This window comes from Epinephelus moara, chromosome 23 (assembly GCF_006386435.1).
Source record: "Epinephelus moara isolate mb chromosome 23, YSFRI_EMoa_1.0, whole genome shotgun sequence".
In the NCBI taxonomy this organism is placed as follows: Eukaryota; Metazoa; Chordata; class Actinopteri; order Perciformes; family Serranidae; genus Epinephelus; species Epinephelus moara.
In genome coordinates, this window is record NC_065528.1 from 24,458,548 (window position 1) to 24,530,636 (window position 72,089).

At 40.4% G+C, this 72,089-nt stretch overlaps 2 protein-coding genes across 2 annotated transcripts; both read right to left on the reverse strand.

The window, feature by feature from the left end:
* Positions 1-6,413: 6,413 nt before the first annotated feature.
* On the reverse strand, positions 6,414-14,572 carry tigarb (TP53 induced glycolysis regulatory phosphatase b). The gene is made up of 6 exons (XM_050035730.1): positions 14,481-14,572; positions 14,129-14,166; positions 11,943-12,064; positions 8,505-8,582; positions 8,289-8,399; positions 6,414-7,288 (listed from the first exon to the last, which is right to left on the reverse strand). Exons 1-6 carry the CDS (start codon positions 14,510-14,512, stop codon positions 6,854-6,856), a joined length of 816 nt encoding a protein of 271 aa, XP_049891687.1. The 5' UTR covers positions 14,513-14,572; the 3' UTR covers positions 6,414-6,853.
* A 1,372-nt stretch (positions 14,573-15,944) lies between these two features.
* Positions 15,945-35,336, reverse strand: LOC126384616 (G1/S-specific cyclin-D2-like). The gene is made up of 5 exons (XM_050035728.1): positions 34,941-35,336; positions 33,836-34,051; positions 29,578-29,737; positions 24,284-24,432; positions 15,945-19,355 (listed from the first exon to the last, which is right to left on the reverse strand). Exons 1-5 carry the CDS (start codon positions 35,133-35,135, stop codon positions 19,191-19,193), a joined length of 885 nt encoding a protein of 294 aa, XP_049891685.1. The 5' UTR covers positions 35,136-35,336; the 3' UTR covers positions 15,945-19,190.
* Positions 35,337-72,089: the final 36,753 nt, after the last annotated feature.

Below are 72,089 nucleotides of genomic sequence, written 5' to 3' on the forward strand. Positions count from 1 at the left end.
TGTCGGAAAAACTGAAAAAAACGTCATAGTATAGTATGTTGAAAAAAAATGATAAAAACATCATAGTATAGTATGGAGAAAAAAACTGATAAAAACGTCATAGTATAGTTTGTCGAAAAAATGATAAAAACGTCATGGTAGAGTATTTTGAAAAAAATGATGAAAACAACATAGTATAGTATGTTGAAAAAAGTCATAGTTTGGTATGTCGAAAAATGTCATAGCAAAGTTTGTTGAAAAAACTGATAAAAACGTCAGCATAGTATGAAAAAAAAAATTCTTAAGAAGTCATACTATCAAATGTACAAAAAAATTGATAAAAACATCATAGTATAGTTTATCGTAAAAACTGATAAAAATGTCATAATAGAGTATGTCGAAAAAAGTCATAGTATAGTATGTGGAAAAAACTGAAGAAACATCATAGTATAGTACGTCGAAGACAGTGGTAAAAACGTCATAGTATAGTATGACGAAAAAAGTCATAGTATAGTATGTTGAAAAAACTGAAAAAACATCATAGTATAGTATGTTGAAATCTGTCATAGTATAGTATGTTGAAAAAACTGAAAAAACATCATAGTATAGTATGTCGAAAAAAGTCATAGTATAGTATGTCGAAAAAAGTCTTAAAAAGTCATAGTATAGTTTGTCAAAGAAAAAACTGATAAAAAAATCATAGTAAAGTATTCTGAAAAAAATGATCAAAATATAGTATGTTGAAAAAACGGAAAAAACTTCATAGTACAGTATGTCGAAGAAAGTCATAAAAACGTCATAGTATAGTATGTTGAAAAAAGTCATAGTATAGTATGTTTGAAAAACTGGAAAAACATCATAGTATAGTATGTCGAAGAAAGTGATAAAAATTTTCAAAGTATTGTACGTCGAAAAAAGTCATAGTATAGTATGTCGAAAAAAGTTTTAAAAAGTCATAGTATAGTTTGTCGAAAAAACCCCCTAAAAAAACGTCATAGTATAGTATGTCGAAGAAAGTGGTAAAAACCCTAAAAAAACGTCATAGTATAGTATGTCGAAGAAAGTGGTAAAAACGTCATAGTATAGTATGTCAAAAAAAGTCATAGTATAGTATGTTGAAAAAACTGAAAAAACATCATAGTATAGTATGTCGAAAAAAGTGTTAAAAAGTCATAGTGTAGTTTGTCGAAGAAAAAACTGATAAAAACGTCATAATAAAGTATGTTGGAAAAACTGATAAAAACGTCATAGTAGAGTATTCTGAAAAAAACGTCATAGTATGGTATGTTGAAAAAAGTCATAGTATAGTATGTTTGAAAAACTGAAAAAACATCATAGCATAGCATGTCGAAAAAAGTCATAGTATGTTGAAAAAACTGAAAAAACTTCATAGCATAGTATGTCGAAGAATGATAAAAACGTCATAGTATTGTACGTCGAAAAAAGTCATAGTATAGTATGTTGAAAAAATTGAAAAAATCCACCATAGTATAGTATGTTGAAAAAAGTCTTAAAAAGTGATAGTATAGTTTGTCGAAGAAAAAAAGTCTTAAAAAGTGATAGTATAGTTTGTCGAAGAAAAAACTGATAAAAACGTCATAGTAAAGTATCTGGAAAAACTGATAAAAATTACATAGTATAGTATGTCGAAAAAAGTCATAGTATAGTATGTTGAAAAAACTGAAAAAAACATCATAGTATAGTATGTCGAAAAAAAGTCATAGTATAGTATGTTGAAAAAACTTCATAGTATAATATGTCGAAGAAAGTGACAAAAAAGTCATAGTATAGTATATTGAAAAAACTGCTAAAAACTTCATAGCATAATATGTCGAAAAAACTGAAAAAAAACCTTGATAGTACAGTATGTCAATAAACATCATAGTATAGCATGGTGAAAAAACTACAAAAAACGTCATAGTATAGTATGTCGAAAGAAGTCATAATATGGCATGTCGAAAAAACTGATAAAAACCTCATAGTATAGTATGTTGTAAAAAGTCATATTATGTGAAAAAAAATGATCAAAATGTCATAGTATAGCATGTCGAAAAAACTGATGAAAACCACATAGTGTAGTATGTAGAACAAAGTCATAGTATAGTATGCCGAAAAAACAGATAAAAACGTCACAGTAGAGTAAAAAAACGAATAAAAACGATATAGTATAGTATGTCGAAAAAAGGCATAGCAAAGTTTATTGAAAAAACTGACAAAAAAACCCAACACATACTATAGTGTGTCAAAAAAATCGAAAAAAAAGTAATAGTATAGTAAGTCGAAGAAACTGATACAAACGTCATAGTATAGTATGTCGAAAAATTGATAAAAACGTCATAGTATAGTATGTCGAAAAAAAATGATAAAAACATCATAGTATAGTATGGAGAAAAAAACTGATAAAAACGTCATAGTATAGTTTGTTGAAAAAAATGATAAAAACGTCATGGTAGAGTATTTTGAAAAAAATAATGAAAACAACATAGTATAGTATGTTGAAAAAAGTCATACTTTGGTATGTCGAAAAATGTCATAGCAAAGTTTGTTCAAAAAAACTGATAAAAAGGTCAGCATAGTAGGTAAAAAAAAGTCTTAAAAAGTCATATTATAGAATGTCAAAAAAACTGATGAAAACGTCATAGCATAGTTTATCGAAAAAACTGATAAAAACGTCATAGTATAGTATGTCAAAAAAACTGATAAAAACGTCAGCATAGTATGTAAAAAAAAATTCTTAAAAAGTCATAGTATCAAATGTACAAAAAAACTGATAAAAACGTCATAGTAGAGTATGTCGAAAAAAGTCATAGTATAGTATGTGGAAAAAACTGAAGAAACATCATAGTATAGTACGTCGAAGACAGTGGTAAAAACGTCATAGTATAGTATGTCGAAAAAAGTCATAGTATAGTATGTTGAAAAAACTGAAAAAACATCATAGTATAGTATGTTGAAATCTGTCATAGTATAGTATGTTGAAAAAACTGAAAAAACATCATAGTATAGTATGTCGAAAAAAGTCATAGTATAGTATGTCGAAAAAACTGATAAAAACACCATAGTATAGTATGTCGAAAAAAGTCTTAAAAAGTCATAGTATAGTTTGTCGAAGAAAAAACTGATAAAAAAATCATAGTAAAGTATTCTGAAAAAAATGATCAAAATACAGTATGTTGAAAAAACGGAAAAAACTTCATAGTACAGTATGTCGAAGAAAGTGATAAAAACGTCATAGTATAGTATGTTTAAAAAAGTCATAGTATAGTATGTTTGAAAAACTGAAAAACATCATAGCATAGTATGTCGAAGAATGATAAAAACGTCATAGTATAGTATGTCGAAAAAAGTCATAGTATAGTATGTTGAAAAAACTGGAAAAACGTTATAGTATAGTATGTCGAAGAAAGTGATAAAAACGACATAGTATGTCGAAAAAAGTCATAGTATAGTATGTTGAAAAAACTGGAAAAACGTTATAGTATAGTATGTCGAAGAAAGTGATAAAAACGACATAGTATGTCGAAAAAAGTCTTAAAAAGTCATAGTATTGTTTGTTGAAAAAAACCCTGAAAAAACGTTATAGTATAGTATGTTGAAGAAAGTGGTAAAACATCATAGTATAGTATGTCAAAAAAAGTAATAGTATAGTATGTCGAAAAAAGTCAAAGTATAGTATGTTGAAAAAACTGAAAAAACATCATAGTATAGTATGTCAAAAAAAGTCATAGTATAGTATGTTGAAAAAACTGAAAAAACATCATAGTATAGTTGTTGAAAAAAGTCTTAAAAAGTCATAGTATAGTTTGTCGAAGAAAAAACTGATAAAAACGTCATAATAAAGTATGTTGGAAAAACTGATAAAAATGTCATAGTAGAGTATTCTGAAAAAACTGATCAAAATATAGTATGTTGAAAAAATGGAAAAAACTTCATCATATAGTATGTCGAACAAAAGTGATAAAAACATCATAGTATAGTATGTCGAAAAAAGTGACAAAAACAACATAGTATAGTATGTCGAAAAAAGTCATAGTATAGTATGTTGAAAAAACTGAAAAAAAACATCATAGTATAGTATGTCGAAAAAAGTCATAGTATAGTATGTTGAAAAAACTGAAAAAAAACATCATAGTATAGTATGTCGAAAAAAGTCATAGTATAGTATGTTGAAAAAAGTAAAAGGACAGTTTGTTGAAAAAACGGATAAAAACGACGTAGTATAGTATGTTGAAAAAAACTGATAAAAACGACATACTACAGTATGTCGAAACAATTCAAAGGACAGTATGTTTGAAAAACTGATAAAAACGTCACAGTATAGTATGTCGAGAAAAAATCCCCCCGATAAAAACGACATAGTATAGTATTTTGAAACAATTCAAAGGACAGTATGTTGAAAAACTGATACAAACGACATAGTATAGTATCTCGAAAAAAACTGATAAAAACGACATAGCATAGTATGTCGAAAAAGTCAAAGGACAGTATGTTGAAAAACTGATAAAAACGATATAGTATAGTATGTCGGAAAAAAATGATAAAAACGACATAGTACAGTATGTCGAAAAAAGTCAAAGGACAGTATGTTAATAAAACTGATAAAAACGTCACAGTATAGTATGTCGGGAAAAAAAAAAAAAAAAACCCTGATAAAAACGACATAGTATAGTATGTCGAAAACCCCCCCGATAAAAACGACATAGTATAGTATGCTGAAAAAAGATAAAGGACAGTATGTTGAAAAAACTGATAAAAACGACATAGTATAGTATGTTGGGGAAAAAAAACTGATAAAAACGACATAGTGTATTATGTCGGAAAAACTAATAAAAACGACTTAGCATAGTATGTCGGAAAAAAACTGATAAAAACAACATAGTATAGTATGTCGGAAAAACGGATAAAAACGACACAGAATAGTATGTCAAATATAGTCATGTATAGTATGTTGAAAAGAGTGATAAAAGTAAAATCGTATATGTCGAAAATTGTCATACTGCAGTATGTCATAGTATAGTATATCGAAAAAAGTCATAGCATAGTATGTTGAAAAAACTGATAATAAGAACATAGTTTAGTATCTTAAAAAATGTCAGTATAATATATCGAAAAAACTGAAAAAACAAAACAAAAAAACAAACAAAAAAAAACCCAGTAATAGAGTAGTATCTTGAAATAACTGGGGAAAAAAACCCCAAAATAGTATAATATGATGAAATAACTGATGAGTACCTCATAGTATAGTATGTTGAAAAAACTAAAGACAAAAAACGAAATAGTAAAGTATGTCGAAAAATTTCAAAGGAGAGTATGTTGAAAAAACTGATAAAAACGACATAGTATAGTATGTCGAAAAAATCAAAGGACAGTATGTTGAAAAACTGATAAAAACGATATAGTATAGTATATCGGAAAAAATTGATAAAAACGACATAGTACAGTATGTCCAAAAAAGTCAAAGGACAGTATGTTAATAAAACTGATAAAAACGTAACAGTATAGTATGTCGAAAAAAAAGAAGAAAAAAAACCTGATAAAAACGACATAGTATAGTATTTCGAAAAAATTCAAAGGACAGTATGTTGGAAAAACTGATAAAAACGACATAGTATAGTATTTCGAAAAAATTCAAAGGACAGTATGTTGGAAAAACTGATAAAAACGACATAGTACAGTATGTCGAAAAAAGTAAAAGGACAGTTTGTTGAAAAAACGGATAAAAACGACGTAGTATAGTATGTTGAAAAAAACTGATAAAAACGACATACTACAGTATGTCGAAACAATTCAAAGGACAGTATGTTTGAAAAACTGATAAAAACGTTACAGTATAGTATGTCGAGAAAAAAAACCCCCTGATAAAAACGACATAGTATAGTATTTCGAAACAATTCAAAGGACAGTATGTTGAAAAACTGATACAAACGACAAACAATTCAAAGGACAGTATGTTGAAAAACTGATACAAACGACATAGTATAGTATGTCGAAAAAAATTGTCATAGTATAGTATGATCATGAACTGGTGCAGTCTGTATCTTAAGTACTTTCACACTGGGTACTTAAAGCATATACTCATGCTACTGAACACTTTTGTACTTTAATCGATTAAGATGGAGACTGCAGGACTCATATTTGTATCAGATTATTGTTGAACTGCAGAATTACATTTACTTGAGTAAAAGATGTGAATACTCCATCCACCACTGATCATTACCATGAAACACAGCGATCTGGAGACAGCTCTCCTTCCAGTATTTCAGAATCATAAAAAATGCATTTATGTTGAATGGAAAGTCGGTTTATAGATCACACCTTACAGGATTTAATAAATAGACTACACTGCATTTATATACTTCCACAGCATTTTGTCATATGTGAACTCTGTATTCATCTCTTTTATCTATAGGTATGTATAAAACATAACATAAATTCAGTGTTTTCATGATGTATTGCACAAGTAAAATGAGCAGCAACAAAGGAGACATCAACTTAAAAATGCCACACATATTAAGTGCCCAACAATACATTAAATAGTTCTGACTTTGGTATAACATGATCAAAGAGGCAATAATGTTAACAATGATAAAATATATGCAGTATGACACAAGTCCTAACTGCCATACAGTTGGAGGATGATAAAACACTGATAATACAGCACTGCACACTTATTTTGACTATGGATCCACAGTAAAACCATGTGATTATTTAAAAGACCATGTGCATTGCTTTATTCAGTTACCCTGTAGTAACTCTGAGGTCTTTGCCTCTTACTTTCCCTTTAGTGTTCATGATTGTTCCCGTCAGAGAATGTATACAGTACATGTGCACACAAACAGTACCATTACATAAAACTTCTGTCTTCCCTTTCACACTATTCAGCAGCTGTGAGGTTTTCCAGGTGATCCTTCCTGTTGGTAAAGAAGCAGCGAGCGGCAGAGAGGACCGGGCCGGACTCGGACTGGCTCAGGGTGAAAACGAAGCGACTGATGCCTGTGTTAGGACACGGTGAGAACAGCTGGGACATCTTCACCCCTGCAGGCAGAGCGCTTTTTAAGTCCTCTACGAGGTGCTTGACGGCTACACGGATGTAAGCGCCGTGGCTCACGACCAGAGCGTGGACCGACACTCCCTGGAGACCGTCATCAGCCGAGCCGACAGAAGCATTGACTGAGGCAGCACCTGCGGGTCCGTTCACAGCGTCTCCAGCTCCTGATGCTCCTGCGGAGGCGTGTGGTCCTGACTGCCCGTGTTCATCCAACATTTGCTTGAAAAGGACTTTGAGGAATTTTTTGAATCGCAGCTTCACCTGGAAAAAAAGGTGACAGGGAACCAGAGCAGGTTTGAGAGTGTGAATCATCTGACAACCATGGAAGAATCAAGTAGAGTAGCTTGGGATCTTCCACATTAACTACCAAACTGCACTGTCTTTTGCAGCTATTATCTGTCCATGCAATATTTAAAATGGGCACAACATGGCGCTGTTGCACAAACAATAATCTCCTGACCTTAAGTTTCACAGACCTCCCTTTACTCCTGGTATGAAAATGCGTCTTGTATCCAGATTGTATCTAGATTACAGGCTGACTGGCGATACACAATATATAGTCAAAGCCACATTTGACATGTCACAAGACGTTTTTAACAGTATGTGAGCACGAAGCACTGGAGCTACAGAGATTTAAAGCTTTGCATCACAGGACACAAAACTATAACATGAGTATGAACGTATCAAGTAGGTTTGAAACAATTACAACTCTTTGTAGGGGGAGTTAAAAAGTCATTGTCCATGGCCTTTAAATGTAGTGCCGGGAAATGATTTAAATCTTTTATTTATGTGGGATTTTAATCTTATTTATGCACATAGCATCAACAGAGAGGCCGAGGGAGGAAAGGAACAAGAGACACTGTGTCCACATTATATACGTCTTTTATATGAAACGTCCGTGTTCTCGCTGCATTCTTTAAACAGTTCTGTCAGACTACAACTACCAAGAAGTATGGCGATGCACTATGATCCACCTCATGATGATATGACCCTATATCAATACAAATGGTGTTGTCTAAATCTATATCTTGCTTGAAAATATATTGATATATTGTACATAGTCATTATATCACCCAGCCCAAAGTCCAACCTTTGAGGGGTGTTGGGTGCATTTTGATGTGGTCAGGCACTATCTGACTGCAATTAAATCCCCCAAAATGCAATTTAGTGCCAGCTGGTAAAAGTGGCTGTTTAACATTTTAACAGTACAGTACTGTACAATGAGTGTCCAAATGATGAATCCTGACTGTATCTGACTCACCTGGTCTAGAGTCTCGCCTCCTGGAGGAGTGTAGTCACGACATGACTGCCCAGCAGCGTTGGCCATGTTCTTCAGATCCTCTTTGGGACGTCCTTCAGCAACACCAAAACCCTGCATTAACACAACCGCACACCACAGCCTATAAATCAGAACAGTAGCTGATGTAGTGCTACATTTAAAGCTTTAATATTTGGAGGTAGTACAAAGACAACTTACCCTCTCTCTGAGTAATGGCTCCAGGACCATCTCCGTGCCAGAACAGTGAGTGTTGTTTCTCAGAATTATTTCAGCTGTCTGAAGGAGGAAATGTAATCTGGGAATTACTGACTCAAATAATTTGTGAGTGCCAAAAGTGTCTGTCATAGGCAAACTAAAAAGTCATTAATACACTGTCAGCATCAGTGAGTCAAAGACCACAGAGACATGAATGTGCACACAACTATTTTATATCTGGAAGTCTTTTACATGCATCCTGTTTTTCCCCTTTTTCACAACCTTGAGGAAAACAATAGTGACACTTTACTAGCTTAACAGAATCATTTGTTCCTGATGGGAAATAAACAAGCTGCAGATACTCTGCGGACAGAAAAAAGGTCTGGAGCTCCAGCTGTGAAACTGTTGGGACATTTTCTGCTCATGTTCAATCACAGAGCTTCTTTTGCATCTTGGTAATGAACACTGCCTATTAGTTTAATGCAGGTTAATGTAAACAATGGTTTTATTTGTCAGTTATCCCTTGCTCAGCGCGATTTACCACCGATATACCAAAAGCAGTAGCAATGTGTAAGATTAAGGGAGATTTAGTGCCATCTAGTGGTGAAGACTGCAGATTGCAACCAGCTGAAACTTCTCCCGGTTAGAATTGCTTCAGTGTTCATTGATCAGGAGGTTTTTATCGGGAGCCGTATTATCCACGGAGGTCTCCTCATCTCCAAAACAAATGGACCAGGTGATGAAAACCGGCACAAACACTAAATAGCTGTTTCACGTTACAAATCACTGTTTCTCCTTGAGTGTTTGGTATGTTGGAGACGGGCCGTTAGACTTGAACCGCCGATCTTCTGATTGGTGGACGACCCGCTCTACCTCTGAACTATTATTGTAAGGCAGCAAAACTTGTGCAGCTCCTGTGTCCATGTAGAATTTCCATTCAGGGACAATATGGTAAATCATTTCGTATCGTATCGTATCCTCTCAAAAACAAATGAACCTGCTGATTTAAACCGGTAAAAACGCAGTTTCAGTTTCCGACGCTGTCATTGCTGAGGGGCTGCTAACAGCTGCGGCCAACACATAAATGTCCCTATCTACAGCCAGTGTTTGGTTTGTCCGCTCTGGGCTTCTGTAGAAACCTAGTGGTGCAACATGGCGGACTCCTCAGATGAGGACCCACTCCCTATGTAGACATAAACGGCTCATTCTAAGTTAAAGAAAACACAACAATTCTTATTTTCAGGTGATTATACACTAAAGAAAACATTCTCATTATTTTATAATCCATTTCTGCCAATATGTCCTCTGAAATCCTACACACGGGACCTTTAAACTAAGATGACCCAAGTCCCATTTCCAGTGTCATGAGCTCAGACCGCTGTAGCCGTAAGATGCTTTTAGGGCCTGTTCTGTTTTATATGCATAATGACATGTGGAGGCACACAATCACGTAGGAGTTTGTTAAAATGTTGACACTTAACTAAAGGAAAAATGTGTGAGGTTTGGTCTGGAATCACTTATTTCAAAGGTCACTGATGTAAGGCTGTTGCACAATGTTTGTGTTAGTAAAATTATTCACAGGAAATTTCATCAAACTTGAGAAGTTCCATGGACAAAATGTTAAATATCACTACTACTACTGGGGTCAAACCCCACGTAGGATCTCTAGGGAGTCATATGCTGATAAATTATTCTATTAAAGGTTAGACCAAAAAAAAACTCAAAGGTTTTAAAGGACTCACTGCTGCCTATGAAAAGGCAAAACCAAAATCTGTCTCTCAATAGTTTCAGACTGTCCTACTCTTTCTGTGGCCTGATTCATTCATACTGACGATGTAACTCTTTAGAAATTATTCACATATTTTAAGGTTCAGTGTGAAAGATTGATAGGGATGTATTAGTCTCGCCATCAGGCAATCAGAGATCTCCGCCTTCTGATAGTCTGGGGACACTCCTTTCTAAAGTGTGTTTAACACACCGGAGAAAACGGCCGGCAACAAAGCAACGCCTCTTGCATTTTTGAAAAGGACACGCCCTCCCGGAAATGTGCGCTCCCCCTTTTCTCGTCCGCAAGGAAACAAACACACAGAGAGCTTGAAAATGGATGCCGAGAGATTTAACTCCGTTTTATCAAACGTGTGCTCAGTCCACAAGATTGTGGAAATGAAGGACTTACAGCGACTTTGTTTAAAACTTTTAACGCAGTCGGACTATGTTTACGAGCACAAGAGTTCAGCGAGCCACCGAAGGACCGCCCTGCGGATTTACTATTGGTTCTGCAACGTAGGGAGTTTTTTTAAACTCTGAAATTGTATCCGGCCATCTAAACACAAAATCAGGGAGAAAGACATCAGTCTTTAGTTAAGCAAAGCGTCTAAAGACTGACTTGTGAGTCTAGGGATGTATTGGAAGAATATTAATTATTCAAATTTGTTTATTAGGATAAAGCCCCTTGAGATGTGCTATCATGTTTTCGAGGGAGTTTTCTTTGGTGTATAATCACCTGAAAATAAGAACTGTGTTTTCGTTACCTCAGAATGAGCCCTTTATGTCTACAGAGGAAGTGGGTCCTCGTCCACGGAGTCCACCATGTTGCACCACCATGTTTCTACAGTACAGACAAACTAAACACTGACTCTAGATGGGGCTATTCACATTCTTGTGTCGACCACCTTCGTTGGCAACCCCGCCGTGACACGCTGTGTCAGAAGAACACTGATTTTTTTAGCATGAAAGTTCTTAATTCTGTGTTTTTACCGGTTTGAAATCACCAGGTCTGTTTGTTTTGGAGAGGAAGAGACCTCTGTGGATAATTCAGCTCCCAGCAAAAACATCCTGAACAATAAACACTGAAGGAATTCTAACCAGAAGTTTCAGCTGCAATCTGCATCCTTACCACTAGATACCACTAAATTCCCCTAAATCTTAAACACTGTTCCTTTAATATGAGTGTCACTTTTACAAAAGGATAAATAATAAAACAGTGTGTAAACACGTGTAAGCAGTGAATTTGTCGGGGACTTATAATTGCCAGAGGGTGTATGTACGTAGGACTGTCTCAAAATGAGTGACAGTGCCCGTGTTCATCACAATGAAGGGACATGTCACCCAGTGCAAAGGGGTTGCTGATTGATGTGTTTTTTAAAAATCAGTTTCTGGACAACAATAGTGTCGCAGAGGAATAAGTTATATCAGGCTTTGGCTTTAGAGACAATACTTGTTAGTATGATTGTTGTTGGGTCTTTTCATGGAATTGTTCACAATAACGAAAATATAGAATATCACCAAACTTATCCTTTCATGTGCGAACAGCACTACACAGATAAAACAACAAGTCTGCATGATCTGACACCTATTTAGTCACTATGCAGATGACAGGAAGACAGTGATTCTTCTGTCAGCTGATCTGTGTGTGACACCAGGTTGGTAGGTGTGTCTTACCTGTACGGCTCGTTGTAGGTTACTGACATACACATTGTTGAATTTGATGTCTTTGAGGTATTGTCCCACCGCCTCACCCTGCTGCAAACCTGTTTCTGACAAGGGCGTGTCCACACCTTGACCTAAAAAAACACAGAGTTCTCAGTACTTTTATCTGTTCACAACCTTCTCTATAACCTGTGCTATCATTCTTATCACGACATACGACAATAAAAATACAACAGGTAGCTCTTTTCTTTCGGTGGTAGGTCGTCTTCACTGGTGCTTTGTTGTAATTTGCTCCGTACGATAAAGTGATCCATCGTTCCACTCACGGCTTTCTCACCCCTCACACTGGCTGCCAATCAGGGCTTTTGATGTGTCACACACTTAAAATTTCCACGTGTGAACAGTGACAAATAGGTTCCTCGTGAAGGTTTTTTTAAATTCAATTAAATTAAATTACATGTTCTAGCTAGAGTTTCCTCTGTGTTGGGAAATGGGTGCACACAACATACTGATACAGTCAATTAAAAATTCATTCATAACTTTTTGCATAGGCTCAGTTGAACATTGCAATAATAATGTGTGGTTATCAAGAAATCCCGCAGCACACCTGGATGTTTTAAACTGTTTTTAAATGTCCTTTAATATTAAATTGCCTTGTCTGTTTTATATCCATTATGTCTACTTTCATGTGAAGCACTCGGTGCTTATAATGCTGTTATTGTAAAGGACTTTGCGCTGCATTTCTTCTATGAAAGGTGCTATATAGTTTATTATTTTTTCTAGCTCTTAAATTTTTTTTAAAAATCATCGTAATCTTATTGACGTCTTATTTTCATGTTGTTTTTCAAGCACTTTGTAACCTTGTTTAGATAAATGCTATACACGTTATTATTGTTACATTAAAATCATTAGTTAGGACAGCAAACTATGTAGAGATGAAAAGATACAGCTTTTTCAGTTTCGATACCAATCCCGATGCTGTGGCTTTGAGTATCAGCTGATACCCGATACCGATCCGATACCATGGTTGACCTAAAAAGCTATATACCTTTACATGTAGAACAGAAAAGACTAGAGGCATCAGGCATTGATGACTACACAGTTTGTTCCTAAGGTAAAATGAAACAAGATGAAACAGATTAATCTACATCTACATCTTGTAACTCTTGAGACAAGTGTTTGCTCGCCCTCGTACATTTCCGACAGTGCAGTCTTGGAAAAATATTAGTGTGACGGCAAATTGTTCCAAGGTGATCCAGGTGATCCAGTAAAAGTCGGAAGCCCATGTTTTCAATAACTGTCATTGGTTGTCCATCCAAAACAATGTACTCCAGCACTTTCTCTGAAATGTTCTTCCTTTTGCGCTATTGCTTGGGAATTTCTCTCTTTTTCTTTTTCGTTAACTGCTGTGTAGTATTACCTCCTGCTCGTTTTCGACCCGCTCAACTGCTGGAACTCTTGGTGCTCCATTTGGTGATGTTTTTGTAGATACTTTATTTAATTGGTAGCATTATACTTGGCGGTACTACCACCATCCCTAGCAACATTCACTTTGCAGACATTACAAACTGCCGTGGGGCTAGTTGGAGTGTTTAGTGTGAAATACCTCCACACAGCAGATTCTCTCCTTCGCTCCATGACGTATGACGTAGCTCGCGTCGCAATAGATTTAAAAGGAAAGGATTGCCTCAGGTATAGATTGCATTTTCCGATACCCGATCCATCTATTTTGATGATATCGGTGCCAAGATTCGATCCAGATTCGATCGGATCGGTGCGTCCCTAGAACTTTGGTAAAAATCTGCTCAGCCACTGTGGAGATATCAATGTCTAAAGTCAAGAAAACTGTCCTGCTCACAACTTTAAAGGGCGTAAGTCTCAAGGAGTTACTTATATGAACAGTAGGCTATAAACTGTAGGTGGATGATTACAACATGCTGACCCAGGGAAACATACACTGAACATACTGACCCAGGGAAACATACACTGAGCATCTGACCCATTGAAAAAACATTGCTGAGCACATAAAAACTAATTGACAGGTCTCCCGAATGAGTCATATTAAGATGATATTGATATTGAGGACCCTGGAAACATATTCATGTTCCCTCCTGTAACATGTAAGACATGTAAGTCTACAGCAAACACCCACGTTTGACTGTATCTGTATATGAGTGAGTCAGACTGTAACAACGTACCTTGCAGCAGCTTGTCCCTGTTGTACTGAGTTTCCCCACTGTGAGAAAATACAGCAATGTTATTCAATTATCTTAAACACGTCAGTGCGTTTCATCGGTGACATTAAAACGAATATACCTCCCTTCAAACACACAGCTAGTTATGAAGACTGTAACACAATAAACACACTCATAGTAGCTCAGTTACTTTGCTCCTGTTTCTGTGAACTCTAACCGCACACATTCAGCCGCCATGCTTCATCACCAAACTGACGCGACACACTGTCTCTGTAGAATATATTTACATTATCAATTCATGTTTAAGTCCTCTGAGGACAGGAGAGGAAAATTAAAGCTGGAAATAATCACTTACTGTCGTACGAGAGTTAAACTGAACGTAAACATTTTCACCGGCTGCTCTCATGCGGCTGCTTCCGGTTGGTTCAGCCGCAATCATGTGACGTAGCCTCATGCGTCATGACGTAAATCATATCGCATTGCAGGGCTGCGTAAAGACTATTTAATTGTAATATAATAATATTCATATTTTGAGGTTGTAAGTGTTAATATAATTTATTAATATAAAAAGAAACGTTTTAATATTTCTTTATTTTGTAAATTTTGTACAGAAAAAAAAATTCTTTTAATTCTATTTTATATATTTTCATTTTTAAAAAATGTATGTTTATGTATTTTCATTTTTACTGTTTCATCTTTTATTATTATTATCACAGCATATGAACCTTATGTTAATATATTACTTTTCATATATATATATATATATATATATATATATATATATTTAACTTTTAAGTTCTTTAACTTGGGATCTTTTGTTTATTTCTGTTTTGTATTTGTATTATTTGGACAAATAAAGTGAATAATTTATTGATTTTGTATTTGTGTGATGTGGAAAATAATATGATTGATTTATTAAGTGATTAATATTTAATTTATACGCTGTTGATTGCATTTATTGTCTGATATTTTGTCAAGAATGTCTAAATGAAAAGTTCTCTTTTAGCATTTTTTTTACTTTTCAAAAACAAATGACTTATCATTAAAATTAATAATATTTAAAATAATAACAATAATATTCTGTGATCTAAAGCACCTGTAGGCATTATATAAATGTATGTTTACATGGAGAAATAAAAAAATTGCAGACCCATATTGATTACTGTGCTAGTTTTAGATGAATTAGAGCAAACATTTAATTTTAACAATTAATTTTAAATAAGATTAACAACATTTAACTATTAACAGTGCCCTTTATATTTAACAATCTCTAAAGCTTGAACAAATTCAAGTAAAAAAAAAAAAAAGTAAAATCAACCACTGTACTTCCAGTCTTAAAAAGTTAAATATGATTATAGACAATATTTGTGTTCAAGTGAAAACAAAAAACTCTCATCTCTATTTCCGCCAAAATTGCAAGTATTTTTACATGTATCAAATTTTAATATTATTTATAACACTAATTTCTATATTATTCATTTATTAATCTACGCTATTACAGTGCTACCTGTTACTTAGAATGCATTTCTTTTTATACATCACATCCATCCTACTTAAATAATAATCATTTATATGTTAAACACTAATACTAAATAAAAAAAGTAGCTTGTTTTACAGATGCAGCCTTGTGCACTGATTTATATATAATTTTAAGGGCAGCACCACTTGCTCTTTCACCCTCTTGTCCACGTTTCAGTGGTTTAGTCGTCCTCTAGTGGCGACAGGAAGGTAAATTCTGACAAAAGGCACAATTCACTTCTCATTCCTGCAGATGGTCAGGTCTCAGTCTCTACAGAGGAAGACAAATAAACCAGTCACATGATTTTAGCCAATTTATTGAGGAGAAATTGTTGAGGTACACTGTGTGGTTGCACGTGGGGATAGTGGGAGAGGAGTCTGGAAAAACAACCACACTGAACAATGATAAAACATTCTCGTGGTTTAAACTTCAACTAAATGGGTACCTCAAAAATAAACAATATTCCACTTTGTTCCAATGAAATTCCAAGGAAAAAATGTTTTTTTTTTGTCTTTCCAAATACATGTATAACAAACAGTATAGGCAGTTTTTTATTTAGATATACGAATAACCTATTTTAAAGTATAGGCACTTATAACTGCTCAGTGGAATCTGGCGGCAGACATTTCTTGATTTAAAGAGGAGAAGCACCGTCTTTCCTCTCATCCAGACAGAAAAAAAAACAAAAAAACAAAAAAAACAAAACGTGAAACCCGTCCAACAAATTCAGAGTGAAAACGACGTGTGTGTGATGTGATGTTTGATGAGGTAATGCGAGATGGGCTCTCGCTCTATTCGTCCAAATTAACCTGAGGTACACAAACATTACACAGAAGCAGCAAGAATATGGTAGAATATAAAGATACAAATGGAACAATAAAAAGAATAAAACATGCTAATCAAAAAAAGATCGGCAAAAAACAAAGTACTTCCAGTCCCGCACCTAAACTGTGTTACGTTCCCTCCAGTACACATACAACAGAAAAAGCAAAGACTTGTTACATATACACAATTTCATAATATAGCAGCACACAAGTGAATCACAATAAGGCATCTTTGTGTAAGACTAGAAAAGAAAAAGCTTCATAGCAGCAAGAGAATGACATGTATAATCTAGTTTTCTCACCTTGGAATTATCTTTCAAATTATACACAAAACCTTTTAAAGCATACACATTTTATCTGTTTAAAGCACTTTTTTTCAGAGAACATTTGGCTTTTTGCACAACAGAACATGCATGAATACGATTACATTTCTCTTCTAAAAATGTAATGACTTTGCAGCATTTCTGCTCGTTGGGAAATTGGTTATATACAGTCAAAACTTTCACCCCTACCTACCCATGTCTATAATGGAGAAAATTTCAGTTCAGAGAGCAGTTTACATAAAAAGAGCAAAAACATGAAGCATATTTAGGACACAGTACGTGTGTCACTGTTTGAAAGAACTATTGGAAGGTTTTGGCTATGAATTAAAAATTCAAGTAAGGTTACATAAACGCACTGAAACAAAAAAAAAAAGTCTACAAGTGACTTGGCTTTCCTTAATATACTATAACACCGATTATCCTATGTCTACTCACCTGTCAGGGCGTAGCTTTCAAGACAATGTGCGTTACCCCATGGGAATCCAGCCCAGAAAAAAAAAAATCAAATAACTTAAAAAAAAAAAAAAAAAAAAGACCCTATAAACCCACCGAACTCTCCTCAACCACCATCCCCTTACCATTCTTAAGGAGTGTGTTTTTAAAAGTGCATCAATATTGTTCCGAGTCGCCCACTCTCTCTCTCAAAAAAAAAAATTAATGGTGAAATTGATAACAGGAGAAACTGCAGCACAACTTATCTGCAGAAACGTTACATAGCTTAAGTTAACTTCCTGTTTCGCTATCATTCAAACCCAGACTTCTAGCTTCCCCCCTACTTTACACATGCATTTGTTTTCCAAAAAAACCTCACGACAAACACCTCCAACCTAGAGCTGTTCCGATACCGGCATCAGATATACCTCCGATACTGTCCAAAATGATGCATCAGTTATCAGCGAGCATAAGTCTATGCATGAATCTGATACCAGGTAATTTGTTGAGAAACTCACGGCCTCTCGCCTGCTTACGGTCAGATCTGTGTGTTGTCATGGATACGCTGTACACGGCTCCAGTCCTTCCACTTTGCTATATTTTCGCATGATAATCGACAGGTTAGGGCACGATAACCGGAGTACACACAGCTGCATATAAATAGGAATATTCATTTTTTATTAGACATGTGAACAGACTAGTAGGAATACTGTCTTTTTTGAAGTAAGGGCAAGAACTGGAACATTTTGAGCATGTAAACATAGTCAATGACAGCAATAATTTCACATCCATATCCACCAGGATTAGTAGTATACAGCTGCTGAATTTTTATCTGGTATCGGATCTCTATTCAGTATTGGCTAATGCGTAAATTCAGGTATTGGACTTGGTATCCGGAGGGGAAAAAATGGTATCGGAACATCTCTACTTCAACTTGCGTCCATTTCCTCTCAAACCTGGTAAAAACAACTTGCCAAATCTCCTTTTCCTCTAGTAACATGACATCATACTACCTATCTGAGGCTATGATCGCCCGCAAACCATCTACTTAACACTCTCTAACACATAGGAGCTAGACCAAGAACAGAACAATTATTATGTAGCCTTGCTAAATTATAATACATGTACACATCGTCCTATTAACATACTGTACTGGTCTGTGGATTGAGCAGTGAAATCAAGACCTCTGCGTTAATCGTTAACAGTAGCCACTGCTCCAGACCTCAAAGCCCCTCATGTCCTTCCTCTGTGAGCAGGCCCAGCCCACTCCTGGCCAGCACTTTTCAGCATAAATAGTAAGCAGTGCTACAGGTGCACAGTATGATTGATAGAGACAGGGAGCAGCTAGCTACAGTAGCGCTCCTCTGACTGGATATCAGCTCGGTTTAAATGCCATGTACTGTATTATCAGCATTTCAATCACTACGATAGTTTTCCTGCACAGGTGAGGAAAACACAATAAAACTGTGAATCGATAACTGCTCACTAAAGATGATAAAAGAGTTACATAACTAAATGCTAGCTAAATATACATTATTTATCATATTTATTTTTACTAGGTTGTATCAAAAGAAATATATTTCATATAATTATGCCGTTTTTTCTTTTGTTCAAGTATGAAAATATATTCAGGTTTCCATTCTGGGGAAACCTAGGCACTATCAAGTTTTCAAGATAGCTTGTTTGATTACGTGTGGCCCGTACAAAAGGTGGAAGTACTAATAATAATATTAATAATACCTTTATTTTTTAAAGCGCTTTTCAAAACAGTACAAAAACACCCAACTGGGCATGAATGGGGCAAAAAAAAGGAGAAAAACTAGAAATTTCTTATTTGCTAAAAGTTCATAGATTGTCACACCATCGCTCATGTGGCGTTCATACTGGCAGCTCATGCCCCCTCGCTCCCGTTAGTTCATTGGTAAACAGGCATGAGTGGTGTGTGCAATTCGAATGGTGATGGGAGTTCATAAGTTGACATCACGTACATCTGTGGGGGTGCTGGACTGGTCTTGCTGATCTCTCGCCTTGTTTCCTGCCCTGACGCCGTTCTCCTGTCGGTACTGCTGGCCCTGCTGCAGGCTGGTGGCCAGCACACGCTCTATCTGCTCCTGGCACGCCCTCAAACAATCCTGGAACAAAAAGGGTCAGACGCTGTTACACATATATGCACTTCAGTCACACTTTTTGCTATTTGCTTCTGTTAAAGTGATTGTAAGGCACATCAGCTGTACAACCCCCGAGTCAAAGCTCATTTTGGTTTGTTTTGCTGACTCTCTCTGCATCCATTTTTGTCTTTTAAACTGTTCTTACCCCACATGCACAATCTTTTTTCCAGCACAAATTTAGCTATAAGTCTGACTTTTTTTGGTCAACTTAACAAAGTATTAGGCCCTGATCATCCATCTATTTTTATCCACTTATCTGGGGCTGGGTCAGGAGCAGGCCAAGCAAAGCTCCCCAGACGTCCCTCTCCCCAGCAATGCTTTCCAGCTCCTCCTTGAGGACCCCAAGGCGTTCCCAGGCCAGATAAGATATGAAATCCCTCCAGCGTGTTCTGGGTCCGCCCCGGCGCCTCCTACCGGTTGGACATGCCCAGGAGGCATCCTGATCAGATGCCTGAACCACCTCAACTGACCCCTTTTGACGCCAAGGAGCAGCAGCTCTACTCCAAGCTCCCTCTGGATGTCCGTACTCTATCTCTAAGGCTGAGCCCAATCACCCCACGGAGGAAACTCATTTCGGCCACTTGTATCTGCGATCTCATTCTTCCGGTCACTACCCAGAGCTCATAACCATAGGTGAGGGACAGGACATAGAGGGACCAGTAAATTGAAAGCTTTGCCTTCTGGCCCAGCTCCCTCTTCACCATGGCGGTCCAGCGCAGCGCCTGCATCACTGCAGAAGCCGCTGATCCATCTCACACTCCGTTCTACCCTCACTCATGAACAGGACCCAGACATACTTGAACTCCCTCCCTTGAGGCAGTAACTCTAACCCAAAGGGGGCAATCCACCATTTTCCATCAGAGAACCATGACCTCAGATTTGGAGGTGCTGACTCTCATCCCGACTGCTTCACACTCAGCTGCAAACCGCCCCAGTGCATGCTGGAGGTCACGGTGTGATGAAGCCAACAGAACCACATCATCTGCAAAAAGTAGTGATGCAATTCTGAGATCCCCAAACGGGACCCCTTCCTCCTCCTGGATACACCTCGGGATCCCGTCCATGAATATCACGAACAGAATTGGTGACAAGGGACAATCTTGGTGGAGGCCAGCACCCATGGAGAACATGTTTGACTTAACGCAGAGTATGCGGACGCAGCTCTCACTTTGGTCATACAGGGATTGGATAGCTCGTAGCAGCAACACTGGTACCCCATAATCGCACAATACACCCCACACGACCCCCCAAGGGACACATGTTGTATTTGTGGGGAAAACGTGTCCAGATAAATACAAGTGCTTTGTCTGTGAATGCTGTGAGTTATAGTGAAGCTGATTTATGTACTTGTGTTTTAAACTGTCTCTATTAAGCCATGTTTAATGTGTGTTTTGGGTGTGTTTTGAATTAACTAAACTTTACAGCACTTCACAAAAACCTCTGCCACAGACTAGTGTTTTGGAGGTGTTACTGCAGAGTGACACAGACACACCACCGTACAAGTATAAATGCTCACAATGGCGTAGGCTACGTGCGTAGGCTTGGCACAGAGCTGACGCACGAATATAAATCCTGGACCAACCCCACCAAAGTGGGAAAAATTACATAGGCGCCTATAAAAATGTGCAAATCCTTCGTCAAAATATAAACGACTCAAGGTTGTTAAAAACGTTGTTTCAGAATGTAGAAACTATAATAAAGTCTTCTTCCAAACATGTCTCAAAAAACTGTTATGCTACAGACATAACGATAATGTAGAAGCCCCAAATCAGCACTTACAGCTGGTTTTCTGACGCATGACAAACTTCATAAAGTTATGTAACTATAAATAAAAGATGCTCTGCGTATTTACAGATGATGAATAAATGGACATTAGAGGGTTTAATTTGTCCACCTGTCCGCAGACACTCGCGTGCAAAAACCTGGCATTTCATCACATTTGAGGTGCAAGTTGTTAAACAGCTTTGGTCACATGCATAGCATACCAGCAGAGTATTATGTGGGTTGAGGTAGGTGGTCCTGTCTGCATCATGACCAGAACAATGGGTACCAGCACGCTCCAATACCAACAACACACTGCAGTGAGCTCCACAGTGGGCACAGGACTCCTCTCTGACACGAGACCTGTGCATGTCTGAGGTATGAATACTGGGGGAATGCGTAGGGTCAAGACTCCTACAGGACCTCTGTGGTCTATCAGGGAACAGATAAGCAGATCTGGACTCCCTGCCTCCACCCCCCCTTTGGGTTTACAGCGGGGTCAGTCCCATGTGGAGGTCTAGAGGAAATGGCTTTGACCTACTGCACCCTGAACCTCTGAGTTTGGGTGTAAAAGAGAATATAGGACAGTGGGACCGGATGTTTTTGGACAACTTCTCTAGTGAAAGGGGATCCTCTGTCTCTCCGTCTGCGTCCCTCTGCAGGTCTGTGTGGAAGATGTGGGAGGTCTGGCTCACTGAGCCGGCTGCAGGACTCTTAAAAGAATGAACCGAGGCTCGCAAAGAGGCCAACATTCCTTTGAAATGTACGGATAATTGGAACCCGATGGGCTGCATTTGGAGCGCCTGTTGTGACGGCTGGGTTTGCGGGGCCCTCGTCGCCATGGCAACGTAACCACAAGCTAAGAGGCAAACCGTGTTGTTCCTGTGGCCCATTGGCTGTGGCCTTTTTGGGATTTCTAGGCTTCTGAAATGGTCCTCTGGTGTAACAGTGACTCACTGTGACAATGAAATCACACACTGGGATAAATATATGAAGTTACTGTGACTGCTCTGTAGCAGCAAAGGAAACCATTTATATGTTAAACAAAAAAAGTTATGCCAAGTATGACACATTACATAAGACAATTTATGTCTGCTGTGACCTTTGTTATTGATATTGATTATCAATATCTATATTATGAGTTGTTTAATTTTTAAATCCAACAAAAAATGGATTTCTATGGGAATTCAGTAGAAACTCTATACCTTGAAAAATGCTAACTATTGCACACTTGTCATCTGTACAAAAGCTCAGTATGATGGCATGTACTTTTTATGACTTAATAAAACATTTAAGTCAATGGAGGCCCATTCACTCCCACTGTATTTATAACACAGCACCTATATACAATAAAGACTGCACTGATATTTGAAAATACTCAGTGTTGCCCACTGATCAAGGGTGTATAATCACATTATGATGGGATTTATAGTGAGTGCAGTGAAGTAATATAAATTTAAGTCAATGGAGGCCCATTCACTCCCATTGTATTCATGATACAACACCTAAAAACAACACAAACTCCATTCAAATTTCACAATGCCTATTAGTACAAACAAATAAACTGTATGAAGGCTCATTGTAATGGCATGCATATTTTATGACTTTCACAATACATTAAAGTCAATGGAGGCCCATTCACTTCAACTGTATTTACGACACAGCACCTGTACATAGTACAAAATCCATTGATATTCGAAAATGCTTATTATCGCCAACAGATTGGTATGTGTAATCTAATTATGATGTATTTTTATTATAATGGTTTATAGTTTATGAATTGTTATGAGGTCATACAACGCATTAAAGTCAATGGAGGCACGTTATACCCATTGTATTTATAACAGAACACCTGCATACAGCACAAACTCCATTCATATTTAAAAATGCTTATTAGTACACACTACTAAACTAAATGAAAGCTCAATATGATGGCATGCAACTTTTATGACTTCGATGACACATTAAAGACAATGGAGGCCCATTTACTCCCACTGTATTTATAACACAGCACCTGTATATAGTACAGACCCCACTGATATTTGAAAATGCTTATTATTGCCAACAGAATGGTATGTATAATCCAATTATAATGTTATTTATCGCTTATGAATTGTTATGAGGTGACATAATGCATTTAAGTCAATGGAGGCCCATTTACTCCCATTGTATTTTTAATGCAGCACCTGTATACAGTGCAAACTCTGTTCAAAATGTAAAATGCTTTTTAGTGCATGCTAATAAATTGTATGAAAGCTGGTTATGATGGCATGCTCTTTTTATGACTTACAAAATGCATTAAAGTCAATAGAGGCCCATTCACTCCCATTGTATTTATAATACAGCACCTACATAAAGCACAAACTATTCAAGTTTAAAACGCTACTTAGAGCACACTAATAAATTGAATCAAAGCTCATTATGATGGCATGCACTTTTCATAACTTACATAATACATTAAAATCAATGGAGACCCATTCACTTCCGTTTATTTTTAATACAGCACCTGTACACAGTGCAAACTCCATTCATATTTTAAAATGCTTATTAACGCAAACTGATAAATTGTACAGGCGCTCATTACGATGGCATGTGTAGGTTATAGGTTGTATACAGTTAATGCATTACAGTCAATGGGTTTTCATACATTTATAAAGTAATCTAAGAATGTTCTTAAGTGTTGTTCTGCAGATATGCAGACAGCTTGGATAACTGTTTCTTCATCGGCCCGTTTGCTCTGGGAAAGACGCTCCTCAACTTGATTACGAACATATTCCTCCACCAGGAGGGGCACGCAGCTAAAGTGGGAGCCATGCAGAGAAATTGCATGTGTCCTACCACAAGAATGTGGGCTCTGAGTTTTAAGAAGACATTCCCTCTGCCGCTGCTCTTTATAGCAGCAGTCTGGCTCCACAGCCAAGAGCCAAAAGCTCGCTCTGCCTCTCTCTCCGTGAAAAGTAAATAGCTTCAATCTGCCACTACTGAAGTCATCACTGTTGTTTACTAAAGGGCCTTTTATGCTGCTGTCGTGAGATGTTGCAATGATTATTAACAATGCATTGTTGTGTAGCACTAAAACTATTGAGTAAGTACTTCTGGCAGGTATAAATCCCCCTCGCTGCTGTACTCACCACCTCTGTGTTGGTGATCTTGGCCAGCAGGTCTGTCAGGTTGTCTCGACTCAGCCTCTGGTCAGCGTGGTCCAGCTGCAGGCCACAGACAGCGGCTCCCATGCTGCCCGTGGCGATCATGGAAGGAGGGTTCATGGCAAGGCGGTCATCTGGCAAGGAAAGAGTGTTAATGTGCAATTAGTCATGCAGCAGCTTCAGACCACAGTGACGTGCGGAAATCACATTTTTAGCTGTGACATGAAGAGCTGCAACACTTAATCAGCCCAGAGGAAGTATGAGAGCTGCAAACATCTGAGTCATCCCCAGTGCGCATGCTCCGCAGCTGAACTCAACTTTCCCACAGTGTGAATTTCGACAGACATAGCTGCACAGTGTAACCTGTGTGGTTTCCTTCATAGAAACTTCAGCTATGATTAGAAAAGCAGAGTAGGAATCCTCCTACTCGCTGCGCAATAAGTTCCAGGAACGACTCCCTCCGGTGCGTATCCCAGTCTAAAGGCTTAAGTGACAACAGGCCTGGATGGAGGAGGCGGAAGAAGAGGCAGCCATTGAGACTACACCTCCGCAAGTACTGAGCTGCTTTAGAACAGTTCATGATGTGGCTGTGAACAAAACCTCCTTCTCTTGCCTTATTTTCACTTCATAGGAAAACCTGTAAGTATCTGACCACTAGGCGTCTTCTGAAAAGTTCCCATCTATTTCTCTTGAAACTTTTCACAAAGCTGCTGAGAGAAACTTTTTCAGGGGATCTAAGAACTCCTGAGCTAAGAGATGAGTCCGTTTCTATGGTTTACATCATGTCTTATGAATGAACTTACTATGTCCACAGTGATTGGTGTTTGGCAGGTGACTATGGTCTGTCAATCAGATAGACAGAGGTTGTGACTGTGATTTACTTCCGGTTGACCAAATCAGCTCAATTGATTTATTTATAACTATTTCATGGACACTTCATTAGCTGTCAAACAAAGTGGAGTCTGAGGGGCACATTTTTGGTTTGATGGATAATTCATCAGAGAAATTCCAAGTTCATACAGTAAGCGTTCGAATCATCTCCGGTGTTAAGCTGCTAGCGTGCTTCTGCAGAGCTGTTGAACAGTCGAATAACCGCGGTCACCTCCCTCCCCCCACACATTTCCAAGCATTTCTGCAACTTTCCGAAGCTGACAATCTGATTTTCACACCCACTTCATGCTGTGACTGTGAGAAAGGAGCCGGTTTTCTCTCTCCAGCTCTGTTTTTTCATTCTTAACACAACTATTGCTCTAATTTTTCTAGGGGTTGACATCTTCTAGTCTGTGAGTCAATATGCTCTTGTTCAACCAAATTCTCATTCGTGAGACAATCACTGGTGCTAGCGCTTTCGAGGTGCAGCATTTGTTTCAGCGAAAGGCCATTGCACACCGAGTCAGTTTTTTCGGATGTGTTTTTTAAAATCCGTCTCCTGAAAAAAACATCATTACGCACAGAAACCTTGTACACTGAGTCCGATGTGTGAAAATGCTCTATTCGGTGCGAAAATTCGCAATACGTGACAACAAAAAAAGACACATTCCCTCCTTTGCCTCACTCCACTGGAGTTACCTATCTGGCTGTCACCACTCCCTCCCTGTCTTTCATTTGGCACCGCAGCTGCCTGAAGGGGCGGGGGAGCTGTCCTCCCTGTCTGTCCCATACTTTCGTTAATATAGAGATAATGTGCATCAACCAATCAATTGGTTGGAGTGTTGGAACAATTAATATTTTTAGAGTTCCAATGAGGCCAAACAATTCGTCGTACAAAACCAGTTCTGTTCAAGCATTACCCAACTCCTATTGGCTTGTTTCCATTTGTGGGTAAGCTTACCAACTTATACACCATCAAAATATGCTTTTGAAGTTTGTTGATTTCCTGACTGGAGTCCCAAAGTTAGGGACTAACACGCCCTTTATTTTCAGGAGTTTGTTCCAACAAAGCCAGTCAGGAACTACTTCAGTTTTAGGATGTTTCTTGAATACAGCCCCTGGAGGGTTTTCCACTATTACAATACACAGGCTTGTTCCGGCCTCAGCACATGGACATGACCAATCTTAAAAAGGAAGAGACTTGGCACACAATTGTTAAGGGCTGTATAAGTCCAACCCAGCACATAGTCCTAGCCCAGTGGAAACCAGTGGTGGTGGCCTGATAGCTTTGATTAAACCCTGGAGAGCAGCCTGCTTCACTACGCCCATCTTCTCCTCCAGGGGCCAGCTGTCCATAGGAGGAGCTCCTCCATCATAAGAATAACATCTCAACTCCATATAAAACTCCAAACATTTACATTACTGCACAACCACAGCAGGCCTCTTTTTTTCCCCCACTGCGGCTGCTTTGTGCTTGGATATAACCAGCTGCTTATGAATAGCAGAGGCGACCACTGAAACACACCCAAATATAAAAAAAAGTGTGACACTAAAACTGTGCTAAACGGGGCATGAAACTCATTGAAGAGGCCTATGGTTCCAATAACTAGCTCTAGTAAACAAGTGCTTATTGGCCAGATCTGACCGCAGTGACTAAAGTGACCTCCTTTGTTTTATTTCCTTCATTGAATTAGCTGAAAGGAGGTAGCAGATGAAAGGCAGCCTTGTGACAGAGCAGCGCTGTATGTTACGTGATCCTGCTGTAGTATTTCTGTGCAGGATATGAAAATATTAGAAGGATTCCTCGTATAGGCGAAGGAATGCCATGGAAATTCACCTAGGGAGAGGACTAAGGGGACATCTGAGTTTGTGCTTCTCCAGAGCCTCCAGAGTATATTTTGGACATGAAGCCGGGACAAAAGGGAAACGGAGGATCACTGGCCTGACTTTTTTAAACCTGGAAGCTTCCTTGTCAACAAACAACAGAGGGAGAGTTCGGCTGCACCTGAGTCCTACATCACATGACAGTACGATACAATCACCATAGTTAAAGCCGTTTCACACCAAGCATGGATTTTTGTCTGAAAAGCTTGCACAGAAATTTCTAAAAACTAGTTTGTGGGTTCTCATGAATGCTTGAACACACCTGCAGAACATTCATGCAGGGGAAAAAACATTCGCTCGGACCTTTAATTCAGCGGATATCTGCCTGTGAAAATATATGTTAAACCAATGAAATCCTTTGGCATGCTTGGGGCTTAGGCTGTTGTTTGAGCGCCCTCTATTGGTTATATACTAGAGCTCGTTTTGGGCAGAATCTGAAGGGTCTGATTAGTGTTTCGCAGACCGATCGCACAACGGGGTTAGCCCAGACCCAAGTGGCCACTCATTGTTTTGATGTGAAAAAATACCCTGGGGCCTTAAGAGCATTTTCCCCATAGATCACCATTATATGAGAGACGTCTGTTGACCGGACACCTCAAACTGCAAACAAGGTCAGTTATTCACTATTATGACTTTTTGATCCATGGAGGTTTTATATTTGTAAAAATTTACTTGAGCCAAGAAAAACAACTCAAATATCTGTGTAAACATCACAATGTAAAGTCTATGAGCCGAGTGAACAAAAACTGCAGTTTATCGAATGACCACTTGAGGCAGGCTCCAGCACAGAGTCAGTCCCCATAAACCGCCATGTTGAAATGTCTGACTTTACAGCAGAAATACCCATGTTTACAGCCTGGTACAAAAACGGTTTTGGTCTCTATAGCTAATTTGCTGGCTAATTGGATGTTTTTTTTAATAACTTACCCATTCATTCATTCATTTTTTGTAACCATGTATCCTATTAGGGGGTTGCCAGACTATTACCACACCACACCTACAGCCAATTTAGAGTCACCAGTTAACCTGCACATCTTTGGACTGTGGGAGGAAGCTGGAGTACCCGGAGAAAACCCACGCTGACACAGGAAGAACATGCAAACTCCACACAGAGGGGTTTGAACCATCTTGCTGTGAAGCAACAATGCTAACCACTGCACCAGCATGCCACCACTTACCCAATCGCATTTTATTAAGGCATAAAATTATGCATATTTAAGGGTGTGGCAACTTGAGTGAGTGGCTGCGTGCGAGGCGCCGCTACAGCCTGTGAGTCAGATCAAACCCTTGCTCATCCACAGCTCCACCCTCTCGTCCAAATATGGTCACTTTTGGCTCCAAAAGAACCCAAAATAGTGACGGTCGAAATCCCAAACTCAAGGCTTCAGAACAGCTGTCCACAAACCAGTGGGTGCCATCACTGTTGCCACATCCATTATTTTATACCAGGCAGGTCCAAAGTCTGGACCAGGGGCCAATCGTGGCCCATGGACCCATTCTAAATGGCCCGCGGCTTGTCTTTCAAAATATGTGGCCTGTCACACAATAATGGTTTATCAAGTAAGATAAAGATGGCAGGACTGTCATACAGTTTATCATACATGTGCCAAGCAGGAACTACTGCAGGTGGAACTAATGTTTTCAATAACAGACGGTAAACACGCAAACAATCAGTTACCTAACATTTCCTGCTAAGTAGCAGACATGGTCACAACAAAACAGCGTAAAGTTGACACTGAGGACCACCGCTCTCTGGAGTGGCAGAAAGTTTTCATTCAGAGTTGAAACAGTTGCGTTTCATTCATTTGTATGTGATGTTTTTGCCTGTTTTTTTTTATAACCCATATGAAGAGAAAGCAGTTTCCTTGGACTGAATAAGCGCCATCTTGGGGTCTACTGTCTGGTTATTACAATATATCTACTGGCTAGCTACAAAAGCTAATGTTAGTGTTAGCAACAAATCTGGGGGTTTAATAAGGTTTGTGCATCGTGTAATTAACGTTAGCCCCACACATCTTCTGTGTGGATAGGTTTTTGTTGTTCAGAGTGGACATGGGCATTATTTAAGAGGAAAAATTGCACATGGCAACGTGGATTATTTGCAACAAAGCCGGTGTGGATAGTTGCCATGCCTAAAATTTGTATGCAGATTTCCGTAATCCTGCATTGCATTTTCATATCACACCGGTGAAAAACTTTTACCCGTGTACGTGGCTCATCTAAACAGAGCAGCAGTAATGGCATTCTTCCCAGACACTTGAGAGAAATGTGGAAATGGCCACTTCAAGCAGCTTTTAGCAGCTGGGAAGAAAAACCCCTACTACAGGCTGAGACTAGAAAGAGGATAAGGCGGCCAGAAGAGTATGCCGAGAGAAGAAAGAGGTCACCGATGACTCACGATGAGAGAATGTTTGTGTGTGTGGGAATATTCTGGTGGATGTGGGAATCACAAGGCAGCAAAGTGAGCGTGCGAGGGAGCAACAGAAACAGAAAAATGCTCATGAGACGATATGCAGCTGCGTTACCTGTGGCACAGAGGGCAATGAATGTCTGTGTGTGTTTGCGGACCATCGCCAGCTTGTCTTTGGGAAGGGGAAGCCTGCGAATGATGTGCTCTATAAAATCATTGGGGATGACTGAGGCCATGTTCCACTTCAACTTCCCCAGCACGACCAGCTCCCAGTCCTAAAACACAGAGGAGAGTGTCAGTCATTTCACATTTAGTCTGTTGGCAGAGTCTTCTCAGTCAGAGGGTTAAATGGCGTGCTGCCATGCCTCCATTGACCGTGAAAAAGATCACAGCCTGTCCCTATTCCCAGAGGAAATAGCTCTGTAAGAAGAGTAACATTTTTTCACTTTATCTCTCCTCGCTGTATCTTATTATCTGCGTGCCTTTCTCATTCCTCACATCCTTTGTGTTCATAACGCCGGCATGTGACAAGCTTTGCCCTGCCAATGAGACAGCTAGCCCCTTCCTTCCTGTCACAAGCCTCAAACAGCTACAGTGAATGTGCACTGCACAGGCAGCAGCAGCAGCAGCACAGAGCTGACTCTTCATACAGTCAGATTTTGCATCAGCAGGAAAGGTGTACATATCTCGTGATTTAATTTCCTGTTTGTTAAATCATCTGAACAATTCGCCCACTTGCTAATTTAATTTTAATGTTTTCCTGTTTGGCTTTCGGTATTTGAGAGAGTAATAGCAAGGACGAGGATGCAACTTAAGTATCAATTGAAAAAGTCAGGACATCAAGAAGTCAGTCTTTAAAAAAGTGCAACTGCACAAATGAAAACTAAAAATGTCAACTGATATGGTGACGTGCAAATGCATACAACCCTCTGACTTGTCAAAACCACAGAGGCTGCAGAAGTTTAAAGAACACTGCACCCACATAATGATCATTTGTATATCAATTACTCACTCCAAGCTATGTTTTTTATATTCATGAGGAACACCCTGTTTTTCTCATACGTCTCCACAGTGAACACCGTGAAAACCGGAGAAAATTCTTCATGAATTGAAGTAAAAAGTGCCCGTGTTTAACAACAGCAAGACATCTCACTACAAACTCTCACACAACTCGTGCAGTATAATCCAAGTCTCATTTATCCAGTCATACGCTCAGTACTTCCCAAACACATGCACCTTCACTAAAACCTTATTAAAAAATTCTTCCGCATTCAATTAGCACACCTGGGCATGCATGCGCATTTGAACTCTACTTGTGCACTCCATTAGTCAGAGTTCAAACGTACACTCTTGTCCAGGCGTGCTACTCGTTATGTGGAATATAGCACAAACAATGGACGCTGCAGCAGCTCCTGTGTTCAGTGAGGTAAAATTACTGCTTCAATTTATTAGAAATTGTCTGTTTTTGGATTCTTCGTATTCTTCACGAATTCAACTTTACATGGGGTGAGTTATTGATATACAAATGTCATCGTTTCACAGGTGAAATATTCCTTTGAGTACAAAAGCTGGACACAGAATGAGCAGTCATTGTCAATATCAAAATCATTACAACACCCAGTGACACCAGCCAATAAAATGGCTGCTGTGCAAATTTACCAATGAGGAAACACCAGAAATCTTGCAAAGCACCACACCAGCGCACTCACACAATGCATTTTTAAACATTTGCTCATGTCCTGTTAAACATTTTAGAAGCAGGGTGGCAGTTTCTGATGTGACCCCACCTACTTTCAGGATACATAGAGAAGGGAAATAAGTCTGATGAGGTTGAAACTCCAGCAAAACTTGTAGTACACATAACAACTTTACTGCAAGACCACTGCGTTTCAGCTTGTGGCCTTCATCAGGGTCATCATGAAACATTAATGATTTAAGCTAATGGGTTTCATGTTGATCCTGATGAAGGCCACAAGCTGAAACGCAGTGGTCTTGCTGGTGCTGCTGGAGTTTTGACCCGTAACACATTTAAACATTAAAAGTCTTGATTTTATTTCCCTGTTTTTCATCAAACCTACTCATTAGCCAAAATAAAAGTCCCACTGCAGGTCTGTAAAGGCTTTCTGACATTTCTCCTCGTGGTCTCCCGTGAAGACCATGACGTCAGCCATGTGCAGAGGACTGTTGAGTCATTTCATTATGTTTTCAGAGTAACTGTCCCTCTGGAAGATGACAGCACTGTTACATTACTGAGGAAAGTTTCTTGCTTGTACTTCCTTTAATTTCACAACTATATGTAGCAGCAAGTACGGGAAAGACAAGGCTGATTAAAAAAGTGCATTTAAAAAAATCAAAGTCTACATGGTGACGTCTGAGCAGTAAAAGCAGCTAAACTGGTTGACTGTACTATTGAGACATTTTTATACACTGACAAAATAAATGCTGATGACTTTAACTCCTCACTCACTTCACGGAGCAGTCTCGCCTAAAAAGCAAACGTAGTAAACCCCAAAACCCCAAACGGGACAGTCCCCCCCATCACTAAACGCTCATCAGTCATCTCAAATGTCAGCCATCATTCACATTTACGTGGGTTTCCTGTACATAACCTGCCTCACACATGCTTGCGTTCAACCTATTTTAGCCCTTGTGGAGATTTTCGATTGCGAGATGAGCGGGGCGGAGGTTTGCTGTCGGTGCGCTCACTTCCTGGACAGCTGCCCTCGACACAACCACCCCTCCGCCCCCTGAAAACATCTCTCTTCCAGCTGTAGCAGCAGCAGCTGAGTGTTCATTACAAGGAAGAGCTGCAGCATCTTTGACTGGCTCATGCTGCCTTCTCTGTGCATCCTGTCAGGATATCCAGGAATCTGGGGTCTTACAACAATATGGAGCATCAAATGGGACGAATGTCATTTCCCTCAACAGCTGCAGGCAACACAGGAGGATGTATAGAGAGCGTGTGGAGCTGTTGGTTGAACTAAGAGGCAAACTGTGACATGTTCTAGAACTGGAACAATTAGCTGGTTTATGGATTAGACTATTTTGATGTTCAATTCATTGTTAGTGTAAATTTTAAGCATAAACATGATTTTATTACTGCTTCAACTGGAGGATTTGCTTCTTTTCTTTATGGCTGCAACTGATTCCTCCCTTGATTTGTCTATAAAATATCACCTATTATAAGTTTTTTATTTGTAAATTCTTGTCTCTAAACAGTCCTAACCTCAAAGATGCAGATCTTACAGTCAGCTAAGACAAGAAGAGCTGCAGATTCTTTAATTGAAAAGCCGGAAACTTGACCACTTTGCTTGAAAAATGACTGAATTTTTCGGTCGATCTACTAATCATCTCAGCTCTGCTTCCCCTTCTCTTAGCACTGCGATGGTAAACTAAAGATCTCATGGACAAAGTCTGATCAACTGTACACGTCTATAGCGACTGAGCGAACTTAATCTGCTGAGGAGGACTGTGCGAGACTGTAGAAAGCTCCAGAACAAGCTTGTTTGCAGACCTTGAGTGCAATTTTTTTTTTGTCAACTTAACATCTGTAGTTTTTGGAGTGTTGGTCAGACAGAACAGTTTTGAAGACATCAACTTGGGCTTTTGGGGATGGTGATGGCTACTTTTTTTTTTAATTTTATGGCATTCTATAGAACAAATAATTAATTAAGAAAACATTTGATTACTAAAAAAATAACGGTTAGTTGCAGCTTTAATACGCTGAGTTGTGGTGGACACACTGCTCTTAAAAGTTTGTTCCATAAGCTTAATTTTCGCAAAGTTTTCTTGTTGATCCAATTAAGAGATATACTACTTGTTTCATACTAAAATGGCTGAAATAATGCCTCTCTAAATGTATACACACTGATATGTCCTACGGTCTTATAATGTTTTCTGTTTTGTTTGCTTGCCCTATACTGTTTTATTTTGTTATATGTGTATCATATTGTCACATGTGCATTATATACACGTAGGGACAACAGATGGAAATTAGGATTGTGTTGTGTGCACTGCCCCTGTTCGAAATAAACCAATAAAATGAAATGAAAACTCATGTAGATGTGTGCATATGAGCTGCTTTAGTAAGTATAAACCCTCCTATCTGTATCTAAAACACAAAGCGAGTCCCTATCTAAATCCTATGCTGCATAACTGGCACTAGATGGCATCACACACCTCTCCAGTCCACATGGATCCAAAGAAAGGATGTGGCTGTATTGTGCACAGCTCCACTTATAAAGGAAAATAGGATACTTCCTGTGAAACCAATATAGCCATTAGCATTATAAAATCATCCCAAAAATATGACATGGCATTTTTATGCTCTCATGAATGAATGAATGGGGGCTTTTGAAAAGTCCAGTGCTTACCAGCAGTTCCCGTGGTGTGATGGAGTTGTCTGTGTACATGCAAAGTTTTTCTGCAGAGAGCGGCCTGAAGTCCTTTAACTTGGAGGCCACGAATATGCACACAGCTCCCAGGAGCTGCAAATAACTCTTTCTTGTGGACATCACTGCTAAAAATCTGTCCAAATAATTAATGGCTAATGGGAAGACGTCTTCATTACTCTTCTCCTCTTCACATACCTGAAACGAGACAGAAATGGGACAGAGAAAATTAGATTATAAGTAAAAATGTGAGAAATATAAAAGACAAGTGGAGGATTTGTAAGTTTTAAAAGCAGAGCAGGAGTTGCAGATGGGGGTGGGCTATGCTGAGAAATGTGATTGCCCCATGTTGGAGTTAATTTGGGTTAAATCACTAATTTTCATGTCACTTCAGTCAGTCAGAGGCTGTGAAGTCTGTGAAGTCAGGGCAAGGCAGAAACAAATTAGTTCAATAGGAAGTCGTTCAGCAAAACGTCGCCATTCAACTCCTCTTCCTTGTTGGGGCTTGCCCACTTTAAAAAATATTTAAAAATTAAAACATATCACCTATGAGCTTTAAAACACGTGCACAATGTCCACAAGTTGTGTTGAAACAGTTCCCGACAGTTAAAAATCGGATTATTTTGCAAACGTGACGTGTTTTTATCTCCAAAAATGAAAGTGGGTTTGCATGCACGTTGCCCGAGCGAAGCCAGCGAGCTTGGGCCATTTTAAAAAATTAATAATAATTATTAAAAAGGGGAACTGTGGGTTTTTCGATTATGTAAATTAACATTGACTTCCCCTCTGTCGCCTGAGCTAGCTGGTTAGCAAAAAGCACCAACTTTGTAGCTGTTAACCAATGTAAATATCTAGCTAGGCTATTTCTTTGAAGCTGAAACTCTTCGTGGTGGAATTTCCGACTCTCCCACGCCTTTTGGTGAGTCACTCTCATTCAATTGTCAAATGGGTTAACATCCATGACAACTCTCTGCGAGCTAAAACTCTCACTTTATGGGCTTTAATTAGCTTAAAAGCTGAACGTCGACATGCAAAAGAAGGAGAATTAGCTAAAGCAGTTAGGTTAGCTCACACAATGTCCACAAACCTCGTGCATCCAACCTGCAACCATTCGTCTCATATAAGGCTGAATATCCTTCTGGACCCGCTGGAAATAAGAGCACTGAGGTAAAAACCTGTCCTCAATGGTTAATAAACTTTGCAACACTCTGTCATCATAGAGGATGTTTGGGTCAGGCTGGGCTCTCACGGCTGTGTCCGACTCCAGGCAATAAAGCTCCATGACTCGGCCCCCCCTTCTCCTCCCCTCCACTTTTTTTTGTGTGGCTAAATAATAAAAAATAAAAAATAAATATTGTCACAATGTTGTCTTCAGCGGGCCGGAGGAGGAGGAGAAGTGCCCAGGGTGAAGCATGAGGCTGAGACTGCTGGTTGTGCTCCAGTCCTGCTGCCTCTCTGCTGCTTCTTCTTCTGCGCTGCCTGCTCCGAGTCAAACCGGACACAACGACGGGGACAACATCCGGTGACGGCTTTCAAAATAAAAGTCCCCGTGGCACAAGCCGTTCTCTTCTGACTGCTGCTCTTCTAGGAACTGTGGGCCTGGCTTCCGGTCCTGCTCTACTTTCTCAGCAAATACTTTGAAAGAGAGGCAGACACGCCGACCATGACGTAGGCCTCATCAAAACTAGTTTTCAATACAACATACTTTTATGGTGCCTTCAGATGCCTCTGCATGAAATATAGCATAATAACTACAATGGACATACTAATTAAATCCTAAAAAATCCCAGCCAAAGGCCTACACTATATCCATCAGAAATTTGAAAAAGCAGCAATAATTTCTGTTTTTACAAATTCTAGCTGTGATAAATTGATTTTTGAAGAAAATTTAAATACTTCTTTAAAAATCAGTAGGAAAATTAACACAAAATATAACCATTTAAATTTGTATGCCCCTCCCCTAAGCCAAAATAATATTAATAATAATATTGATAATAATAATAAACAGCTCCCCAGCGCTTAAAACATTAGTTGACATGCTTCCTCCTTTTTATACCACCCCCTCCACCCTCATGAATAACAAACAGTTCCTAATTAACTCCTACATGCTGTATACGGTCTATAAACATGTATGCATGCACATAATGTGGCCAACATGACGTAAACTGCATGTATATCCATCAGAAGTTTGAAATTTCAATGATAATTTCTGTTTTTACAAATCCTGGCCACGATAAACATGCCTTCCAGGTCTCAACAGCATGTTTTCTCTAAATACTGGTGGTAATAAATAAATAAATAAATAAATAAATAAATAAATAAATAAATAAAACAGAACAAAATACAGCCATTTAAATTTGTATGCCCCTCTCCCGAGCCGGAAAAAAAAAACATTAGCTGACATGCTTCCTCCTTTTTGCAGCATCCCCTTGCCCCTCCTAAATAAAAACAGTCCCTAATTAAATCCTTTAAAAACTCTTACATGCTGTATATACAGTCTATAGACATGTACTGTATGCATGCACATAATGTGGCCTACATAATGATAAAGTGCATGTACATCAGTCAGAAATTTGAAAATGCAATAATAACTTCAGTTTTTACTTACTGTGTTAAATGGTGTAATTTTGGTGATTTTTTAAAAAAAACATGTTTCATCGGCAGTGAAATAAATACAAAATACAACCATTAAAATATGTATGCCCCTCCCCCAAGCAAAAAACCCACCACCCCAGTGCTAAAAACATTAGTTGACATGCCTCCCTCTTTTTGCTCCACACCCTCCCCCCTCATAAATAACAAACAGTCCCTAATTAAATCCTTTTTTTTAAAAAAACCTACATGCTGTATATACAGTCTATAGACATGTATGCATGCACATAATGTGGCTGACATAAACATAATCTGCATGTATATCCATTCAGTGGTTATTCCTCTCGTTTACAACTTACAGAGCTAAACTTGTATGTGGATGTTTTATTTTTATTGTTGGTCATTAGTGCTTTTTAATGTAGGCCTGTACTGTATGTAGATAATAAGTCATATATACACCAGTTTTTTCACATACACATTTTACTACAGCATGTTCTGTGTATTCATGCAACCACTGATTTATATCACTTACTTCGTATTGTATTACTGATTTATATAACTCATGGACTGTTCTTGATTTATCAGAGGAGGAGGTGGCTGGGATGTGAATGGGCGTCTAGTGGAAAATGCATGACCCTCCCTCCACCATTAATTAGTTAGTAGATTTTTTTTTTTTTAAAAACTTTCCCCTTGTTGTTTGAAAGTTAAAAGTTGAAGACAAAATCCTGGAGTTGTAAAACAAGGCTCGGTTTTTCCATCTTATTATGCGTGCTGGTTAGTTCATGCAAACAGTTTCTTTTTGGACATATTTTAAATGTCATGAAGAATAAAGTCGTTCTGATGAAAAATCACTATTGAATGCTCAGATTTAGTTTTGTTTTATTCTGATGGAAGTTTTCAACAATAATTCAACAATAACTTCAGTTTTTACAGTTTCTGCTGTTGGTAAATTATGTAATTTTGGAGGTTTTTAAAGAAAATATAATTATTTCTTTAAACATCTGCTGTAAAATAAATACAACCATTTAAATTTGTATGTCCCTCCACTAAGCCTAAATAAAAAACATAAATCCCTCCCGTGTGCCTGACACATTATTTAACATGCTTCCCACTTTTTGCACCACCCACTTCCCCCTCATAAATACGGAACAGTCCCTCACTTCATATTTTAAAACCGTGGATTTATACTACATATTTTATTATGCTATATTTCATTCTATTTTAATTTGCTCTACTTTACATCCCTACATCCTTATATTTAGTTTCTCTTATTGTTTCTAATTGTGTGATATTAGTATTACTATTATTATCATTATTATACATACCTAAATTACATTGTTGGAGGGATTCTGTGACCCAAGTTTGTTCATTTGACAATAAATAACCTTGAACCTAATAGTGTGATTTATTCTTTACTCTTATGTTCCAGCTTTGTTTCCCTGTCTCTAGCCATTATGTCAATGTATGTGTAAATGTATAAAAGCAATGCAAAAACCTGGAATCAAATTATTTGTGTGTGTACAAGGGTTGCACTGGTATAACGTCAAACCATATACTGTGGTATCAAAATTGATGGTTATCATATTGTTTAGGCCTATATTTGATTATTTACTGTTGTGAAAAAACTGCAACCGGACTGTCAGACTTTTATACACATGGGCTGCTTCCATTTTAAAAAATGGTTTCAGGTTTCTATCATAATAAAGAACCCTTCTGTTTTCATTTCTTTACGAGTCACTGTAACTGATAATAATAATAATAATAATAATAATAATAATAATGAGTGTTTAATATCGTATACCATGATACTGTGAAATCATGATTTTTTTTCTGATAAATATATATACTGTAATAAGCTCACATAATTTATTATGAGAGCTTTGTGTTTGTTGTTTGTTAGAGAAATCAAAGGACAAAGCTAGTTCATAAAGAATGAGTATGATGATCATAGGAATCAGCAGCAGCCTTATCATCATAATAGAAATGTAAAAAAATAAATTTACATTACAACAAATATATTTTAACAGTTAATCAATTGTATTTATTTATTCATCTAAGTATCTGTTTGTAGCATTTCTCCTTTTTTAAGTTACAGAAAAATAAACACATAAAACATAAATATCTCTTAATAAAAAGGTTTTTGCTGGTGAAATTAAAAAAACAGAGACATGAGGGAATCTCACCAAGAAAGGAAAAATAAAACACTGACAACAAAAATTTAGTTTGTCAGGGACCATGGACAATAATCTCACATTGTACCAGACTGAGCTACTAGCTCATTTCTGTCGCAGTACCTGTACAGGTAAAGTTGAACTAGACACTAATACAAGTAATGCAGTTAACAGAAATACAACTTCAAAATACAATAAGTCGATCACAAAATCAAATCAAAGTTAGATTCAAACAATGATGAACAAAAAGCAGAATTATGAAAAGTCTAAGTGATTGGAAGAAGAGTGAGCTAATGCGGCTGGACAACAACATAACTTAAGGGGGCAAAAAGTCAGAGCAGGGAGGGAAGGGTGGTGGAAGGGTCCAACAATCTCCGACTTTCGCCTAAGTGGCCGGTTTTCACTTCCTGTGTGAATGTAAACCTAACCATGTGCACTTGTTGCTATGTGCAAGCATTGGCTAAACGTTACCATGTGTATTTGTACTTGAAAGGAAAAAAAAACGTAAATTTGCAGTGCTGTACCAATGTAGTACATTTATTTTGAAAGAGACTGTATGCAAACTGTACATTTCCTGTGAAAACGGAAGTGTATTTTGAAAAGTCACAATGCATGTAACAGGCAGAAGTTTACACGGTGTCCCAGAACGTCAACGACAGACGCACCCAGGGTACCTTGCACGTCATATGTTGACATGGAAAGTGCATGACCAAGCAGCAATATGTGACGAGATCGGAGTGAGAATATGTTGGCGAAAAGACTATAAGATGGTGAACATCATACCTGCTTTAAATGTGCATGTTAGCATGCTGATGTTAGCATTTAGCTTAAAGGGAAATTTCGGTTTATTTCAACCTGTCTCCTATCGTCTGCGTTTTTTGTTTGTGACTAGTGACATAAAAATAATAGTTAGCATGTTAAACAAACATGGCAGCACACCGGTAAGGTAAGACAACACATTTACATGTCGTTTTCNCGAGATTTCAGGCACGCTATGAGATCGCTGCTTGTTCTCGCGATATTTCGGCCGCGCTTTGGAAAGCAAAGCTAAGTGGTAAACAAACATGGCACCACACCGGTAAGGTAAGACAACACGTTTACATGTCGTTTTCTATATGTTCTCTGACATTTATCCTATTGATATGAGGCGGTCTTTGTGGAAAAAAAGCTTGTTTAGTGGACTAACTTTGCACTTGAAGGTTGCCCGTTAACTTACGTTTTAACAGGTCTGACGCTACTATGCGCCCCGGTTGTATCTAGGCTAACGGCTAACATGCTAACTATTATTTTTATGTCACTAGTCACTTGAAACAAATTTAGGACGATAGGAGACAGGTTGAAATAAACTGAAATTTCCCTTTAACTTCCGTGGGACCTAATGGAGCGGTGGGCTGGAGAGGACGCTCGGTGTATGCGTGATGATGAGGAATTGTCTAAAAGGCTGAACCCCTTTGTGATTGACAGCGCTTCACATTTCGAACTCAGTCTCATGCGGATATTTGCGAGTGGAGTGTTCTGACAGAGTGCCATCTGGAGTTCCTTATTTCCATAAGCGATATAGCTCATTTTCACCGTTTGTACACAGTTCAGGTGTGTAAACCCATCTGAAAATCTTTGAGGTGTGTTTTGCTGTGGTTCTATGGCATGACTGTGGTTGAAAAACGGCNCTAACATGCTAACTATTATTTTTATGTCACTAGTCACTTGAAACAAATTTAGGACGATAGGAGACAGGTTGAAATAAACCGAAATTTCCCTTTAAAAAAACAAATGTGCCAAAGTACAGCCTTGGAACACAGCTGCAGCTTGTGTGTAGATTTTCCTTATTGTGAGTGTGACCACTGGTTCACTGTCTAATAACTTGTGATAGCCCTCACTTAAAGTCAGTTCACAGCCTCTCTGAAACCACTGGTGCTTTTAATCAGGTCACAGTCCTGCCACATGAGCGAGGATCCGTGGGACACAGTGTGATGTTGCACACATCCTTATGGCGATGGGTGTGGACGGCATGTTGATCCATTTCCAAGGAAAAGTTTCCATAAAGGAAATCATTTGGCATGGTGGCATGCCAAAGGATGAAAGTATGAGGATGGACATGTAAATCTGCAGAGAGCGCTTGTGGTGTCTCCAGGATCTCTTAAAGTTGTTATTTTGTCCTAAAACAGGATCTAATCTGGAAAAGGTAGGATTATAATAGAAGAGGAAGTCATGAGGTTGTTAACTCCCCATCATGTTTTATCTGTGAAGGCCATTTCACTTCTGTGTGTTTTCTCTGTGCAGCTGAGCTGTAAGCACTAAATTCCTTATCACGGGCATCGAAACATGCACAAATACACTTTTTACACGTCTACATTTTCTGCTCCCGATCATGTGTAGGCATATTTACAGCCCAGTCGAGCTGAATGACAGGAGCTGAACTGAACCACTTCTCTGCTGGAACGACTTCACAACCCCCCCCCCTCCTTTCACAGTCGCCACCAAAGAGCTGAATGAGATATGGAGTTTCATTGAGAGAAAAAAAAAAAGAGCACTGTGGAGCTATTATGAGAGCAGACTGTGAAGTGAGAGTGGGAACTGTCTCCGAGGGAATGTCAAGGTTAGCAAGATTAGTTCTACTTCAAAGGAGGGGGTGTATGTTTGAGAGGATTCGTCTTAAAATTGAGATTTCATGTCGCAGGGTTATCCCTTTGTCTGTCCATGGAGCGGCGGACAAATCCCCGTGTTTTAGTCCAAAGGGGGTCTCTGCGAATGAGGCCAAAGAAGCCTACCATACCAGACAGTCAAAGCCTGACACTTGAGGGAAACAGAGGTGTTAGACAGATAAAGCAGCCTTACCCTGTTGCTGCTGTTTGTGCATGTGTCCTATGATAACACATGTCAGCCGCTATCACACACTCCGGGCTGCACAGAGGTAACAGAGAGCGCCCAAAGCCCTGGGAAAACGTGGAGGAGCGTGAAATCACCTTGATCCAAAGATTCCTGCTGCATACCAGTCCACTGAACCCACCAGAGCACAGGGGCCCGGAGATGGGCAGGCTGCCACAGATCAAGAGAAAGAGACAAAGACAGAGAAACAGAAAGAGAGGTGGAGGGTGATAGTCAAGATCTTTAATCCCAGAGATTGGTTTGAAGCTTAACATCATCTTATGTGTTTCCTGCGCAAGTCGCTCCATGAGGGAGGCCTTTCTCGGATATAAACACAGGATTTACTTTTACATGCCACTTTCGAGGCCAAGCTTGATTACAGGTTGCCCATGTGCTCTGAGTCAAGCTGGCTGTTTGGGTTTACTGACAGTAGAGAAGAGGATGCTATGGCTGGAATGCTGTGGTGTGAACAGTGGTGAACACTCCTCCCAGTGCTGAGTGATAGCTCAGCCAGCAGAGTAGATAAAGTGGCTTCTGTCTGTCACATGGTTGCATACTATATGCTTTCACATCAACTGATTACACCCCACTGGAAGTGGACTAAACACCCGTTCCCAAACATGAAAAGTGGGCGACATAAATATTCATGTATGTTCTGGCTCTTTCACATTCTATTCTGGTCAGGCTATCAGCAGCGTGGAGCGGGCCTCTATCGCCAATGTCACACATCAAAGCCGTCCTGTCACTGCCACTCTCTGCAGAGTGGCTGAGGGGAAAAGTGGGAGAAGAAGGTGGTTTCCAGGAGGAGTTTAGGAAATCGTGTTCAGGATCTGAAAAAGAACTGTTTGGAGCAGTACTTACCATCTCATAATTATGTTTTTTCAATGTGTAAATCCCACTTCTTTAACACTTAAACAAAACCCACCATCAATCTTCAAGATGTGATTGGAGGCCCTGTGGTGTAACAAGCTAATTTGAGCTCAACTACAGATGTGTTGCTAAAAACACCCAGGTTTGGTGGCACAAATGCAAATAGAAACGATGAGATGTGTCACTAAAAAACACCCAGGTTTGGAAGCACAAACACCACAGGGAATGCAATGTTGTGTCGCTAAAAGAACCCATGTTTGGTGCCACAAATGCAAATAGAGACGATGTGATGTGGCACTGAAAAACACCCAGGTTTGGTGCACACAACGCCACTGAAACGATGCAATGTGTTGCTGAAAAGCACCCAGGTTTGGTAGCACAAACACCACAGAGAATGCCATGATGTGTCAGTAAAAAAACTCAGGTTTGGTGGCACTGAAGCTACTGGAAACGCCACAATGTGTCGCTTAAAAACATACAGGTTTGGTGGCACAAACACCACAGGAAATGCCACAATGTGTCACTGAAAAACACCCAGGTTTGGTGGCACAGGCAGTGCTAAAACAGGCCACAATATTTTGTTTAAAAACACCCAGGTTTGGTGGCACAAACGCCACTGAATACATTGCGACGTGTCACTGAAAAATACCCAGATTTGGTGACACAGACGCCACTGGAAAAGGCCACAATATTTGTTTGGCCAAAAACAACCAAGTCTGGTGGCACTAATGCCACTGAAAATGCCATGATGTGTTGCTTGAAAACACCCAGGTTTGGTGGCACAGAAGCTGCTGGAAATGCCACAGTGAGTCTCTGAAAAAGATCCAGGTTTGGTGGCACAGACACCTCTGGAAACACTGTGACGTGTGGCTAAAAACACCCAGGTTTGATGGCACAAATGCCACTGAGTACACCACGAAGTGTCGCTGAAAAACACCCAGGTCTGGTTGTACAGACACTGCTGGAAAAGGCTACAATGTTTCGCTAAAAAACACCCCGGTCTGATGGTACACATGCCGCTATGTCGTTAAAAAACACCAATGTTTGGTGTCACGCATCAAAGCCTACTGAGAGGCTGAGCTGAAAAGTGGGAAAAGAAGGTGCTTCCCAGGAGAAGTTGAGCAGAATGTGCGCAGGATCTGAGAAATAACTGTTTGCAGCACCGCTCCCAACAGTTGCTGTGGTTTTCTCCTTCCACCATCTCATAATTATATTTTTTTGGATGTGTAGATCCCACTTCCTTAATGCTTGAGTAACCCCCACCATCAATCCTTAAGATGTGATTGGAGGCCCTGTGGTACAACCAGCTAATTTGCACCCAACTACACAGCAAGATTGGAAAACAAATGGAGCGTCATCAAATCAGCACAGGAAAGAGAGGGTGTTTTCCACACTGTGTCTTAGGAATGTTTTGGCTAAACTGAAATGCCAACATTTGAGGAGACAATGACGGGACAGATAGCAACATCCGGGCCTGGTCTTTAGTCGTCTGGGTCGTGAACACAAGAGGGTTTCTTTTCTACAGTTTGGGCCTCGGTCACTGCTGAATCTCCCCCCTTCTCCATTAACTCTGTATACAAGTCTGACGTCCGGCAGCTTGCATCCCTCACTCCTACCAGAGCCTCTGAGAACATTGCCCTATTCTCCTGCATGCACTCAGGAGTAATCGCAGACAGAGGAGGGGAGAGGAAGAGGGTACACTTTAAACAAAAGGGGATCTATAAGGTGCAAGAACAAGACATTCAGGCATGTAATACATAATGCTCCACGCTGCTGTTCCAAAAATCCTTTCACAGGAGAATTGAGAAATACACTTACTCACTTCGTGTGGGAGACTTAGTTGAGAAGACTGACACCACTCCCATCTTTTCCCATTAAATATGAAAGTAGAACGAGCAGCTGGTTAGCTTAGCTTAGCACAAAACCAAAAAATCAGGGGAAAAAGCCAACCTGGCTCTGTCCAGTGCGAAAATCCATTTATCAGCATCACCAAAGCTCATTAATTAACACGTCATAACTCTTGTTTTTTTTTCTATACAAAATCCAACTGAAAAAGACTAACTTTTGTGACCTGGCAACTGCTCCATTGTGTATTGTTGTTTTTACTCTTTGGTTTTAGTATAGACTAAAGTCGAGAAATTTTCTGTAAACTACAGATATGCAACACTTGAACGTTATTATGTGACAATATTCAACGATGCTGTGATTAACGTGTGGTTTAGTTTAGGCAAAAAAACAACAACAAAAAAACACTTGGTTATAGTTAGGAAAAGATCATGTTTTAAAGATAATCCCCAGATTTGGTGGTACAAATGCCGCTCGAAATACTGCAATGTGTCATTAAAAAACACCCAGGTATTGTGGCACAAACGCTGCTGAAACAATGCAGTGTGTTGCTAAAAAATACCCAGGTTTGGTGGCACAAACGCAGCAGGAAACAGCATAATGTATTGCTAAAAAATACTCAGGCTTGGTGACAAATATGCAGTGGGAAACAGCATGATGTGTCACTAAAAAACACCCAGGTATTGTGGCACAAACGCAGCAGGAAACAGCATAATGTATTGCTAAAAAATACTCAGGCTTGGTGGCAAATATGCAGTGGGAAACAGCATGATGTGTCACTAAAAAACACCCAGGTATTGTGGCACAAACGCTGCTGAAGCGATGCAGTGTGTCACTAAAAAACACCCAGGTATTGTGGCACAAACACAGCAGGAAACAGCATAATGTATCGCTAAAAATACTCAGTCTTGGTGGCATATATGCAGTGGGAAACAGCATGATGTGTCAGTGAAAAACAAGCAGGTATTGTGGCACAAACGCTGCTGAAACGATGCAGTGTGTCACAAAAAAAAACGCCCCGGTTTGATGGCACAAATGCCACTGAAACGATGCAGAGCCTTGCTAAAACGTACCCAGGTTTGGTGGCACAATCACCACAGGAAACTGCACAGTGTGTAGCTGAAAAACACTCCAGCTCAGTGGCACAAATGTCATTAGAAACGCTGCAATGTGTTACTTAATACACCCAGGTTTGGTGGCACAATTGCCATTGGAAATGCTGTAATGTGTCACAAATGAACAACAGGTTTTGTTGTTAGTTGGTCTTAAACACTGACCTGCAGCTTGCCTGGGTGTCATGCCATCCACCGTCCCCCCCACCTTCTAATGACAAAGTCAGCAGATATACATGCAGTCAGCATAATGTCTCTTTAGAAACACTTACATGATATGCATTAAATGTAGAAATGCAATGGTTTGCAGAAACGTACAATGCCAACATATTCCTCTGGTGGCTGGGCTGTGTATACAGATCTATTCTACCCAAAGCCCTTGAAGAACACTCATTTTTCTACACGTGGGGGGGGTTGGTAGGGACACTTGGCACAAAGGGGAAGCCTGGATTAAGTCATAAGCAGCCAGCGACATAGGTTGGATGTTAATTGGGTGAGATCACATCCTCTCCATTTCACAGTGCACAAACCTCATTTCTAGAAGAAATCACTTAGATATCAGGATAAGATGTGTCTGTCTTATCCCTGCCTTCATGCCAGACTGTAAAAAACAACAAGCATGCTTGTAAAGTTATGTCCATGTTCACGGTATGAGAGTGCGGCATGCTTCTGCAAAAGAGAGTGATGTTCTTCATGTGAGCGTACAGTTAGATTTCTGACTGTTATATAACACTGCTGTGGGGGCCCCCTTGTTCTGCTCTGTTCCAGCAGTCGACTCTGAAGTTCCCCCAGCTTTCCTGCTCATTGGCCTCACATCACCCAGATGTCTCAGGGCGGTGCAGAAGACGGGGGGTGGGGGGCTGGGCCGAGGCCGAGGCCGGGGCCAAGAGGCATCGCCTGCTCGTCACAAGTGAACAAGTGTGTGTGGTCAGAGATTAGGGAAGGAAGGACACAAACAAAAATTCCGGTGGAGGAGCTCCTGTGGCAGCTGCGGTTTTCTAAGTGCGAAGGATGCTGGACAACTGGAGCGAGCCGATTGGCCAGGTCGAGGACAAGTGGGTGTGTCCTGGCAGTGTCCTGCTTCCTCTGTGTGATCTTAAATGAGAAGAGTGACAATTCATCAGGGACAGGATGTCCAATAGGAAGACAGATCCCAGGGGTAGATAGAGGGCCTTGCAGCTGGCCACTCAATGACCTTGGATCAAACAAAAGTTAGTCTTTCTCTTTATGTCCTTCTCTCAAACACTCTCTGTGCCCATAGAAAATCGAGGCATTAATCAGCAGCAGAGGACGGAGAAGTTTCCAGTAAGTCATTTTGTGTGAGTTTATTTTAAGCCAATGGGCCTCACTGTTCCACAAATAACGTTGCTTTCTTCGTCCATTCACTTCCCTTCGACTCTGCAACATTTCCACTCCTGCACACTTACATTTCCCTCCTGAGAGAGAGGAGGAAATGGGGGGCCTCGCAATGTGAACGAAAGCTCTTTGAAAGTGGCTCTAGTGAGGCGATATGCTCCTTATAAATGTCGAGCGGGGAGGAATTCAGGGGCGGACTGCTGGGGCCTGGACTGTCTGGGAGCTGCCTGGTGTTTTCCTGTGTGTGATGCATGCTAACCCTGGGCCCCCTCGACTTCGGCAGTGGCATAAAGAGGCCTCTGTAAGGCTGAGTCAGCTCCAGCCTTAATTTACTTCATTGGTCTCATTGCTTGATTAAATTCAGCAGGGGGACTCAGAAAGCCCCTGTTTACCCCAAAATGCCTCATGCATTCAAACAAATGGCTGGAAATGAACCTGTTATCAGTATGAGAGCTGGAGCCTGTCACAACAATGCTCCTCATGTAGTCCAGATAGAGAAACAGTCCAGACCAAACACATCAGTGAACACTGATAAGTATTGTCAGTTTAATAGATCTAAGTGAGAGTGGGAAATATTGTTTCTGTGAGGTAATGACTTTGTCTTAAAATTGAAACCATTCTAGCATTCTTGGCCGACTATGGCATTGCAAAACAGACTGCATTTATCCAATTAAGCACAGAAGACAAAGGAGGAGTGTGTGAAATGCAGGAAGCATTTAGCATATAGCATGACACGATCCTGAAACGACCATTTCATTTCAACCACAAAGCAATTGTTTGGTCCATTTCTGGTTGGCGGTGAGCTTACCACCACATTTAGCGACGCAAACAAACAAACACTTCGTGTGATGGCGAAATCCAACATTTCCCTTGCTTATTGTGTAATTTGGCATACCAGAGAGCGCTGGAATAAAAGAGAAGGCAAACAGGGGGCATACCAGGCCTATCTGCAGGAAATGCCATGATATGAGTTAGCATAGCGATGGCGTGGTCAGGGGCTGGATGACGATATCATTCTCCTCCGTCCCCTGACATCCAGCCTGGCTTTGATCCTGTTGTGGGTGGGGGGTCCAGTGGAGGTCCAGTGGAGCCAACTCAGCTGGTGGAGCCCAGACCATTAGCTTGAATCTGTATCCACCAGGGCGTTCCTGTCTCTGGTCATGCCAAGGGATTTCACATACCGGGCAACATTGCAGAAATCATCTCATCTCTCACTCAAGTGCAGGAATATACGAAACAACTCCGTAATTGCCTCGTCCTCTGATTAAAGATTAAATTCATGCCAAGCCTCTGTTAAAGGAATAGTTCGACATTTGGGGGAAAATGCTCATTTACTTTCTTGCTGAGAGCGAGGTGAGAAGATTGATACCACTCTCATGTTTGTCCGTTAAATATGAAACTACAGCCCAGGCGCCAAAAGAAAATGTTGGTATTGTACATTTCTGCAAACCATACAGATACATCTGTACGTCTCATATTTATCAATGTTTATACAGTAACAAATTTCTGATTACATGTGCAAGAGCTGACTGAGGTGGAGGGGATGGTGGATGGTGTGACACCTAGACGAGACAGCTGCCAAGCCGCAGACTGCTATTCGACACCAACATCAAAACTGGCTGTTCTTCAGTGAGACATCAGCAGCGTTTTCCAGCGGTGCCACCAAAACCAGGTATTTTAAGCCAAAACTGTAACAGGTGACCCAAAAGCAGCACCAGGGACAGGCAGAACAGTTTATACTGAGCTTTAATGCACCACTTTAGCAAGTACAGAGTGAGCAGCAGAGTGTCAGTGTTCAGGTTCAGAGCTTCCAAGGGAACTGAAGCAATCCACAGCGCTGAAGCAACACACATTCAGCAGACAGTTCAATCGTCTTTGATGGTGCCGTGAGGGAGCAGGCAGAGAAGGATGTCAGATGAGCAGGGATTCCAAAACCAGGAGTACTTGCAGGAGAAACAGTCTCGCCGATGTGAAGTTGGTTGTGGACAGGGAAAAGCTTGTCAGTGGCCATGAGGAGTGGGATCCGCGGCGCATGCACAAAGGCGGAATGTGCAGCCACACAGGGAAGCAATCCACAGTACAGAAGACCAGAGGTAACTGGACTGATAAGCTCACTTTGGAGAGCTAGGTGACGGTCTCTCCGTACAGTCACAGAAAACAGGTGAACAGGAACCAGGAAGTGGAACTCTTGGTCGAGGACAGAAAGCAGAGTGGTTTACTGGGGAGCAGACGAATCAGGAGAATCAGGGACATGCAGGGTGGTAGCGAGGAAGCTGTCCAGAGGTTATCGTCAACCATAGGTGTGAACCTTGACGACATCAGTGGGTGTGTCATATTCTACATACTGGAAAGAAATGACGCATCCTTGCATGTTCCTTGGATAAAAGCAAAAATCCATAATAACAGAGCAAAAGCTTGCAGGTAATCAGTGTGATCAACCATCTTGCTGCTACTGTTTACTTCAGTTGTGCATTGTACAACGCCCTCCATTTATGGCGCATCCTTGATTACCATGGTTCTGATCGATACCAGCTTAAGACCTGGTGTATCCAATGCCTTCCTCCTCGCCTCAGAAGGGAGCAAAAGCTTTTAATCAGGTGGTTGGGATCTTTAATGATTCTCCTGGCCTTATTTTTGCAGTGCCTGGTAGAAACACTCTCCTATACTATGCTCAGTTAAACACACCACTCTTTGCAGGGCCTTGTGGTCCTGTTCAGTCCTGTCCTTTTAAATGGCAAATTGCTGTTTTTACACTTTGGTCTTTGCATGGATCAAACTAATTAGACATAACATGGTAATTATTGAGCTTTAAAGATGCTGGTAAGGAGATTTTGCTGCCTTTAGACAGAGCCAGACAAGCTGCTCCCCCCGTTTCCAGTCTTTATGCTAAGCTAAGCTAACCAGCTGCTGGCTCCAGCATCATATTTACTTTAGAGTGGTATCAATCTTCTTATTTAGCTCCTGGAAAGAGAGGGGAGTGAGTGTTTTCCGCAAAATGTCAAACTATTTATTTAATAAATGTAATTTTTCTCCTGTAATTTGTCCTCCTAAAACCCTTTAGTCAGCATTTTCCCATGTCTTTTACACTTTACTGTGGGTGCAGCCCTTTTTTTTAGCTCAGAGAACTCAAAATCCAGTTGAACAGGCTGAGCTTTAGGTTAGACGCAGACAGAGAGCAAAAAGCACTTCCACCCTAGACAAAAACAGTTGAAATCAAAACCTGGAGATTAGTCTTAATCAAATAACAAGCTTGCAGAACCAGATACCAGGGCTTTGTTACCGAGGTAAGGGCCCCTGAGCTATGAGAGGTGGATCAGACTGATCATGATACAACATGCTACATGCACACAAAATCATTTCACACTCCTGGAAACATGACATTTGATCCAACTAAACATTCCCACAAGGACTGCCTTGTTTATTGGTCCTTTAATAATAGTCACCGCCCAGGAGAAATCTTTTTCCGCTTTGCCTAGAGTCATCGAAGTGAGACTCATCAATTCTTCCCACCGAAAGGCTGGGAGGGACGGGACTTATTGTAGTAGTTGTTCAAATGTCAGCCGGCCCACGCTGGGAAAGAAGGAGGTTCACAGTGCTGCTGCGGCCTGAAGCGGCGATGGTCCAGTTGATCCTTGGCCACTGCTTCCCAGGACCGAGGCCTCGTCCCCGGGGAGCTGCGCTGAAATTCCGGCTATGTCACTCTGCATCCTCAGCACTGTCCATAATGGAAACCCATCCCATTGTAATGACCTACATACTGTATGCACATGAGAATGCATGTAAGACATCAAATCACACAGCTGATGGAGAGGTCAAACGGAGGGGCATCCACCACCTGCAAACTATTTTAGCCATGTTAGCAGCATGGATGGATGGCCATGAAATCTGGTACAGTCATCCCTAGTCCCCAAAGGATGAATCCTATGTGGCCTGCCAACTGTTGGATGCATTGTCATGAGATTAGCCACATATATTTATGGTCCCAACAGGATAAATTGTAGTGACTTTGGTGATCCTCTGACTTCTTCTTGAAGCACCACCAAGAGGTCAAAGTTTTCACATATTCAGTGAAACATCTTAAAATCCACGTGATGGATTGGCTTCGGCTGGTTTGTCTGGAATTGTCCAATTATCTATAAATCACTAAAATGTTCTGGTTTTCACCAAGATTAAAATAATAGTAATAAAAATATACTTGTTTTCAGCACTAAACATTTCTCATGTTTTGTCCCACTCATTGTTACCCAACCAAATATGCTTATAAAAACATAAACAATGCACCACACGTCTGAATTCAATATTGATGTATCTGTATGTGTCAGATCAATGTGTCATCAAGGCTGCTGCTGGCCTATGACACCTGTGGCTCTTTCTGATAGAACCTGTTGGTACACCAGTGGTTTTTAAACTTTTTGTGCCCAAGGCACACCAAAGGACAAGCCAAAATCTCAAGGCACACCTGTATTTATATCTGTGCACAACAGCTTCTATAATGTGCGTTATCACTCTTGTCACGGTAGGTCGTCTTCGCTGGTGCTTTGTTGTAATTTGCTCCGTACAATAAAGCCATCTATTGTCCTACTCAAGGCTTTCTCCATTTAAATATTACCATCCCTCACACTGGCTGCTTCTTGTCACGATACCAGACTTATCAGTCAGTTCAGAGGTGTGGGCTATTCCAACGTCCCAGGCAAAAAGAAGGCCTATGTAATTTGTAATTCAGCAGGCCTTAAAGGAAATAACCACTTTAGAATGAAAATACAGACAGTACTTACTCACCCTCATGCCGACAAGAAGTCCAGTGTAGTTTTTTAATCCACAAAACGTCCAAAATCATTTTGAAAATGTAATAAAACTCCGCTAATGCATTTCAAAAACGTCAGAAGGGCTCGTGCGTCGTAATCCAAGTGCCCTGAAGCCCTGAAACTCGCGAGAAAACGTCTCTGAGCGTTCTCGAGTCTCCCGTGAGTTGCCATGTAAACACAACACGCCTGTAGGCTAACTGACCACGGTGAGACATTATGCTATAAAAGTGGAGTAAATTTTCAAGTCAATTTTGCATGCCGCGGCTTCAGGGCACTTGGATTACGACGGACGAGCCGTTCTTCTGTTTTTGAAATGCATTAGAAGAGTTTTATTACATTTTGGACGTGGGTTCCATGCACTTGAAGTGTATGGAAAAATCTGGCTAGCTGTTATCCTCCAATACCCCGAACGAGTTTTGTGGATTAAAAAACTACACTGGACTTCTTGTCGGCATGAGGGTGAGTAAGTACTGTCGGTATTTTCATTCTAAAGTGGTAATTTCCTTTAACATCAGTTAACGTTACCTTGGAGATACAACAAAACGCCATTCGCCAGGCTCGCAGAGAAAGAGGTCAACCAAGGGAACTCTACTGTTGTTACTTTGCAACAGAAGTACATTAAGCTTTCGAGTTATAACTGCATATACTGTAGATTCTAACATGCAGTATTATATTCAATTAAATTACATTTGTCATTGTTATTTCATAGTTATGTCCGATTGTTGTTATTGGTTATCTCTATGATCATGTCAGCTGTCATCTGTCTGCAGCTCAGTCGATGTGTCGTATCTTCTGCTGTGCAGAGGATTGTGGGTCAGAATAGCAAGTGTGCTGTCTTGCAAACTGCAAAATGTGACCAGATGCAGTAGGATATCCTGATACTTTTGGCATACTGCCTTTGACATACTATTTATTGGGACATACTAAATGTTGTTCTGGCATACTAAATAGTACGGTGGTGTGGGTATTGGAACGCTCTGTTTGTTTGATATTGTGCACAGCTCTCCTTTTCAGTGCCACCATAAAACTTTCAATTATTCCATTCTCATGGAAATCGAGGGGGAGCTGACTGCTTCCCTGACAACCTAGGATGTCTTTGTTTCCGAAACTTATGTAATCATTGATAACAGGAAGTAGTGAGACATATGTTATGGTTAGAGCCATGGCCAGAGCTCAAGCCCTTGGTCAGGATTCCCACTGTCAGTGAGGAAATGAAAGCACAGGGAGGCTCTCTTTATGGTTAGCCCATGAAGACATAAATACTCACTGGGAAGAAGACTTTCAATCAGACTGCAGAAAAACTGATGACTGGGCAAAGAAAGAATTGCACAAGATGAAATATTCTTTATAGAATGATCTGCGAGAGCTGCACAAAGCCGGTGAGACACACAATGCAGCGTTGGATTCATTCTCTTGACCTGGTAAAAAAAGCAAACATTCTTGAGGAATGTGTGAAATGTGCAGCGTGGGAGGAGAAGTTTGACACATGTGGCTGGTTGCGAGACATGAAAAGTTGCCAGGGCTTTCAAGGTGCGGCTCCTCTCTCCACCCTTTGCAGTCCCGGCTGTCAGATTGATATGTGTTCTCAGATGTGAAGGGGACTGTAGCCTATATGTTTGCATTCTGCAGGGTTCCCTGAGTTCAGTCTGTGGCTAATACAAATACAGTGATCACAATATATGAGATCACGCCCGGCTGCAACATCAACGACACTGCACAACAAAGCCAAACTGCACTAACACATTACATCAACATGTAGCTGAGGCCAGAATCTTTTTGACATCTTACCTTATCATATAAAAATCCTTATACCATGGAAATGTTGGTGTTGTACATTTCTGCAAACCATCAGTCTGTCACATTTGCACATTTGACACCTTAACATGTCACCGTTTCTCAAGTGACGTAGATCTTATACCATGTATAAAAGCTAACTTTGTCATTGGGAGCTGAAGAGGATAGTAGATGACATGACACCTTGGGAAGTTGCCTGCCAAGCTGCCAAGCTGCAGACCACTGTTAGAGACCAACAAACAAAACCAGTGGTGTTTTAGTGAGTCATTGCTGTGTTTCCGGCAGCATTTTAGCCACCAAATGTGGATATTCTCTAGCGACCTATCGCCCCTCTCCCAGTGGGGATAGTGCCACCAAAAGCTGATGTTTTTTACTGAGACATCTCTGCGTTTCCTGCCAGGATTTTTTTTACTTACACCTAACCACACAGTAACCACAACGAAAAGTTTTAACATATCCACTACATCAGTGGTTCCCAACTGGTGGGCCGCAGTCCAAAAGTGGGTCGCGGGTCCATTCTGAATGGACCACAAGTGACTTGCAAACATGTCAAGTTTGAAAAAGTTTGTAAATAACAGAGCTGTTATTTAGAAGTGCCGTTTCCTGCTGTAGAGTGAGTGACTAACAGACGGCTACTTGACAGATGGTGCTTCTCAAACTCAAGGAAGGATCCTTGAATGACTCAATATCAAGGAGGCTACGCCATCACATGCCACCCACGGACTGTTGCAATGTCAGGGATTTTTTGAATTCTACCAAGGACACCCACAATTCTTTGTGCACGATTAGCTGGAATTAAAGGCGGGGCCTCTTATATTACCCACACCTGGGGGAAACCTCTCTGGCGTGTTCCAATGTGTGTTCACTGAATGCTAGTAGCGAGTCTTGCCTAGCCTCTGTAGGACCAGATTTGGAAGGACCTGTCCTACCAAGGAAGCATCCTTGACTTTGAGAAGCACTGTGAGACAGCAAACTAGCTCAACGACATGGCCAAACTCAAGTATGATGCTGAATATATTTAACCGTGTGGACTTAAACTAATGACTAAGGAGAAATCTGGACCCCATGGCTGGACCAGTTGGGAACCACTGACCTACATAATATACAAACGAACGCATCCATGGTTAGCCAAAACATACAATGCCAACATTTTTTCTGGTGATTGCGTTGGGGAAAATATAAGAATAACAGCATATAAAAATAGCCAAAAAAAAAGCCACAGTGATTGCACTAGCTAGTTGTAGCACTAGTAGCTAGCTAACTTACCGACCTTTTTCTTTTTCTGTTTTCTGTAATTGAAAAATGACATGATAATGTAATAATTTTGATCCTCTAACATCGTAGTAATTGAGTTTGTTACAACACATGAATAAAGTAGTGGCTAAATCTAATTATAAAGAAAGAAAGTAACATCAGATAGTCCCACTAAAAGTAACCTAGCCTAGCTTGACATTAACCAAGTCAACATATCCTCATAGAACAGCTCGTAACGTACGAATTAGTGCTAAAAAAATTAACGCCCCTATCAGTTAGAATAAATTTAGGAAAACAATCATGATTGGGCGTTGTCATGTTATGTACTTAATGGAAAGTTATGTACTTAACGTAACATAATGACGACATACCTTAAAATAAACAAAAGCTGACTTAGTTTCACATGGGACACAAACACCAGTCTCCTAGGGGGAAAGTCCTATGTTTGTGTGTTTGACCCATCCACAAACCCCAGTATGCTGCCTTTCGCAGACTTTGGCTCTTTATACTACTTCCTTCTTAACCCCTGTCACATGATCGCAGCCCTCACAGTTACGAGGTTATATAAGAATTACCAACCTGGTCTCACTCCTAAGTCGTTGAAATCTGGCACTTGGGCAGTGACTTGCGGTGTCAGACACTGCCGAAAAAAGCTGTCCTTTAACATCGGCTTGATAAGCGGCGTTGTCGGGGGAAATGCGGTGGGGCAAGAACGAAAGTTAAGGCAGCGAAAGTCCGAGTAGGACGGGTGGGAGTGGTGGTGGATGTTGCCTAAACCCAACCACGTGTGTTAATTGTTGGAGGGAAAAAAATCAATTCTCGTCATCGTTCTGTCGTAGTGCATTTATTTTAAAAGAGACTGTACGTCAATGGTAAATTTTCTGTGAAAATGGAAGTGTATTTTGAATGAGAACAATGCATGTAACAGGCACAACTTGACATGGCGTCCCGGAACATCGACAACTAACACACCCAGGTCACGTCGTATCTGGACGTGGAAGGTCCATGACTGAGCGTCGATATGTGACGAAGTCAGGCTGAGAGTGTGTTGGAAGAACTGGCTCATGATGCATTACTTTTTGTAGGTATATCAGTGTATGAGAACAGCCTGATTAAGTAGCAGTCTCTGTGGCCTCTGACTTTTGTGACATTCATGTGATTTGATCTGGTTAAACTACCTTTAAATCAAATATCTAGATGTATTTATTAGAAACAATAAGACACAAGAACATATTTTCATTTTTAGATACTGTGTTTTTCCTGTGCTCTTTATTATTAGGTGTAGTATCTAAAGGTTTTATAGGTATTACGTAAAGTCTGTGACAATAATTAATGCCTGAAAGGCAAAGAATTACAACTTAAATGCATGTTTTACAGCTTGGCTAATAGTCGTCAAACTTCAAACCCTTTTGTTAACTTTACAGTTTCTGTAGTTAACACCTGTCATTAAGCAGACATTTCTGAGACGAGTACGCAACTTGAAGATCAGAAGTCAACCGGCCAGGTTCAAATTTAACATTGCCGTGGGAGAAAGAATGAGGCAGGAATTTTTAAGGCAGACAGACAGAAAACGAAGTGAACCAACAGGCTGGTGAGGAGCTACAGTAGCAGCTGAGGACTGCAGACTATTGCGGTTCAACAGAGAGGAACAACAAAGGTATCAAAGGCCAACAACAGCTGGGTCTGCTTCCTCCAGAGAGCTGCGTTTGATGGATGGGGAACATGATATAGACTTTTCCACTGTGCAGCCACACAACAGCCTACATGACATTTGATATTTCATTGCACATGTCCGGTCCGGACTAATCGTCTTGACATGACACACAGAAGCGTTCAAATCTCCAGAAAAATGCAGAGCACACGTGTCACTCTCGTCCCAGTTGTGAAATGTGCTTCTTTCTCATCTTACAGATAAGAAACTCAAATATATGACATCCAACTGGCTGAGAGAGTATGCACAAGAGGGAGAAAGTGATAACACATTCCCTTATGCTATAATCATTTCCTCCCTCCGGCGCAGTTTCTGCCTCGACAGCGAGCTCACCAGCTGAGAGGATGTACTGGGAAATGTGCACCAGCAGCAGCAAAAAATGAAAGATATGGCAACTTTTTCCACATAAATTCACATTTAAAGTCAAGTGTTGATCAGCTCATTCAAACTGAGCTGTCTGTCCTCAGGTGACTCGTGATGGGAAGTGAAAAGGCTCAGTCATTATTATCATTGTGAACAGTTTCACACCAACAAAACCAGAGTTATTGTGTGAATGTTTCAACACACACTACTCTCAAGAGCTAAAAGGCGAATCTACAACACATTTAGGGACTTTAAAGATGAAGATTTAACAAGTTCTGGGCTAATAGTTCAATTATCTCTTGTTATATGCCAAATACATGTTAAAAAATAAATAACATTTTGAGGGTTTTTATATAGAAATCCTTCTCTTTTCTCTTCCTGTTGGTCATGCTAGCTAATTATTGATTTTCTCCTGTCACATCAAAGCTGCGTGAATCAATATTTTATATCAACAATGTGTCAAGTGACTATGTCCATACTTGCCAACACTTGTGATTTTCCCAGGAGACTCCCATTTTTCATTGCCTTTGTCAATTTCAGCCTAGTTGCCACAAAAAAAATGTTGGCATGTTTCATATCGTTACTAAAGTGATATCATATGTGAGCTGACTTTTTCATCAGGAGGTGGAGGGGATGGTGGATGGCGGGTCAGACTGCAGACCACTGTTTGAGACCAACAAACAACAAAACCGATTGTTTTTTAGAAAGACATTGTTGCATTTCCAGCAGCTTTTTAGCCACCAAATGTGGATGTATTTTTAGGGACTCATCGCTGTTTTACCACAAAGGATAGTGCCACAGAAATGGTTGTTTTACACCAAGACATAGCTGTGTTTCTAGGTGGGATCGTGCCCCCAAAACGGGGTATTTTGGGGGGTCTTTGCTGCTGCTCTCCCTGCCTTAGGCTTTCCATGTAGGCGCATGGAAGGGCAGGGAGGTTTGCTCTCACTGCCTCAGACTTTCCTCATTTGCGTGTGGACGGACGGAGAGGTGTGCTCTCTCTGTCTTATGCTTTCCACGTAGGCGTGTAGAGGAGGCTTTCTGCGTAGGCCTGAGGCAAGGCAGAGAGGCCCCAGAACAGAGCCATACCAACAAATATCACACTGCAGATGGAAATAAAGTGTTCGACTAAAGTGTTCCTGACTGAAATGATCTTTTCCAAACCATTAATGAGTGTTTTTGTGCCTAAACCTAACCACACATTAACTACATTGTTGTTGGAACTTCACCTTACTGGCTATATGATGACGTGCAAATATAATGTATCCGTGTCTTGTAGAAACATACAATAACATGTTTTTTCTGGCGGCTGTGTTGACTGGTTTCCTCCCAGGTCACATTTCTCTCATATTTCTCCTGATTTATGACAAATTTTAATACCTTTTTTTTTTATCCTTTCCGTTACCACAACCTGTGTCTGGTACAACATGTATAAACCCAACGACTCTATTGTCTATGTCTATTGTTTCCACCCAGACAACAACACAACTACACTGAATGTCATTTCCTGGCACAAGAAGAGTACTATGAGAAAGAAATACTCAAGGAAACGTACTCGAAAGACAAATTCCTGTTTAAAGGAGAGGTGCATGCATTTTGTAAAAAATAAACTCCCGGGATGATTTTGCATCGAGCACTGGCTTCGCACTGTGAGATGAAATAAATGAATGGATAAATAAAAACTGGTGAATATTAGTCTATGGAAAAGATCCCCATAAGTTTGCACCACAAGTGTAAGTTTCTTTTTTCTTTCCTGAGAATTAAAAGTGTTTGACATAAAAATGATGCTTTCATTTTTAAAAAGTGACCATAACGCAGGAAGCAAAGTCTCTGAATCTCAAGGACCCCCTCATCCCCTGCTTTGGTTTCCAAATCATCCCTGTTTTTGAGATCTCAGGTTGGCACGTGTGGTGTAATGTGAAGAGGTTTGCTCATACTGACAAGCCCACATGAAATATAACACAGTTTTCTTTCAGCTCTACAGAGTGCCTCATCATCTTTCAGCTCAATGTTTTAGTTTTACGGTCTGAAACAATTTTGGTTCAGCCTCAACCTGGTTTCCAGCTAGTAGGCAGCTTTTCTGTTTTGTGTGGAAAAGCTCTGATAACCCAACTGTGCACCACCACTGACAGCAGACAGAAAAAGTAAGTGACTAGCCGGTGAACATAGTGGAACATTTAGGAGCTAAAGAGCCAGATATTTTTCTCAAGAGCTGGTGGAGACCAGACCGCAGCCAGCCTGGTCTCACTCCCAGGGTGTTAAAAACAGCCACTTGGGCAGTGGCCCTTGGCATCAGATACAGACGCACAATGCACCCTTAAGCATCTGTATGAGACGTACTGGGCTTTCAACCACCTCCAATGTAAACCAGAGCAACAGATGTAGTATGAAGAGAGCGAAAGTCCGCTGAGGGCAAGTGGATGGGTCAAACAAGCACAGGACTTTGACCCAGGTGACAGTGTTCATGTGCCATGTGAAACTTAAAGTCAGTGTAGAATTATTTTGTCATGTCACTGGTTAGTCACGTCATGATTAACATTAATAACGATCTTTTCCTAACCCTACCCTACTCCTTACAGCCGACCCACTTTGTCAAGATACAATGCAAAAGGCTGCCCTTGGCGTCATTGTAATGATATCGAGTGCTTCTGCCCAGGTGTCAACATATGACGAGAAGGGATCACGTTGCCAAAGCTAAAAGCAGAAACTGGCCAGAAACACGACTCAAAATGAATGACAGACGTCTAGATGTTTAAATATCATATAACCCCACAAAAAAGAGCTACTATCCACTAAAATCTGGCCTTTTCTGTCTTTATGGTAAAGGTTATAATCGGCATTTACTTGTAGGACAAATGACTCTGCAGTAGTAACAGGTATTTAGTATCTCCAGCTCCGATTAGCAGTGATGGAAATACACGTTCTCATCCCGACACGTCAAATACCGCCGTGTTGTCAGTGGACCTGAAAGTCAGAATATGACATGCCATTGTTGGACCACTAGAATCTAGTTACAAGCTAATAATGAGCAAAGCTAAAATGAATGTTAATAAGTCAGCGTGTTACAAACTATGGTTCGGAGCCGGTACACTGTCACTGAGAGAGGTAACAAGGAGTTGGGAATGAGAACAGGCTGGGGGGGGACATGCTAATTTTAGTGCCTTTCCTGGTGCAATGCAATGACTTGCCACCACGAAATACAGCCTGTCTCTGTCCAAGCAGCACTCGAACATCGTTCAAAATTTACTCTGCACCCAGTCTGAGCAAAATAAGTAAAAGATATAAAAAGAAGTAACATTTTCTCTGGCCTCAATGCTGCTTTCTACTGTTCACTAACATGTTTTCCGGCCTCTCCGCCACATTGAACGAGACACATCGGAAAAAAACAAGTTTTCCCGTGTTTAAAAACCTGCATGTATGTGCTAATTTCAGCTTTCTGCGCTGCCCCAGGTGGCCAAAAAACAAATAATGCTGCTTTAAGATAAGACGCTCTGCCTGATGTTTCACTGTGACTTTACACACAACTTGATTTTCTCAGTCTGCTTTAAGAAGGAGCTTAAAAGAGCCTCACAGTAAAGTTAGATTGACTTGTGACTCTTATTGCATGCATCAGCAGTCTGTATCTCAACCTTCAGGCCACAAGATACTAAAACTCTGCAGGAAATCCATTAAGCATGCAACAAATATTGTAGTGATTTCGTCATGGCAACAACACCTACACTGCTGTGCGACTGCAGTGCACAGCTTCACAGCTCAGTGCAGTACCTGACAGAGCACTGAGAGTGAAAGCATTCAAAGATTTCACTGAGAACAGTCTTTTTGCTCAGTCAGTCGTTTTTTTTGCCCACAGACGCTGAGTTGCATCTCAGCCGTGACAGGAACTCCGATGTTCTCACCACCTACAAGCCCAATGTGACCTTCTGTTCACAACTGACACTCATTTATCTGTCACTGATGTGGGGAAACAACAATGGGCAACAGACAGGCGGACGGGCACGTGCCAACACGCCGAGCACTGCACCCTCTTTTGACACAACAGGAACGCGTGTTTTCCCACACATGCTTTAAACACCAAACGTGTTCTCACAACTGTTCTTTTATATGATAACAGAGAGGTTTATGTAATCCTCCACCTATGTAATCAGAAGATCAGCACACCTCTGTTTTCTGTTTTTTGTGCAAGCACCACATTGCAGAAAACATGGTGGCATGACTGAGCAGCCTCTATAAAAGATAAAGACTGTGTTTTATTAGAATAGAGGTATCCAACATCTCTGCCCGGCCCATGTGCGGTGTGTGAGACTGGCCACAGGGTAGAACCAGGTCTCATTCACAGATCCACTGCAACCAATTAGGCTTTACTCACGTTGCCACATCAAATAGCTGCTTAAAAAACTAATGGGATTGCATGTTATTGTCCTGCTGATGGGATTTTTGTCTACAAGACACACATCTGAACCTGCAGAGGTTTAATCTTATTTCCAGATGTTTCATCCTCTGGCCATTTTTCACATGTGCTAGGAATTTCAGAATAATGCCTTGTGGAGCTTTACATCATCTATCATCAGTAATGCATCCGCATCGCGAGGCATGTGAATATCCTCAGAACTGAGAAATTGCACACTGATTTCAATATTACAAACAATCACTGGCTCCTCTGCAGCCCAGAGGTGCAGCGGCTCGGTCTCACTGTAATGGAACTTTGTGTGGGCTGAGAGCTCATTGACGTTGGCTCTCGCAAAACTTCCACACGAGAATGCTTTTGCAATGTCATATCTTGGAGAATAGGCGCAGTTATCCAGACGACTACAGCAGTGGATTGTACGGCAGATCAAACAAGGCTGGCCTGGGGCGCATTATATCAGATTTCATTTTGAGTTGAGGCCCTTCATTCATTTCTGACATTTACAGTTGGATCGGTGCACCCCTCTCCGAGGCCTCTTGGCTCTCAGTCTGCACTGAGGCCCCACCAGCCACTCTGGAAAAACCCGGTGCATCTGACTTGCATTGCCTGGCTCCACTTGTGTGTTCTGTTTGGCCCGTGCCGCTGGAGGAGGAGAGCGGGCCAATTACCAGCTGCCGCTCCGAGACCAATATGATGTCATCCTCCCGCTTCGCCATAACAGGCTGCAGATGAGAGGGGCTGGGCCTCTCAGCAGCCTTATTCACTTAACGAAAAGCAGGGAAAAGCATAAAAAAATTAAAACAGTATTGAATATCCCTCAACATTAACATTTTTCTCTATCTAAACTCACTTATTATCCATTAAAGTAGCCTCTAATGCATCACAGCCTGTTGTACTGGAGATAGCAGAGATAATAGCTCACTGTTTCTCTCATGAGCACCTTGTTTGAATAACACTGATAATAGCCCATGAGAAAACAGTGGTAATGCGTTTTAAGGTCTGTGCATTATGTGAAGCGGAAGTGAGGTTTCAGAGGCAGAGCCCTCCATGTGTTATCAACACGCCCCGCCCACGAGAGAAATCACCTGCGTGATATAGTCTGCTGTGCCCTTTCGTTTGCAGCGACACTCCCTCATTCTTTGCAAAGCCGCAGACTGTGTCCTCACATATCAAAGCAGAGAGTTTAACGACAACGCCGGCGGAAAAGACACTTAGATACACTAAGATACAGGCCCATGCACTCATTCACACTCAAAACACACGCTCGCAAAACTCTGGAGACTACTTAAGTGCTATCCCAGAAGGCCTTGCATTTCCGAGGAAGTCTTGAAAGCCACATCAGAGAATCTGAAGGGGCCTGTGGGCTGCAACAGATCTCCTCTCATTTCCCCACATACTCCATCTCCAACGCCCCACAACCACACACCAGGCCCACGTATGGACTCTGGCGATGATATATAGCCCGAGCTGATAGCAGGCCGCAGCTCAGAGTATAAACAAATGGCAGCTTTAACTGTTTAGGTGTGCTCGGCCGTGATTTTATCTCCATGAGAAAAAGAGTCCAAAAATATGTTTCAGGAAAAAGGTTTATCAACAACTGTCCACATTCATTCATGTGTAAAGATAGACAGTGTTTACAGGTAAAGAAAGCTGCAAATTATGTGTGAAATGTGGAAATTGCAGGATCATTTAGTGATGCTATCCATACTGACAGTGGCGGGAAGGCTTCCTGCTCGTTGTAGTGATCTGTGGTTACGTAGTTAGTGAAATGCAAACCACTGAGGTTAGCATTGTTTTTGCTGAGTATACATTCAGAAATACTGTAGGCCGGCTATGTTCTTTATATGATTATGAAAAGAAAGAAGATTTTATTTCCAATTCAATTTTAGTTGATTCAAAACACACATTAAACACACGTTAAACATGGCTTAATAGAGACAATTTCAAACACAAGTACACAAATCAGCTTTACTATAACTTGCAGCATTCACAGACAAACACTTGTCTTTATCTGGACACATTTTCCCCACAAATACAACATGCTAATGTTTTTAGCACAAGCCTATGGCATTTTACATTGTATAAATTAGCCTAGCAGCTAGCTGACATCTCCTCTACTCAACTGAAGCCAGGGACAACAGCAACATTTAATAAAGGTAAAGTTACAAAATTCGGCTCCATTACAGCTCACAAGGTTCACTGACAAAACAACTGTCTTATACTAAACATGTTTTCCAAACACATACAACATGCTAACGTTATTAGCACAAGCCTATGGCATTTTACATTGTATAAATTAGCCTAGTGACTAGTGGAGATTTCTTCTGCTCATATGAAGCCAGGATAAATCACACACAAGACTTAAAATGCTATTTTTGTGGAGGCTTTATTGTCGTCACAGGTTATTGTTTCTTATCTGTGAAATCAAAATAAATTAAAGCTTTGTTTCAACTGAGGGAAATGGTTTCAGCTTACAGAAACAGACAGGAGGTCTGCATGGCCACGTCAGGCTACGGTGTAGGGTATGGCTTAGGCTCTAAGTCGACGTAGAGCCATCAGTATGGCGTTGATGCGACGCAGAAGTATAAATCCAGCTTAAGATGGTAGATTGCACTGATTATCTGTGAGGTTTTGTTTCGTTATTACAAATATTTGTTTTTATCCTAAAGCAAGCATACACAACATGAAAGACTTATGTGCAAGACTCCATCCTCTCTTTTACTTGTAGAATATGACACATCCCTTGATGTCATCACCGTTTGCACTTCACTTCAAGGAAAACCTCATTTTTGGTTCCAGCTGAGAACCAACTTGAGCTGACTTTCCGAGTCAGAAATCCTACTAAAGAGGGCAATCCAGTTGAAATTTCCGCATGTGAACAGTGTGATGGAACACACCATCAGGCACAGTGGTACTTTGAGCTGACATCAGCATGCTAACATGCTCACAATAACAATGTTGAAATGCTGAAATTAAGCAAGTTAAATGTTTACCATGTTCGACGTTTTATTTTTAGATTGTTAGCATGCTAATTAGCACTAATAACACTGACTGATGGGAGCCTCGTTATTTGCAGGTATTTAATCATAAACTAAATTACTGGAGAAACTAGTTTTGACCTGATGATGACACAAGATGGAAAGTCAGGGGACTACCAAAATGAATATGATTAATATTGAGGGGGACATAAATGTGTGTGCCAAATTTCATGGCAATCCATTTCATAATTGTTGAGACATTTCACTGAAAACCACAAATGTCAACCTTGTGTTAGCGGTGAAAGAAAAGTCAGAGGATCACCAAAGTTATTACGATTCATCCTCTGGGGATCACGAACATCTGTACAAAATTTCATGGAAATCCATCACATATTTGTTGAGATATTTCAGTCAGACCCAAAGTCATGGATGGGCCGACTAACACTGCCATGCCTGAAAACAATTACCTGCCGTCTTTGATCATTAAATCCCACCAAAATATGAAAGAGTCTGACTTGCAAAAATTTCAACTGTCATCTAACAGTACCTTCATTTCCCTCATTGCCTCCCCCCCCACCCATACCTGAAGATGCTTTATCAGGAATATCTGTTGGTATTTGTTGTGGGAGAGTGAAAAGGCTTTGACAGTAAACTCCTCTCTAAAGCTTCAAGAGCTGAGGTTCAGCACGACTCAGGGGAGGGTGGGTGAAGTGAGGTCAGGCGTTTCACCTCAGCATGAGGTGGTAAAGGAATGGACTTCATACCTTTACAAATGAAAAAGATAGAAGTGTAATAGTTTATGATGAATAACAGGTAAGGGCAGCTGTCAATTATTTTCAGTTGAGTGTGGTAGAAGGTTAAGGAATTGGATTGTTTGTGTCTGGCTGGGGACCTTTATGACAGTGGTTCCCAAGGCAGGAATAACAAGACCTCTTAACCCCGTCTCACCCCCAACTCGTCAAATATTGAAGTTTGGTCAGTGGCCCTCGCTGTCGCTGACGTACTGAGGCACTCTTTAGCGGTGGTATGAGATGCATCTTATGACGCTCTGAGCACCGCCTTAGTATGGGCCCATACACATAAGGAAGTAACCCCTAAAAACAAACTTTTTTACCTAAGTTATACATTTATTTATTTAAAAAAGAGATTGTATGCATTTAACAAGTGGAGACAGTATATTTCCTGTGAAAATGGAAGTTCATTTTGAAGAGACACAATGTATGTAAAGAGTATAAATTACACGCTGTCCCTGAGCATCCAAATCTGATGCTGGAGGGATATCTTGAGTGTCATACTTTGATGTGTTGGGCCACTGACCAAGCATCAGCATTTGACGAGTTGGGAGTTAAAATGTGCTGCTCAAAGGGTCCCCAAAAAATCAAGAGGGGTCCCCAGACGAAGATGATGATGATCCCAAAATGTCAAACTTTTGCATTTTAGAGTGTTTTCACACCTGCCCTGTTTGGTTCAGTTCAATCGAACTCAAGTTCGTTTCCCCCCTAAGTGTGGTTTGTTTGGGCAGGTGTGAACACAGCAATCACACTCAGGTGTGCACCAAAACAACCGGACCAAGACCTTCTTGAAGAGGTGGTCTTGGTCCAGTTACAAACGAACTCTGGTGTGGTTCGTTTGTGGTGAGAAGGTGTTCCGACCTGGATCTGAACCAACTGCAGTCACGACACATTGTTTGGGTTAAACATGAGCATGTTACAGTCCTGGAGGATTATTAATGTGCACCTCCTCCTGTACTGCCTTAATATGCACATTCAGCACATCCAATGCATCAAAACATTGTTTTCTAGTTGGAGCCGCGCCTCGTTTTCAAACTGTATGGTTTGACTAAAATGAACAATGACAGCAATATAGTCCACGATGAGCAGCGCTAAAATCAACCTGCGTAGTTGTCCCTCCATTGTGACATTAGAAAGTGTCACAATGATCTTGCAAGTGTACTCTTCTTCAACGTTTGCTTTACTTCCTGGATTTGTCCTGCATGGAAATTCTGACCAATCAAGAGCAGCTTTCTCACATAAGGGATTTCATCTGGTCCGCTCATAAATGCTGCCGTGAGAACATGAACCAACTCTAGGCAATTATACAGTTTGTAACAAAATGAGTCTCTGATTTGGACCAAAGCAAGACAACTCTCCCTAAGGGTCCACAAGCCGAAAAGGTTGGGAACCACTGCTTAATTACATGCCATCTCTCTCTACTGCCGCTGTCAAATAAAGGGAAATAATGCTGGATAAGATGCAGTGGAGAGTGTCAGGTTTGGGGGGATGAGGACAGAGCTTTCACCCAGACATCCAATCAAAGTCTTACCCATCATGTCTGCAGAATGGATGATTTGACTGTCTGTAAACGTGATAAATGAGGATGTATTGCACTTATCCGGAGCCCTATCATCCTCTTTCATGAGAGCTGACTCCTCTCTGTAAGAAGACCTCTACCTTGTCAATGTGTCTTTGGGTTTGTGCCGTAGAGACTGTGTGAGCTATGCCCCGCTTTGCATTCCTCTGCCATCCAACCTCTGTCCAGGCTGGACTTTCCCACAGAACCCTAAACCCTGTGAATGAGAGTAGGCCTTTGTTTCAGGCATTTTTCATCCTGATCCCAGCAACTTCCCCATGGTGGAATGCAACAGGAATGCCAGAGCCAGCTACCTGGCATTAGAGAGTCTTTGTGCGGAAATAGGAGAGGCTGAAGGAGAGAGCAGGTCAAAGAGGTTTGACAATGGATAGCTCACTTCTCAAGGTGCCCAGCCCATATTACAGAGCGAGTGAACAGCAGAACTCGGGTCAAGTCTCCTAAACATGGCAAGGTGCACTGAGGAGAAGTGGAAAAAAAGGCATTATTTGCAAGGAGGCTGGTTTTGCTATGAGCTCTCCTCCTGTCAGGTTTTTCTCCTACTGTACAAATCATTAACTGGAGCGCTGATGTAGCAACTGATTGGCATGCATGCACAAGCACAGCTGAAATGTGTGTCTGCAGCAGTTAACAGGTTGTTGTGAGCTTATCACTAGCTGAGAGCTGGAACAGTGAGGCAGCGGTTAGCCTCAAGGTGCAATTCCATTCATTCCTGTATAGTGAGAGACCAAAGAAGGAGGATTTTAATTTGAAGGATGCTATGTGAAGATGAGGATTTATTATGATACTATCTGATGAGCTTTTATCACAACAGGTCACAACAAGAGTTAATTTGAGTGATATTCAAATGTGATTCTGCAGCTGATGCATAGCATTGCATAACCAAAACAGGCTGTTCTCATACACTGATTGTATGTATACCTATGACAAATAATGCACTAGCGTTCGTATAACTCACGTATAATCATAAGCCAGTAATTCTTACATAACCCATGTAATTGTTAAGGCTCCGATTATGTGATGAACATGCTGGTGGGAATAAATATGGAAGTGGTATAAAGAGTGAAAGTCTGCGAAAGGAGGGAGGTTGGGGAGGTAGATGGGTCAAACACGCACATGACTTTCTCTTGAGAGTCCAGTGTGCGTGTCTCAAGTGAAACCCAGTAAACCTTGAGATATTTTAAGGTACGTCGTCACATTACGTTAAGTAAATAACTTTACAGCAAGTATGTAACATGACAATGCTAAACCACGATTTTTTTTTCCTAAACCTAACCTACGTAACTTTACATGAAGTACGTAATGTTACAGTGCCCAAACATGAATCTTTTCCTAAACCTAACCTAACCTACGTAACTGTGATGACGCCAAAACTATGATTCTTTTCCTCAACCAAACCTCCATAACACAAGTACGTAACTTTAAAATGCCAAACCATACTTTTCCGAAACCCAACCATAACTTTACTTTCCTAAACCTAACCTACATAACTTTACTTTCCTAAACCTAACCTATGTAACTTAAGTATGTTACGTGAGAACACCCAAACACGATTCTTTTCGTAAACCTAAACCACGTAACTTTACGTTACATATGTAACATAATGACACCCAACTTTGGTTCTTTTCCCAAACCTAAACTACGTAACTTAACTTTCCTAACCTAACCAACGTAACTTTACTTTGTACGTAATGTTCCAACACCCAAACATGAATCTTTTTTTAAACCTAATCCACGTAACTTAATTTTACTAAACTTAATCTACATAACTTAGCCTATGGATCTTTACTTTCCTAACATAACCTATGTAACTTCACGTTAAGTTCTTAATGTTATAATGCCCAACCATGAATCTTTTCCTAAACCTATCTACGTGACTTGCTTTTCCTAAACTTAGCCTACGTAACTTTACTTTCCTAACCAAACCTATGTAACTTTACATTAAGAACGTAACGTTACAATGCCCAACTATGATTCTTTTCCTAAACCTAACCTACATAACTTTACTTTCATAAACCTACCCTTCGTAACTTCGTAACTTTATTTTTTTTATTTTGTTTACTTTATGTTAAGTATGCAATGTTTAAACGCCCAACTGTGATTCTTGTCCTAAACCTAACCTACATAATTTTACGTTAAGTATGTAACATCATGACACCCAACTTTGGTTCTTTTTCTAAACCTAACTGACATAACTTTCATAATATTAACCCATGTAACTTTACATAAGTACGTAATGTGACAATGGCCAACTATGACATTAACCAAAATGACAACATATCCCACATAAATAAAAGTAAAAAATAACAATAAACTAAAACGTCATTCTGGTACATGTTTAGTGGAGGGGCCACCAGTGTGGAGGTGCAGAGACATGGTGGTAGACATGTCAGAGCAGGAGCTTTGAGGCAGGATGCTCACAGACTCAGAGACAGACAGTTACCTGGGCCCCGTCAGTAAAGCCATTTCACCTGTAACCTGAGCAGCTCGGCTTCTGAGATGATGGCTGATCTTCTCTGAATCCTGAGTCTGATGATAAGGAGCCGAGATAAGGCGCTAACTGAGGAATAACGACAGAGCCAGGAAGACAAGGGTGGGGCATCGGGTCATATATCCCAACCACAATTACCAAGGGGGGCCTCCGCTCACCTCCTGTGAGAACCAACATCTGTTAACATGCTTTCAACTCCTCTCAGTTGGAAGTCCACTTCATAATAAATATAAATAACCTGAAAATTAGATTGCGCACGTATCATTAGCCACTAAATGGTACTGTCACTTGCCATTTTGAGCCGACCAAAATGAAAGTGAATCGTCTGGTCCAAAACCAAACCAGAGCAAATTGGAACCGCACTTTTTCTTTTCTGTTCACTTATAGCAGTTTGAATATTCGACATCCCCTTTTCCTAGAAAACTCAGCAGATGTTCTATTTATTATGCTCAGACTGCCAAGAATCTCGGGGAGGACAGCTGAACACGTGAGGAGAGGCAAACTTTGTGTTGACCAGACTCCCCTTCTCCCACCAGAGAGGAAATTTTATGAACTCACTGGGGAAAGATAAGACTTCTTTCCTCAACACGACCGCTCATACTACAAATTCCACTGAAGTCACCACAGTATATCCAAAGACCAATGTATGTGTAAATACCTAAACTAAGCAACTACTATGACTTACAAGTCAAGAGCAGCCTTTTTTAGATTAAAGGTTAGTGTCACAGGTCACGAATCAAAGCAGATCATAGACAACCCTTCCCCAATGGCTATAATTAGGAATTTAGGTCATTTGAATTATGCAGGGGTTTTTTTACGACAAAAATATGTGAATTCATTATCAGGTCTGCGTTCCTTTATCTGATCTACCACTTTTTTTTAGCATGAGAGGAAATACCTAAGTCATGCAGCAGACATTTGCCTTGAGTTCTTGTTTGCTATTTACAAAAGCAGACTTCACCATGGTCACCCGGCTTGCACTTTGGACACGGAGAGAATGAAAGAGAATCATTTCCTATTTGAAGACTCATTATGTAACCAAAAGATAGTTGTGAGAGCTGGCTTGCCACCCCTGAAACATCAAGAGATTTGCTGTTAGAGAGGTTATATAGGATAGGTGCAGATGAGGGGCAGTTAGAAAGGGTTTCAGTTTAACATTATGAAGGAAACATCTTCCCTTACACAGTCATCTCATAGGGGAGCATTCCTGCAACAAGCCAAGCAAGACCAGCCACCATTCACAATCTCTGTCCTGAGCAGAAAAGGGGAACTGTGTAGAGACAGTGTATGAATTCGTTCCTTTTTAAGGCTGTAAAAATAAAACCAGGAGATGACATCAGTAAATTCTGAATGAAACAGGCAGCTCAAACACTCTCCTACAATGCCAAAAGGCAATAACTTCATTTGTTTTATAATCTAAATATATTTATAATACCATGGAAACAGCGTGTAAAAAGTGCAGTAACTACAAACCAGAGCTAAAGCCGAGCTAAACCACTCCTGCACTCTGCCTGTGTAGGCTAACATTACTTTTGAAGGAATGCTAGCTGATCAGATAGCCATGGCTAGCCAAACTAACTTGATTTAGGTGATTTCCTGTCGCCTAACCTCACCTATGCTCATGAGCTCTGGGTAGTGGCCGAAAGAATGAGATTGCGGATACAAGCGGCTGAAATGAGTTTCTACTTTGGGTGTCTGGGCTCAGCCTTAGAGATAGGGTAAGGAGCTGGGACATCTGGAGGGAGCTCGGAGTAGAGCCGCTGCTCCTTTGTGTCTGATCAGGATGTCTCCTGGGCGCCCCCGTTAGAGGCATTCCGGACAGATCCCACTGGTTGGAGAGTGTTGTTGGGGCGAGGGATGTCAGGGGTGCTTTGCTTGGCCTGCTATCCCCGCAACCAAGCCCGGAAAGGTGGATGAAAAATTATGAAAATTATTTGTAACTGAAAAGCATACATTGTTGATGAACTGATACTGGTTGATGTTGTTATACACATAAATAACATCCATACATCCATCCATCCATCCATCCATCCATATCCCCTTGTCCGGGGTCGCGTAGCGAGGGCAGCAGACTGAGCAAAGTACTCCAGATGTCTCTTTCCCCAGCGACACTTTCCAGCTCCTCCTGGGGCATCCAGTGTGTTCTGTCTAACCTGGGGCCTCCTACCAGTGGGATGTGCCCGGAACACCTCTAACAGGAAGCAGCGGCTCCGAACTCCGAACTCCCTCCAGATGTCTAAGCTCCTTACCCTATCTCTAAGGCTGGATGGTGGAAAGAAGACATTTTTGTTAGATTTTCTCCCCTTGAATACCATAAAGATTATTCATATGTAGAGTGAAGTAGGGTGTTCATTTGTAAGGTATTATCAATGCAATGCCAACATGATGATGTTAAGTAGTCTTGGTGTGTTCACCATCTAAGTTAGTATGCTAACATTTGCTAATTTGCAAAAAGCACAAAGTGCCTGAGGCTGCTGGTAATGTCATCACAGTTCAACTTCACTGTTCTCTGCCCTTTGTTTGGCAGAACAGCATGAGGGCTGTTCTTTGAGAAGTGACATGAAATTACATTATTGGTGATTATCATCAAATAGACAGGGGGAGGGCTGGAGTACTTGCTAGCTGGCTGTCCCTTTTGAAAAAAAATTCAAGTCAGACACAAGCATTTATCTAAGCCCGTGAAATCCTCCAAACAAAAAGGGGGAAAATTTAAGAGTGGTTCTCAAATAGCCAAATTCCATTTTCTCCTCGATGCATCACAGTGGTGTGTGCTCACCTAGTAACTGGTAAACAGACATCAACAATGACGAAAAAGCATTAACGAACCTCGATATAGTCTCCAAAGAAAACAGTTTCAAGTGTTGCCACACTGCAAGGCCTGAGGAATATCATTATAGCTTTCGTGCCTACTGGGACGAGGTTCACACCATGTATCTGCCTCAGTTTACTGATTTATCGTATCAATCACTATCACTGCTGGCAAAATGATGTGCCAAAACTATACAGCATAGGGTGTCCTTGGCTGACTGGCCAACACCTGATCAAGACAAAGAGCTACAACCAAATTGCAGAGATTATGATCTGCCATAAAGTGTTTGAATAACTGCATCCAGGGGCCAGAGCTCAACCTCAAACAATAAAGACAAAGACCTCATGCATGTGACACGTGCTTTGAAATTAAAGAAGTCCAGACGTTCAGTCAGACTTCATTCGTGCGGCCTCGGGGCGTGCTGCCTATGTCATGCTGTTGCATTGTT

Coding starts and splice junctions, on each gene's coding strand:
- tigarb (XM_050035730.1), bottom strand. CDS start 14,512: ATGTTTACGTTCAGTTTAACTCTCGTACGACA. Junction 14,167..14,480: donor AGTTTAACTCTCGTACGACA/GTAAGTGATTAT, acceptor ATTTTCTCACAG/TGGGGAAACTCAGTACAACA. Junction 8,400..8,504: donor AGCCATTACTCAGAGAGAGG/GTAAGTTGTCTT, acceptor GTGTTAATGCAG/GGTTTTGGTGTTGCTGAAGG.
- LOC126384616 (XM_050035728.1), bottom strand. CDS start 35,135: ATGGAGCTTTATTGCCTGGAGTCGGACACAGCCGTGAGAGCCCAGCCT. Junction 29,738..33,835: donor TCACACCACGGGAACTGCTG/GTAAGCACTGGA, acceptor TCTGTGTTTTAG/GACTGGGAGCTGGTCGTGCT. Junction 19,356..24,283: donor AGATCACCAACACAGAGGTG/GTGAGTACAGCA, acceptor TTTTTGTTCCAG/GATTGTTTGAGGGCGTGCCA.